This window comes from Bombina bombina, chromosome 1, assembly GCF_027579735.1.
Source record: "Bombina bombina isolate aBomBom1 chromosome 1, aBomBom1.pri, whole genome shotgun sequence".
Lineage (NCBI taxonomy): Eukaryota > Metazoa > Chordata > Amphibia > Anura > Bombinatoridae > Bombina > Bombina bombina.
Genome location: NC_069499.1, coordinates 560,648,525 through 560,720,613, shown reverse-complemented (window position 1 = coordinate 560,720,613; position 72,089 = coordinate 560,648,525).

The following is a 72,089-nucleotide window of genomic DNA, read 5'->3' as shown; positions in this document are numbered from 1 at the left end:
TAAGTACACCAACTCTAATCCCCCTAACAAAATAAAAAGCCCCCCAAAATAAATAAAAGCCCTACCCTACACTAAATTACAAATAGCCCTTAAAAGGGCCTTTTGCAGGGCATTGTCCCAAAGTAATCAGCTCTTTTACCTGTAAAAAAAAAAAAAAATACCCCCCCAACATTAAAACCCACCACCCACCCAACTAACCCTATTCTACAACCCACCCAATCCCCCCTTAAAAAAACCTAACACTAACCCCTTGAAGATCCCCTTACTGGGAGACGTCTTCACCTAACTGGGCAGAAGTCTTCATCCAAAGGGGCAGAAGTCTTCATCCAGACGACATATTCTATCTTCATCCATCCGGCACGGAGCGGGTTAATCTTCAAGACATCCGACGCGGAGCATCCTCTTCTTTCCACGGCTTCTTGCTGAATGAAGGTTCCTTTAAATGACGTCATCCAAAATGGCGTCCCTTCAATTCCGATTGGCTGATAGAATTCTATCAGCCCATCGGAATTAAGGTAGAAAAAATCCTATTGGCTGATGCAATCAGCCAATAGGATTGAAGTTCAATCCTATTGGCTGATCCTATCAGCCAATAGGATTGAGCTGGCATTCTATAAAATAGAATGCCAGTTTAATCCTATTGGCTGATTGCATCAGTCAATAGGATTTTTTCTACCTTAATGCCGATTGGCTGATAGAATTCTATCAGACAATCGGAATTGAAGGGACGCCATCTTGGATGAAGTCATTTAAAGGAACCTTCATTCAGCAAGAAGCCGTCGAAAGAAGAGGATGCTCCACGTCAGATGTCTTGAAAATGGACCCGCTCCACGCCGGATGGATGAAAATAGAAGATGCCGTCTGGATGAGGACTTCTGCCTGTCTGGAGGACCACTTCTGCCCGGTTGGATGAAGACTTCTGCCCGTCTGGAGGACCACTTCTGCCCGGTTGGGTGAAGATGTCTCCAGGTAAGGTGATCTTCAAGGGGTTAGTGTTAGGTTTTTTTAAGGGGGGATTGGGTGGGTTTTAGAGTAGGGTTAGTTGTGTGGATGGTGGGTTTTAATGTTGGGGGTATTTGTACTTTTTTTTTTACAGGTAAAAGAGCTGATTACTTTGGGGCAATGCCCTGCAAAAGGCCCTTTTAAGGGCTATTTGTAATTTAGTGTAGGGTAGGGCTTTTTTTATTTTGTTAGGGGGATTAGAGTAGGCGTAATTAGTTTAAAAATCTTGTAATTTGTTTATTATTTTCTGTAATTTAGTGTTTGTTTTTTTCGTACTTTAGATAATTTTATTTAATTGTAATTAATTGTATTTAATTTAGGTAATTAATTAAATTGTAGTGCAGTGTTAGGTGTAATTATAACTTAGGTTAGGTTTTATTTTACAGGTTAATTTGTATTTATTTTAGCTAGGTAGTTATTAAATAGTTAATAACTATTTAATAACTATTCTACCTAGTTAAAATACATACAAAGTTGCCTGTAAAATAAAAATAAACCCTAAGCTAGATACAATGTAACTATTAGTTATATTGCAGCTAGTTTAGGGTTTATTTTATAGGTAAGTTTTTAGTATTTAAATAGGAATTATTTAGTTAATGATAGTAATTTTATTTAGATTTATTGTAATTATATTTAAGTTAGGGGGTGTTAGGGTTAGGGTTAGACTTAGGTTTAGGGGTTAATACATTTAATATAGTCACAGCGATGTTGGGGGCAGCAGATTAGGGGTTAATAAATGTAGGTAGGTGGCGGCGATGTTAGGGATGGCAGATTAGGGGTTAATATGTTTATTATAGTGGTGGCGATGTCCGGTTCGGCAGATTAGGGGTTAAAATATTTATTTTTGTGTTTGTGATGTGGGGGCCTCGGTTTAGGGGTTAATAGATCGTTTATGGGTGTTAGTGTACTTTTTAGCACTTTAGTTAAGAGTTTTATGCTACGGCGTTGTAGTGTAAAACTCTTAACTACTGACTTTTAAATGCGGTACCAGTCTTGACAGGAGAGAGTTTACCGCTCACTTTTGGTCAGACTTGTAATAGCGGCGCTATGCAAGTCCTATTGAAAACATAGGATACGCAATTGACGTAAGTGGATTTGCGGTATTTCCGAGTCTGGCCAAAAAAGTGAGCGGTAAGCCTGTACCTTCAAGACTCATAATACCAGCGGCCATTAAAAAGCAGCGTTAGGACCTCTTAACGCTGCTTTTCAACCCTAATGCACAACTCATAATCTAGGCCTATGTTTCTTAAATAATTACAATCAAAATAGATTCTGTCTCTAAAAACCCAAAGCACTGAATGAGTTTTTAATAGGAAAGTTTGCATAAATGTGTTCATGGTTGTTAAGTACATGTTATCAGGAATGGAACTGTGAATCCAACCAAAACTGACATATACAATGGCCCTTTCACACCTCTTAAAGGGACAGTCTACACCAGAATTTTTATTGTCTTAAAAGATAGATAATCCCTTTATTATCCATTCCCTAATTTTGCATAACCAACACAGTTATATAAATACACGTTTTACCTCTGTGATTATCTTGTATCTCAGCCTCTGCAAACTGCCCCCTTATTTCAGTTCTTTTGACAGACATGCATTTTAGCCAATCAGTGCTGGCTCATAGGAACTCCACGTGCATGTGCACAGTGTTATCTATATGACAAACATGAACTAACGCCCTCTAGTGGTGAAAAACTGTCAAAATGCTTTGAGAGAAGAGGCGGCCTTCAAGGGCTTTGAAATTAGCATATGAATCTCCTAGGTTTAGCTTTCATCTAAGAATACCAAGAGAACAAAGCAAAATTGGTGATAAAAGTAAACTGGAAAATTGTTTAAAATGACATGCCCTCTCTGAATCATGAAAGTTTATTTTGGACTAGACTGTCCCTTTAAGGTTACACTACAGTTTTTTTTGTTTTGTTTTTTAAATTAACCTATTTGTACAGTATATAAGGGAAATACTATTGCCTATTGTAATTTGAATCCATCCTAATAACTGGTAAACAAAATGAATGCCATTTGTATGTAGGCATGATGGGTATACTGAGCATGTTTGCTTAATGAATAATAAAACATAATTTATGTAAGAACTTACCTGATAAATTCAATTCTTTCATATTAGCAAGAGTCCATGAGCTAGTGACGTATGGGATATACATTCCTACCAGGAGGGGCAAAGTTTCCCAAACCTCAAAATGCCTATAAATACACCCCTCACCACACCCACAAATCAGTTTAACGAATAGCCAAGAAGTGGGGTGATAAGAAAAAAAGTGCGAAAGCATAAAAAATAAGGAATTGGAATAATTGTGCTTTATACAAAAAAATCATAACCACCACAAAAAAGGGTGGGCCTCATGGACTCTTGCTAATATGAAAGAAATGAATTTATCAGGTAAGTTCTTACATAAATTATGTTTTCTTTCATGTAATTAGCAAGAGTCCATGAGCTAGTGACTTATGGGATAATGAAAACCCAAGATGTGGATCTTCCACGCAAGAGTCACTAGAGAGGGAGGGATAAAATAAAGACAGCCAATTCTGCTGAAAATCAATCCACACCCAAACCCCTTGTGCTGTCAGAAACCCCCATACAGCTCCCCAACCTGTCAGACTTGCATCTGTTGAGATCACAGCCAAAACAAAGTTTAAATCTTATAATGAAAAAAACTGAAAATATAAGCAGAAGAATCAAACTGAAACAGCTGCCTGAAGTACTTTTCTACCAAAGACTGCTTCTGAGGAAGAAAACACATCAAAATGGTAGAATTTAGTAAAAGTATGCAAAGAAGACCAAGTTGCTGCTTTGCAAATCTGATCAACCGAAGCTTCATTCCTAAATGCCCAGGAAGTAGAGACTGACCTAGTTGAATGAGCTGTAATCCTTTGAGGCGGAGTTCTACCCGACTCAACATAAGTATGATGAATCAAAAACTTTAACCATGATGCCAAAGAAATGGCAGAAGCCTTCTGACCTTCCCTTGAACCAGAAAAGATAACAAATAGACTAGAAGTCTTCCGGAAATCTTAGTAGCTTCAACATAATATTTCAAAGCTCTAACTACATCCAAAGAATGCAACGATCTTTCCTTAGAGATCTTAGGATTAAGACACAATGAAGGAACTACAATTTCTCTACTAATGTTGTTAGAATTCACAACCTTAGGTAAAAATTTAAATGAAGTTCACAAAACCGCCTTATCCTGATGAAAAATCAGAAAAGGAAACTCACAAGAAAGAGCAGATAATTCAGAAACTCTTCTAGCAGAAGAGATGGCCAAAAGAAACAAAACTTTCCAAGAAAGTAATTTAATATCCAGCGAATGCATAGGTTCAAACGGAGGAGCTTGAAGAGCCCCTAGAACCAAATTCAAACTCCAAGGAGGAGAAATTGACTTAATAACAGGTTTTATACGAACCAAAGCTTGTACAAAACAATAAATATCAGGAAGACTAGCAATCTTTCTGTGAAAAAGAACAGAAAGAGCAGAGATTTGTCCTTTCGAGGAACTTGCAGACAAACCTTTATCCAAACCATCCTGAAGAAACTGTAAAATTTTAGGAATTCTAAAAGAATGCCAAGAAAAAAGATGAGAAAAACACCAAGAAATGTAAGTCTTCCAGACTCGATAATATATCATCCTAGATACAGATTTACGAGCCTGTAACATAGTATTAATTACGGAGTCAGAGAAACCTCTATGACTGAGAATCAAGCGTTCAATCTCCATACCTTCAAATTTAAGGATTTGAGATCCTGATGGAAAAAAGGACCTTGCGATAGAAGGTCTGGTCTTAACGGAAGAGTCCACAGTTGGCAAGGAGCCATCCGGACAAGATCCGCATACCAAAACCTGTGAGGCCATGCTGGAGCCACCAGCAGAATAAACTAACGCTCCTTTAGAATATTGGAAATCACTCTTGGAAGAAGAACTAGAGGCGGAAAGATATAAGCAGGATGATACTTCCAAGGAAGTGACAATGCATCCACTGCTTCCGCCTGAGGATCCCTGGATCTGGACAGATACCTGGGAAGCTTCTTGTTTAGATGAGAAGCCATCAGATCTATTTCTGGAAGTCCCCATATTTGAACAATCTGAAGAAATACCTCTGGGTGAAGAGACCATTCACCCGGATGCAGCATTTGGCGACTGAGATAATCCGCTTCCCAATTGTCTATACCTGGGATATGAACCGCAGAAATTAGACAGGAGCTGGATTCCGCCCATACAAGTATTCAAGATACTTCTTTAATAGCCAGAGGACTGTCCAGGTTGGAAGAACAAAAGAAGCCCCCTGAACTAAACGATGGTGGTCTGCCCACCACGTCAGAGGGTGTCGAACAATCGGTTTTAAAGATATTAATTGAGATATCTTTGTATAATCCCTGCACCACTGGTTCAGCATACAGAGCTGAAGAGGTCGCATGTGAAAACGAGCAAAGGGGATCGCGTCCAATGCAGCAGTCATAAGACCTAGAATTTCCATGCATAAGGCTACCGAAGGGAATGATTGAGACTGAAAATTTCGACAAGCTGAAACCAATTTCAGAGGTCTCTTGTCCGTCAGAGACAGAGTCATGGACACTGAATCTATCTGGAAACCTAAAAAGGTTACCCTTGTCTGAGGAATCAACAAACTTTTTGGTAAATTGATCCTCCAACCATGTTCTTGAAGAAACAACACTCATAAAAGACTGGAAAGGTTCTTTCTATTGAAAATGAGCAAAGGGAATTGAATCCAATGCTGTGGCCATAAGACCTAAAACTTCTATGCATATATATAGCAACTGAAGGAAATAATAGAGACTAAAGGTACCGACAGACGGAACCCAATAAAATTGTCCCTTGTCTGATAGAGACAAAGACAGTGACATAACCTATCTGGAAACCTAAAAAAGGTGACCCTTGCGTGAGGAATCAAGAGTTTTTGAAAAAAAAGATCCTCTAACTATGTCCTGAAGAGCAAAGTGAATCATATGAGATTCCGCATCCTCAGAAAATAATCTGAATGAAAACAGAAAAATGAAAATATGCATTTATTGTATCTAATGAAAACAAATAATGCTATCAATGACCAAAAAAAGGCAGAATAGTTTGAATAAAACTCTAAAACCCAGTTCCTAAAAAAGGAACTGGAAGAAATACCGCAGAAGATTAAAGGTCTGAGCAGCGCTTGAACCCCATGGGTGCCCAGCCATGCTTCAACAGTACCCAAAATATATAGGACAGAAACACACTTAAAGAAAGTGTTAGCCTTACTGGAATAAAATCAAAGAAATTTGGACCAAATAGAACCAAATAAATTTCAAAGAAGTCTTAACCTGCCCCTTACCAGCCAAGCTGGAATACGGCATGTACATCGCAATATTAGGGAGCTGATTTCGAACTGAAAAATTTCCAATTATAAACATGTTACTTGGGAAAGAACTCAGGAATTCGTTCCTTAATAAGAACAACCAAACTAGTATAAGCTTAAAGTTTTAGTCTTAGAACTCAATCTTGAAGCCCAGAGTAACAGTTAAGAATTGAATCCAATTATAAAACAAATAATTGATTATCTTAGAACAAAAGAAATATGGATTTTTAAAAATCACAAAATTCTTCTAGCTAAAATAGCTAAAGACATAGATTAACCCTCATTTGCGAAAATATTCAATAAAATGAAGACACAAATGTAATTATTAGCATGATAGTCCAGTTTAAAGGACCAGTCAATACAGTGGACTTGCATAATCAATAAATGCAAAACAACAAGACAAATGCAACAGCACCTAGTCTAGTAAATGTTGTCCCTTTAACAATGCTAAAATAAATCATAATCTGATACTTGATCTTAAAGTAAACAGAAAAAATGAAGCAATTGCAATATCCAAATAAATCACAGGACCAAGAAAAGTACCTGAAACTGAATAATTTTCCATAAATAAGATACAACTATCTAAAGGAAAATAAATACTATTTTGCTATAGAAACAATAGCATAATTAGTAGGAGTAGAGATAGCCCCAATAAATTGGAGAACCCTCCAAATTGAATTTAACTGCTGGCAAAGAATATAGTTTAAAACCTTTGAAGAAGGAATAAAAGAAAATTCTCAGCCTATTCCATTCCCTAGTATGGGGAATTGGAAAGAAAACCTCTGAAAACACAGAAGAATAAATAGGCAGAAATAGTGTCAGCTAGTCTTAAAGAACTAGTTACCTTAATATCCAAAATAATCAACACCTTTTCAACAAAGAACAAATGTACTTTAATAATAAAAAAATAATAAAAAAGTAGATTTGTTAGTGTCAATATCTGATGAAGAGAATTTCTGAAAGAGAAAAAAACATCATCAGAGAAGAATAACTCAGTATGTTGTTGGTCATTTGAAACTTCAATAATTAAAAAAGAAGTGAAAAAGACCTAAAAATTTTATTAGAAGGCACGAAGTCAGAAAAAGCCTTTAAAATAGAATCAGAAAAATATTTCTTATAAATCTTCTAAATATTTCTTGTACATAAGATGCAAGAATGGCAATATATAAAGCATAAATACTAATGGATTCTGCATGTAAAAGTATATCATAATAACTTATTACAAACCATAGCTAAAGATAAACATTTATAACATTTAAAATAAATTAACTTAGCTTTGGTAGAACTGAAACTCAGTTAAGCGTTTTTCCAGAAGTGGCTTCTGATTCAGGGTCAATCTGAGACATCTTGCAATATGTAATAGAAAAAACAACATATAAAGCAAAATTGATCAAATTCCTTAAATGACAGTTTCAGGAATGGGAAAAAAATGCCAATGAACAAGCTTCTAGCAACTAGAAGCAATAAACAATGAGACTTAAATATTGTGGAGACAACAATGACGCTCAAATTTTTTACCGCCAAAAAAGCCGCCCACATTATTTGGCGCCTAAATGCCGCCACATCCAGTAACGCCGACATTTTTTGGCGCAAAAAACGTCAAAAAAATGACGCAACTTCCGGCGACACGTATGACGCCGGAAATGACAAGAACATTTTTGCGCCAAGAAAGTCCGCGCCAAGAATGACGCAATAAAATGAAGCATTTTCAGCCCCCACGAGCCTAACAGCCCACAGGAAAAAAGTCAAATTTTAAGGTAAGAAAAAATTGATTGATTCATATGCATTATCTCAAATATGAAACTGACTGTCTGAAATAAGGAACGTTGAACATCCTGAATCAAGGCAAATAAATGTTTAAACACATATATTTAGAACTTTATATAAAAGTGCCCAACCATAGCTTAGAGTGTCACAGAAAATAAGACTTACTTACCCCAGGACACTCATCTACATGTAGTAGAAAGCCAAACCAGTACAGAAACGAGAATCAGTAGAGGTAATGGTATATATAAGAGTATATCGTCGATCTGAAAAGGGAGGTAAGAGATGAATCTCTACGACCGATAACAGAGAACCTATGAAATAGACCCCGTAGAAGGAGATCATTGAATTCAAATAGGCAATACTCTCTTCACATCCCTCTGACATTCACTGCACACTGAGAGGAAAACCGGGCTCCAGCCTTCTGCGAAGCGCATATCAACGTAGAATCTAGCACAAACTTACTTCACCACCTCCATGGGAGGCAAAGTTTGTAAAACTGATTTGTGGGTGTGGTGAGGGGTATATTTATAGGCATTTTGAGGTTTGGGAAACTTTGCCCCTCCTGGTAGGAATGTATATCCCATATGTCACTAGCTCATGGACTCTTGCTAATTACATGAAAGAAATTGGCACTTTCAGTGTGTGAAAAGTATAATTTTTTTCACAAAATTTCAAATTATAGATTAAGAAATCACCATTTTCCTGATTATTAATATATACATCTAAAATCAAGAAAAGGGTTTCTATTAAAAGGAAATAGAAGCAAATTATATATAAAACAGGATATTAACAGTTCTTACACTAAACTGTGAAACTACTCCATTTGCAATAATATAGCAGTAAATATGTAGTGCTTTCAAATGGGACCAAATTCAGCATGGTTTTACTTCAGGGAGATCATGTCAGACTAATCTAATTGACTTCTTTGATTATGTAACAAAAGTATTAGACAAGGGTGGAGCAGTTGATGTAGCATATCTAGATTTCAGCAAAGCATTTGACACCGTCCCATACAATAAACTAATTCACAAACTATCTCCGTGGTCTAGATTCAAAAATTGTGAACTGGGTGGAATGCTGGCTTAAGGACAGAAAACAAACGCCTAGATTTAGAGTTTTGAGGCCAAAGGGGTGCGTTAGCTACGCGTGGTTTTTTTCTAGCGCTGCTTCCAAACAACGCTGGTATTTAGAGTTCTCTGAAGGGCTGCGTTAGGCCCTCAATACCAGCGTTGCTTATGGTAGCGGCTAGCTGGAAAAACTTACTCATGCACGATATCCCCATAGGAAACAATGGGGCAGTTTGGGCTTAAAAAAACCCTAACACCTGCAAAAAAGCAACGTTAAGCTCCTAACGCAGCCCCATTGTTTCCTATGGGGAAACACTTTCTAAGTCTGCACCTAACACCCTAACATGTACCCCGAGTCTAAACAGCCCTAACCGGATACTTATTAACCCTTAATCTGCCGCCCCCGCTATCGCTGACACCTGCATTATATTATTAACCCCTAATCTGCCGACCAGACACTGCCGCAACCTACATTATACTTATGAACCCCTAATCTGCTGCCCCTAACACACCTACTCTAAGCCCCCTAATAAAATAACATAGCCCCCCAAAATAAAAAATTCCCTACCCTAATCTAAATTAAAATAGTTAACAGCTCTATTACCTTACCAACCCTTAAAAGGGCTTTTTGCGGCGAATGCCCCAAAGAAATCAGCTCTTTTGCCTGTAAAAAAAAACCAATACCCCCCCCCCAACATTACAACCCACCACCCACATACCCCTACTCTAACCCAAACCCCCCTTAAATAAACCTAACACTACCCCCCTGAAGATCGCCCTACCTTGAGTCGTCTTCACTCAGCCGAGCACCGATGGACCAAAAGAAGACATCCGGAGCGGCAGAAGTCTTCATCCTATCCGGGCAGAAGAGGACATCTGGACCGGCAGACAGCTTCATCCAAGCGGCATCTTCTATCATCATCCATCCAACGAGGAGCGGCTCCATCTTCAAGACCTCCGGCGCGGAACATCCTCTTCCTACCGACGACTACCGACGAATTCCGATTGGCTGATAGGATTCTATCAGCCAATCGGAATTAAGGTAGGAAAATTTTTATTGGCTGATTGAATCAGCCAATCAGATTCAAGTTCAATCCGAATGGCTGATCCAATCAGCCAATCAGATTGAGCTTGCATTCTATTGGCGACTTCTGCCACTCCGGATGTCTTCTTTTGGTCCATCGGTGCTCGGCTGAGTGAAGATGACTCAAGGTAGGGAGATCTTCAGGGGGGTAGTGTTAGGTTTATTTAAGGGGGGTTTGGGTTAGAGTAGGGGTATGTGGGTGGTGGGTTGTAATGTTGGGGGGTGGTATTGTGTTTTTTTTACAGGCAAAAGAGCTGATTTCTTTGGGGCATGCCCCGCAAAAAGCCCTTTTAAGGGCTGGTAAGGTAATAGAGCTGTTAACTATTTTAATTTAGATTAAGGTAGGGAATTTTTTTATTTTGGGGGGCTTTGTTATTTTATTAAGGGGCTTAGAGTAGGTGTAATTAGCTTAAAATTCTTGTAATCTTTTTTTATTTTTTTGTAATTTAGTGTTTGTTTGTTTTTGTAATTTAGTTTAGTTTATTTAATTGTAGGTAATTGTAGTTAATTGATTTAATTAATTTATTGATAGTGTAGTGTTAGGTTTAATTGTAACTTAGGTTAGGATTTATTTTACAGGTAATTTTGTAATTATTTTAACTAGGTAGCTATTAAATAGTAAATAACTATTTAATAGCTATTGTACCTGGTTAAAATAAATACAAAGTTGCCTGTAAAATAAATATAAATCCTAAAATAGCTACAATATAATTATTTGTTATATTGAAGCTATATTAGGATTTATTTTACAGGTAAGTATTTAGTTTTAAATAGGAAGACTTTAGTTAATAATATTTAATTTATTTCGTTAGATTAAAATTATATTTAATTTAGGGGGGTGTTAGGGTTAGGGTTAGACTTAGCTTTAGGGGTTAATACATTTATTAAAGTAGCGGCGAGGTCCGGTCGGCAGATTAGGGGTTAATACTTGAAGTTAGGTGGCGGCGATGTTAGGGAGGGCAGATTAGGGGTTAATAATATTTATTATAGAGTTTTTGAGGCAGGAGTGAGGCGGTTTAGAGGTTAATGCATTTATTAGAGTAGTGGCTAGGTCCGGTCGGCAGATTAGGGGTTAATAAGTGTAGGTAAGGTAGCGGCGATGTTGGGGGGGCAGATTAGGGGTTAATAAATATTATGTAGGTGTCGACGATCTTAGGGGCAGCAGATTAGGGGTACATAGGGATAATGTAGGTGGCGGCGGTGTGCGGTCGACAGATTAGGGGTTAAAAAAATGTATTAGAGTGGCGGCGATGTTGGGGGACCTCGGTTTAGGGGTACATAGGTAGTTTATGGGTGTTATTGTACTTTAGAGCACAGTAGTTAAGAGCTTTATAAACCAGCGTTAGCCCATAAAGCTCTTAACTACTGACTTTTTTCTGCGGCTGGAGTCTTGTCGGTAGAGGCTCTACCACTCACTTCAGCCAAGACTAAATACCGGCGTTAGGAAGATCCCATTGAAAAGATAGGCTACGCAATTGGTGTAAGGGGATCTGCGGTATGGAAAAGTTGCGGCTTGGAAGTGAGCGTTAGACCCTTTCCTGGCTGACTCTAAATACCAGCGGGCGGTAAAAAGCAGCGTTAGGAGCCCTTAAGACTGCTTTTGACGGCTAACGCAGAACTCTAAATCTAGGCGAAAGTATCTTAATAAATGGAGTTCATTCAGCAGAGGGGGCTGTTACTAGTGGTTTTCCTCAGGGGTCAGTTCTGGGGCCTGTTTTCTTTAACATATTTATCTGTGATATCAGTAAAGGGCTACCAGGGGAAAGTATGTCTGTTTGCAGATGATACAATAATTTGTAAAAGAGTGGATGTTCCAGGGGGAGAAGACAAAATGAGAAGTGATATACAACAATTGAAGGATTTGACAAACAACTGGGATCTAAAGTTTAATACAGAAAAGTGTAAAATAATGCATTTAGGGAAGAAAAATCCAAATGTTAATTACAGACTCAATGACACTTTACTGACTGTTACAGATGAGGAACAGGACTTGGGAATTATTATTTCAGATGATTTAAAACTTAGTAAACAATGTAGCAATGCAGCGAGTAAGGCTAGCAGAATGCTTGGATGTATTGGTAGAGGTATTTGGAGCAGAAATAGTAAGGTTCTTATGCCACTTTATAGATCATTAGTTAGGCCTCACCTTGAGTATTGTGTGCAGTTCTGGAGGCCATATCTTCAGAAGGATGTTAACAAGCTTGAATCTGTGCAAAGCAGGGCTGCCAAAATGGTGCATGGTCTAAAAACCAGGATAGGCTCAATGACCTAAATATGTATAGCTTAGAGGAGAAAATGGAAAGAAGTGATATGATAGCAACTTTCAAGTACGTTAAAGGGCTTAGTAAAACTGAGGCTGTGGGTATTTTACAGAAAATGGAAAATTCAAGAACAAGGGGTCATGATCTCAAGCTGAAGGCTAGTAGATTCAGGAGTAATTTGAGGAAGCACTTCTTTACAGAAAGAGTGATTGATTTATGGAATAAACTTCCTCAAGAGGTAGTAGCGACAAACACTGTGGGGGACTTTAAAAATGCATGGGACAAGCATAAGGCTATCCTACAAACTAGATAAGTTTATACTGTTAGGTAATTTTGGGCAGACTTGCTGGGCCTATGGCTCTTATCTGCCGTCAATTCCTATGTTTCTATGCCGGGCAGATATGATTCGCTACAGGGAAACATGTCCGTACGATCTTTAATAAATTGATCTTATAGTCTCAAATTTGATAAGTGTAAAATGGTCTCAAAAAGTATCAAGAAAATTGTAATCGCTAAGAGGTTCTTTTCCGGCTCCATGTAACACGTTTGCAGCTCTGGAAACAGCTGGATGTGCTCCCTTTTCCATCTGAAAATCCGCCAAAAACAAATCAGCCAATAGAGTGGAATTGACCCCTATATATTTCCTAGCTCATAAAAGTTGTATTTTTCTTCTAGCAATTAATACATAATATTCATTCTATAAGCATAGTGCTGCTGCTAGTGCTCCTGCTAGTGCTTCTGCTAGTGCTCCTGCTAGTGCTCCCGCTAGTGCTGCTGCTAGTGCTGCTGCAAGTGCTACTGCTAGTGCTGCTGCTAGTGCAACTGCTAGTGCACCTGCTAGTGCACCTGCTAGTGCAGCTGTTAGTGCTGCTGCTAGTGCTAGTGCTCCTGATAGTGCTGCTGCTAGTGCTCCTGCTAGTGTTGCTGCTAGTGCGCCTACTAGTGCTCCTTCTAGTGCTGCTGCTACGGATGCTGCTAGTGCTCCTGCTAGTGCTGCTGCTAGTGCTCCTGCAAGTGCTGCTGCTAGTGCTCCTGCTAGTGCTCCTGCTAGTGCTCCTTCTAGTGTTGCTGCTAGTGCACCTGCTAGTGCTGCTGCTAGTGCTTCCTGCTAGTGCTCCTGCTAGTGCTCCTGCTAGTGCTGCTGTTAATGCTTCCTGCTAGAACTCCTGCTAGTGCTCCTGCTAGTGCTGCTGCTAGTGCTTCTGCTAGTGCTTCCTGCTAGTGCTGCTGCTAGTGCTCCTGCTAGTGCTCCTGCTAGTGCTGCTGCTAGTGCTGCTGCTAGTGCTGCTGCTAGTGCTGCTGCAAGTGCTACTGCTAGTGCTGCTGCTAGTGCAACTGCTAGTGCACCTGCTAGTGCAACTGCTAGTGCAGCTGTTAGTGCTGCTGCTAGTGCTAGTGCTCCTGATAGTGCTGCTGCTAGTGCTCCTGCTAGTGTTGCTGCTAGTGCGCCTACTAGTGCTCCTTCTAGTGCTGCTGCTACGGATGCTGCTAGTGCTCCTGCTAGTGCTGCTGCTAGTGCTCCTGCAAGTGCTGCTGCTAGTGCTCCTGCTAGTGCTCCTTCTAGTGTTGCTGCTAGTGCACCTGCTAGTGCTGCTGCTAGTGCTTCCTGCTAGTGCTCCTGCTAGTGCTCCTGCTAGTGCTGCTGTTAATGCTTCCTGCTAGAACTCCTGCTAGTGCTCCTGCTAGTGCTGCTGCTAGTGCTTCTGCTAGTGCTTCCTGCTAGTGCTGCTGCTAGTGCTCCTGCTAGTGCTCTTGCTAGTGCTGCTTCTAGTGCTGCTGCTAGGGCTGCTGCTAGTGCTCCTGCTAGTGCTGCTGCTAGTGCTCCTGCTAGTGCTGCTGCTAGTGCTGCTGCTAGTGCTCCTGCTAGTGCTGCTGCTAGTGCTGCTGCAAGTGCTAGTGCTCCTGCTAGTGCTCCTTCTAGTGCTCCTTCTAGTGTGCTACTGCTAGGGATACTGCTAGTGCTGCTGCTAGTGCTCCTGCAAGTGCTGCTGCTAGTGCTGCTGCAAGTGCTCCTGCTAGTGCTCCTTCTAGTGCTGCTGCTAGTGCTCCTGCTAGTGCTGCTGTTAGTGCTCCTGCTAGTGATTCTGCTAGTGATCCTGCTAGTGCTGCTGCTAGTGCTCCTTTTAATGCTGCTGCTAGTGCTCCTTCTAGTGCTGCTGCTAGTGCTCCCGCTAGTGCTTCTGCTAGTGCTGCTGCTACTAGTGCTCTTGCTAGTGCTTCTGCTAGTGCTGCTGCTAGTGCTTCCTGCTAGTGCTGCTACTAGTGCTCCTGCTAGTGCTCATTCTAGTGCTCCTGCAAGTGCTCCTGCTAGTGCTGCTGCTAGTGCTGCTGCTAGTGCTTCTGCTAGTGCTCCTGCTAGTGCTCCTGCTAGTGCTGCTGCTAGTGCTTCCTGCTAGTGCTGCTGCTAGTGCTCCTGCTAGTGCTGCTGCTAGTGCTCCTGCTAGTGCTCCTTCTAGTGCTGCTGCTAGTGCTTCTGCTACTGCTGCTGCTAGTGCTTCTGCTACTGCTGCTGCTATTGATTCTGCAAGTTCTGCTGCTATTGATTCTGCTAGTGCTGCTGCTAGTGCTTCCTGCTAGTGCTCCTGCTAGCACTGCTGCTAGTGATGCTGCTAGTGATCCTGCTATTGCTTCTGCTAGTGCTGCTGCTAGTGCTTCCTGCTAGTGCTGCTGCTAGTGCTCCCGCTAGTGCTGCTGCTAGTGCTCCCGCTAGTGCTTCTGCTAGTGCTGCTGCTAGTGCTGCTGCTATTGATTCTGCTAGTGCTGCTGCTATTGATTCTGCTAGTGCTGCTGCTAGTGCTCCTGCTAGTGCTGCTGTTAGTGCTTCCTGCTAGTGCTCCTGCTAGCACTGCTGCTAGTGCTCCTTCTAGTGCTGCTGCTAGTGCTCCTGCTAGTGCTTCTGCTAGTGCTCCTGCTAGTGCTGCTGCTAGTGCTCCTAGTAGTGCTTCTGCTAGTGCTGCTGCTATTGATTCTGCTAGTGCTGCTGCTATTGATTCTGCTAGTGCTGCTGCTAGTGCTTCCTGCTAGCGCTGCTGTTAGTGCTTCCTGCTAGTGCTCCTGCTAGCACTGCTGCTGCTAGTGCTCCTGCTAGTGCTGCTGCTAGTGATCCTGCTATTGCATCTGCTACTGCTGCTGCTAGTGCTTCCTGCTAGTGCTGCTGTTAATGCTGCTGCTAGTGCTTCCTGCTAGTGCTAGTGCTGCTGCTAATGCTGCTGCTAGTGCTTCCTGCTAGTGCTAGTGCTGCTGCTAGTGTTCCTGCTAGTGCTCCTGCTAGTGCTGCTGCTAGTGCTTCCTGCTAGTGCTTCTGCTAGTGCTGCTGCTAGTGCTCCTGCTAGTGCTCCTTCTAGTGCTCCTGCTAGTGCTGCTGCTAATGCTGCTGCTAGTGCTTCCTGCTAGTGCTCCTGCTACTGCTAGTGCTCCTGCTAGTGCTGCTGCTAGTGCTTCCTGCTAGTGCTGCTGCTAGTGCTGCTGTTAGTGCTTCCTACTAGTGCTCCTGCTAGCACTGCTGCTAGTGCTCCTTCTAGTGCTGCTGCTAGTGCTCCTGCTAGTGCTTCTGCTAGTGCTCCTGCTATTGATTCTGCTAGTGCTGCTGCTATTGATTCTGCTAGTGCTGCTGCTAGTGCTTCCTGCTAGCACTGCTGTTAGTGCTTCCTGCTAGTGCTCCTGCTAGCACTGCTGCTGCTAGTGCTCCTGCTAGTGCTGCTGCTAGTGCTCCTGCTATTGCATCTGCTAGTGCTGCTGCTAGTGCTTCCTGCTAGTGCTGCTGCTAATGCTGCTGCTAGTGCTTCCTGCTAGTGCTAGTGCTGCTGCTAGTGTTCCTGCTACTGCTCCTGCTAGTGCTGCTGCTAGTGCTTCCTGCTAGTGCTTCTGCTAGTGCTCCTGCTAGTGCTGCTGCTAGTGCTTCCTACTAGTGCTGCTGCTAGTGCTCCTGCTAGTGCTTCTGCTAGTGCTGCTGCTAGTGCTGCTGCTAGTGCTCCTGCTAGTGCTGCTGCTAGTGCTTCCTGCTAGTGCTCCTGCTACTGCTCCTGCTAGTGCTGCTGCTAGTGCTGCTGCTAGTGCTTCCTGCTAGTGCTGCTGCTAGTGCTTCTGCTAGTGCTTCCTGCTAGTGCTCCTGCTCCTGCTAGTGCTGCTGCTAGTGCTGCTGCTAGTGCTCCTGCTATTGTTTCTTTTAGTGCTGCTGCTAGTGCTCCTGCTATTGCTTCTGCTAGTGCTTCCTGCTAGTGCTCCTGCTAGTGCTTCCTGCTAGTGCTGCTGCTAGTGCTCCTGCTCCTGCTAGTGCTGCGACTAGTGCTTCTGCTAGTGCTGCTGCTAGTGCTTCTGCTAGTGCTGCTGCTATTGATTCTGCTAGTGCTGCTGCTAGTGCTTCCTGCTAGTGCTCCTGCTAGTGCTGCTGTTAGTGCTTCCTGCTAGCACTGCTGCTAGTGCTCCTTCTAGTGCTTCTGCTAGTGCTGCTGCTATTAATTCTGCTAGTGCTGCTGCTAGTGCTTCCTGCTAGTGCTCCTGCCAGCGCTGCTGTTAGTGCTTCCTGCTAGTGCTCCTGCTAGCACTGCTGCTAGTACTGCTGCTAGTGCTCCTGCTAGTGCTGCTGCTAGTGCTCCTGCTATTGCTTCTGCTAGTGCTGCTGCTAGTGCTTCCTGCTAGTGCTGCTGCTAATACTGCTGCTAGTGCTTGCTGCTAGTGCTGCTGCTAGTGTTCCTGCTAGTGCTTCTGCTAGTGCTGCTGCTAGTGCTGCTGCTTCTGCTAGTGCTGCTGCTAGTGCTCCTGCTATTGCTTCTGCTAGTGCTCCTGCTATTGCTTCTGCTAGTGCTCCTGCTAGTGCTTCCTGCTAGTGCTGCTGCTAGTGCTCCTGCTAGTGCTGCTGCTAGTGCTTCTGCTAGTGCTCCTGCTAGTGCTGCTGCTAGTGCTCCTGCTAGTGCTCCTTCTAGTGCTCCTGCTAGTGCTGCTGCTAGTGCTTCCTGCTAGTGCTGCTGCTAATGCTGCTGCTAGTGCTTCCTGCTAGTGCTCCTGCTACTGCTAGTGCTCCTGCTAGTGCTGCTGCTAGTGCTGCTGCTAGTGCTGTTGATAGTGCTTCTGCTAGTGCTCCTGCTAGTGTTGCTGCTAGTGCTGCTGCTAGTGCTTCTGCAAGTGCTGCTGCTATTGATTCTGCTAGTGCTGCTGCTATTGATTCTGCTAGTGCTGCTGCTAGTGCTTCCTGCAAGTGCTCCTGCTAGTGCTGCTGTTAGTGCTTCCTGCTAGTGCTCCTGCTAGCACTGCTGCTAGTGCTGCTGCTAGTGCTCCTTCTATTGCTGCTGCTAGTGCTCCTGCTATTGATTCTGCTAGTGCTGCTGCTATTGATTCTGCTAGTGCTGCTGCTAGTGCTTCCTGCTAGTGCTCCTGCTAGCGCTGCTGTTAGTGCTTCCTGCTAGTGCTCCTGCTAGTGCTGCTGCTAGTGCTTCCTGCTAGTGCTGCTGCTAATGCTGCTGCTAGTGCTTCCTGCTAGTGCTCCTGCTACTGCTAGTGCTGCTGCTAGTGCTTCCTGCTAGTGCTGTTGCTAGTGCTTCTGCTAGTGCTAGTGCTCCTGCTAGTGCTGCTGCTAGTGCTTCTGCAAGTGCTGCTGCTATTGATTCTGCTAGTGTTGCTGCTATTGATTCTGCTAGTGCTGCTGCTAGTGCTTCCTGCAAGTGCTCCTGCTAGTGCTGCTGTTAGTGCTTCCTGCTAGTGCTCCTGCTAGCACTGCTGCTAGTGCTGCTGCTAGTGCTCCTTCTATTGCTGCTGCTAGTGCTCCTGCTATTGATTCTACTAGTGCTGCTGCTAGTGCTTCCTGCTAGTGCTCCTGCTAGCGCTGCTGTTAGTGCTTCCTGCTAGTGCTCCTGCTAGCACTGCTGCTAGTGCTGCTGCTAGTGCTCCTGCTATTGCTTCTGCTAGTGCTCCTGCTATTGCTTCTGCTAGTGCTCCTGCTAGTGCTGCTGTTAGTGCTTCCTGCTAGTGCTGCTGCTAGTGCTCCTGCTGCTGCTAGTGCTCCTGCTAGTGCTCCTTCTAGTGCTGCTGCTAGAGCTTCCTGCTAGTGCTGCTGCTAATGCTGCTGCTAGTGCTCCTGCTACTGCTAGTGCTCCTGCTAGTGCTGCTGCTAGTGCTTCCTGCTAGTGCTGTTGCTAGTGCTTGTGCTCCTGCTAGTGCTGCTGCTAGTGCTTCTGCAAGTGTTGCTGCTATTGATTCTGCTAGTGCTGCTGCTATTGATTCTGCTAGTGCTGCTGCTAGTGCTTCCTGCAAGTGCTCCTGCTAGTGCTGCTGTTAGTGCTTCCTGCTAGTGCTCCTGCTAGCACTGCTGCTAGTGCTGCTGCTAGTGCTCCTTCTATTGCTGCTGCTAGTGCTCCTGCTATTGATTCTGCTAGTGCTGTTGCTATTGATTCTGATAGTGCTGCTGCTAGTGCTTCCTGCTAGTGCTCCTGCTAGCGCTGCTGTTAGTGCTTCCTGCTAGTGCTCCTGCTAGCACTGCTGCTAGTGCTGTTGCTAGTGCTCCTGCTATTGCTTCTGCTAGTGCTGCTGCTAGTGCTTCCTGCTTGTGCTGCTGCTAATACTGCTGCTAGTGCTGCTGCTAGTGTTCCTGCTAGTGCTTCCTGCTAGTGCTGCTGCTAGTGCTTCTGCTAGTGCTGCTGCTAGTGCTCCTGCTATTGCTTCTGCTAGTGCTCCTGCTAGTGCTGCTGCTAGTGCTTCCTGCTAGTGCTGCTGCTGCTGGTGCTCCTGCTAGTGCTTCCTGCTAGTGTTGCTGCTAGTGCTCCTGCTAGTGCTGCTGCTAGTGCTCCTGCTAGTGCTCCTTCTAGTGCTGCTGCTAGTGCTTCCTGCTAGTGCTGCTGCTAGTGCTTCTGCTAGTGCTTCCTGCTAGTGCTGCTGCTAGTGCTGCTGCTAGTGCTGCTGCTAGTGCTGCTGCTGCTAGTGCTCCTGCTATTGCTTCTGCTAGTGCTCCTGCTATTGCTTCTGCTAGTGCTCCTGCTATTGCTTCTGCTAGTGCTTCCTGCTAGTGCGCCTGCTCCTGCTAGTGCTGCTGCTAGTGCTCCTGCTAGTGCTGCTGCTAGTGCTCCTTCTAGTGCTGCTGCTACTGCTGCTGCTAGTGCTCCTGCTAGTGCTCCTGCTAGTGCTGCTGCTAGTGCTCCTGCTAGTGCTGCTGCTAGTGCTCCCGATAGTGCTCCTGCTAGTGCTGCTGCTAGTGCTCCTTCTAGTGCTGCTGCTAGTGCTCCTGATAGTGCTCCTGCTAGTGCTGCTGCTAGTGCTCCTTCTACTGCTGCTGCTAGTGCTCCTGATAGTGCTCCTGCTAGTGCTGCTGCTAGTGCTGCTGCTAGTGCTCCTTCTAGTGCTGCTGCTAGTGCTCCTGATAGTGCTCCTGCTAGTGCTGCTGCTAGTGCTCCTTCTAGTGCTGCTGCTAGTGCTCCTTCTAGTGCTCCTGCTAGTGCTGCTGCTAGTGCTCCTTCTAGTGCTGCTGCTAGTGCTCCTTCTAGTGCTGCTGCTAGTGCTCCTGCTAGTGCTGCTGCTAGTGCTGCTGCTAGTGCTCCTGCTAGTGCTGCTGCTAGTGCTCCTGCTAGTGCTGCTGATAGTGCTGCTGCTAGTGCTCCTGCTAGTGCTCCTGCTAGTGCTCCTGCTAGTGCTGCTGCTAGTGCTCCTGCTAGTGCTGCTGCTAGTGCTCTTGCTAGTGCTCCTGCTAGTGCTGCTGATAGTGCTCCTGCTAGTGCTGCTGCTAGTGCTGCTGCTAGTGCTCCTGCTAGTGCTGCTGCTAGTGCTCCTGATAGTGCTCCTGCTAGTGCTGCTGCTAGTGCTGCTGCTAGTGCTGCTGCTAGTGCTGCTGCTAGTGCTCCTGCTAGTGCTCCTGCTAGTGCTGCTGCTAGTGCTCCTGCTAGTGCTCCTGCTAGTGCTCCTTCTAGTGCTGCTGCTAGTGCTCCTGCTAGTGCTGCTGATAGTGCTCCTGCTAGTGCTCCTGCTAGTGCTCCTTTTAGTGCTCCTGCTAGTGCTCCTGCTAGTGCTCCTTCTAGTGCTGCTGCTAGTGCTGCTGCTAGTGCTCCTGCTAGTGCTGCTGCTAGTGCTCCTGCTAGTGCTCCTGCTAGTGCTGCTGCTAGTGCTCCTGCTAGTGCTGCTGCTAGTGCTCCTTCTAGTGCTGCTGCTAGTGCTGCTGATAGTGCTCCTGCTAGTGCTCCTGCTAGTACTCCTTCTAGTGCTGCTGCTAGTGCTCCTGCTAGTGCTGCTGCTAGTGCTGCTGCTAGTGCTCCTGCTAGTGCTGCTGCTAGTGCTGCTGCTAGTGCTCCTGCTAGTGCTCCTTCTAGTGCTCCTGCTAGTGCTCCTGCAAGTGCTGCTGCTAGTGCTCCTTCTAGTGCTGCTGCTAGTACTCCTTCTAGTGCTCCTGCTAGTGCTCCTGCTAGTGCTGTTGCTAGTGCTGCTGCTAGTGCTCCTGCTAGTGCTGCTGCTAGTGCTGCTGCTAGTGCGTCTGCTAGTGCGTCTGCTAGTGCGTCTGCTAGTGCTGCTGCTAGTGCTCCTGCTAGTGCTGCTGCTAGTGCGTCTGCCAGTGCTCCTGCTAGTGCTGCTGCTAGTGCTCCTGCTAGTGCTCCTGCTAGTGCTTCCTGCTAGTGCTGCTGCTAGTGCTGCTGCTAGTGCTGCTGCTAGTGCTCCTGCTAGTGCTCCTGCTAGTGCTGCTGCTAGTGCTCCTGCTAGTGCTCCTGCTAGTGCTGCTGCTAGTGCTCCTGCTAGTGCTCCTGCTAGTGTGTCTGCTAGTGGTCCTGCTAGTGCTGCTGCTAGTGCTGCTGCTAGTGCTCCTGCTAGTGCTGCTGCTAGTGCTCCTGCTAGTGCTGCTGCTAGTGCTCCTTCTAGTGCTGCTGCTAGTGCTCCTGCTAGTGCTGCTGCTAGTGCTCCTTCTAGTGCTGCTGCTAGTGCTGCTGCTAGTGCTGCTGCTTCCACTGCTGCTTCCCTTAGGGGCTTTGAAGAAGACATTGGCTGAAAGTTTGTTTTACCAAAATGCCTCATAATTTATCTTTTAAACAAGCACAAGGAAAAATGTATTTAATGCTTTTAATCCTTTGTAAGATAGAATAAGGGTGACACCTAGTGGGTTAAGAAAAATGTGTTTTTGCATTAGACTATTCAAATTATTAGAAACAAAATAAGACATCTAGAAAGACAGACTGAACATTTTTTTAACTTTACATTACTTTACATACACTATTACCGGGTTTCTCATATATTATCAATATTATATTATATTATCAATGCAATATATACATAAATTAGTTTGACAATAGATTCCTCATTATTTAAGAGATCTAGATTTATATCTAAATTTAAAGGGATATAAAACTCCAAACTTTTCCTTCATAATTCAGATAGAGAATACAATTTTAGCTAACCTTTCAATTTACTTCTATTATTGAATTTGATTATTTCTCTTTGTATCCTTTGTTGAAAAGCATGTCTGGGTTGACTCAGGAACTGGTAGCTAGCTGCTGATTGGTTGTTACAAATATATGCCTCTTGTCATTGGCTTACAGGTGTGTTCAACTAGCTCCCATTAGTGCACTGCAGCTCCTTCAACAAAGGATACCAAGAGAATTAAACAAAAATGATAACAGAAGTAAATTGGAAAGTTGTTTGAAAATCAGGAAGGAATCAGGAAAGAAAATGTTTGGGTTTCATGTACTTTTAATAATTAATAATTACAAATGAGGTAGTTATGTCAATGGCCAAGAAATAACTAAAACAATATATAGTATAATGCAATTACAGTATATGATGAAATTATATCTTGTGAAACTATTTAAATATAATAATTAAAGGTCATATTAACAATATTTCTGATGCAGTAATACCAGACACATTAGATAAACACAAAACTTAAAACTGTAAGATCATTTTTTTTTATCAGGATTAAGGGTAATTGTATAATAACTTACAACTGCTTCTTACAATTACACAAGCATATTATGATAGGTCTAGGTGAGATATAGTTATAAAGATAAGGGGCATTTTTATTTAATTGAATCATTATACTTAATGTTATATCATAAAGGGATGTGCAAGGGGAAAATTTTCATTTTTTTCTGAAATGTCTCTTTTTTCCCGAAATTTTTGTTTCGTAAAAAATAACATTTTCATTTTAGTTCATTTTCATTCATGTACTCATTCGTTTTGAGCTACAGTGCAGAATTTTGCCATTTAAAAGCATTAAAAAAAAAAAAGTTGTGCAGTGACCTCATCACATAATTGTGCGTGATGTCACTGCACATAACATGAAGCCCCGGTGATGCCTGTCACTATGCAGGCCTGATCGCCGGGGTAGGAGCGGGAGGAAGCCCCCAGATCTTCCTCAAGGCGGGAGAGTGCTAGTGAGGGCTCTGAGCTGTCGTTAGCACCAGAGTGGGAAACTCTGCAATGGCTCAGAGCCGTCGTTAGCACTCAAGGGGTTAAGAGAAGACACTAGCAGCACATTTTAAACATAATATAACAAACTGAGTAAAACAAACTCCATTTTTTTTACAAAACTATTAGTATTACTAAACTGCTGTACTAACTTTTTAAAATTAAATATTTAACCGTTAACAAAACTCTTGAACTCTACAACTAATATTTTAAATAAATAAATTAGATATGTATGTAGATGAGAGATAAATACATTAATAACACACAAGGTGCTGGTATATTCTTATAATCTAATCTATCTTTAAAGCAGGCACTTCCAGGCATTATAGTAATATTATAGAATATATTATATTAGCAATAGCAAGATTAGCAACAAACAACAGCAAGTATCTCTCAGTGATATGGACAGTCACACAGGTACTGCTAGGTACTGCTAGCACACTGATACACACTGGTCTGAGGCTGAAAACGTTTGGCAGTAACTTAAAATTCCTTTTTTTACTTCAATCCCTCCCCCTGAGGATGCTGAATGTCCAGAAAATGTCAAAACCTGTCACTGACAGGCAAATAGAACCTGTCAATCTTTTCACTGGATCTTTCTGGTTTTCATTCATTGGCTAACGCTTGCTAAATTAAATTTATACCCAATCACAAAAATGTACAATAAATATATTTTATGCTTCATTCAAAATTGAGATTTATACTTTATACTGGGCTAAATGAGGTTGTAATTATGTGACCATGATAAATACCAGTTGATGATTTTCTTTAAATTTTTATTATTATTATAAAAACCATGAAAACTTGCTTTGGCTCTGACTGACCACCTGGATCTAAAATCGATGGAAATGTCAATAAATATTTCAGTGAATGTGGGAGGGATATTTGTGGGATACATGTTTATGTTATAGCCGCATACTGTGATTGGTTTTAAATATTAGCACCTTATTGTATTCAATATGCCTGATGAAATGGTAATATATCCTCTGAGAAACGTATCTCATATACAAGGGGCTCCTTTGCAAAATTGCCCGGATTCTTTTTAGATGGCTTTCAATAAAGTAAGTGTATTTTATATTTTTAAATTCACTGAATTGCTGATGTTTGGTTTTGAGTGGAAGCTGCAATTTTTGATCAACCTAAAGAATGCTTGAGTGTCAGAGCTGAACCGCTGCAAACTGTTCAGACTGCTCCTACCAGCACATAAGTGTGCTCACCTGTTGGTGTACCTGCTGTATTTAGGAACCATTCACACAATGTGGCACCTTCTTTTTACTCCCTTTTAGGGTTGAATCGTTGGATAGTTATTGATGTGGATATTGAGAAGTGCTGCCTAGAAATTTGGTAAACATCTTGCATCTTTTATTGGGTCTTTCTTCAAGATACTTGTGAACTGCTCCCCTTTTTTCCCTAGGCTGTTTCATTAGGCTTGTACAGATTAAAATACAAACTTGCTATATATAACAATGTGTATTCCATTATGCCAAAAGTGATTATAGGTTCACAGCAAATGTCTCACACAGGTTTACCCCATTTACAATTAATGTTAAAGAGTTTGTTTGTTATATATAGAAAGTTTGTATTTTAATCTGTACAAGCCTGATGAAACAGCCTTTGGAGCTGAGAAACACGTTGCTTGTTTTTAATGTTTTAATTAATGAAAGCTTTGATCTTACACTTGCTATATATTTATTTGATCACATCCCTAGAGGAATTGCCAGAGGATTGCTGTCTGTTCTGCTGGTGTATCGTGGGAGATCAGTGTGCTGGATGACTGTTAGTTTCCAGGTTGCCTTTTTTTTTCACCTGCTATCTCTAATGCAACAACAAATGTGAATGTCACCATCATTATTGATATATCATCCACTATCAGACTGTGCTAGGCCATGTGCACTTTTATTCAATTACCACCTATCACCATACACATACACTTGTCTCTCATTCTAATTGGTTAAGCTATCACACTGTTTAGTTAGAGTAAATACACAAGAAGTAAGTCCACAAAGAGTACAGACAAAGCAGCAACAATTTGGACAGCATAATTACAGGGGGTAATCCAGGAGAATTGTCTGTTTAGTCTTGGTTTACCAACAGTTCAGTTAACAGAGGCACCAGGGACAATCTAGAAGCAAGGTCAAGGGGTAAGGGTCATAAACAGTAAGCAACAGAAAATAAGTGAGAGGTCAGGGAAAGCAAAGTCAGCAACAAGAATAAAAATAAGGAACACAGCAAAGCAAACCCAGTTGCTGAATCCAAAAATCAGGCAAAGATTGCCTCAGGCTGTGTGAATTTGTTGTGGAATACATCATGGTAAGCAATATAATGTAAAAAAAAGAAATAAAAAAATTATGCAATGGCAAAAAACATAATTTATGTAAGAACTTACCTGATAAATTCATTTCTTTCATATTGGCATGAGTCCATGAGCTAGTGACGTATGGGATATACAATCCTACCAGGAGGGGCAAAGTTTCCCAAACCTCAAAATGCCTATAAATACACCCCTCACCACACCCACAATTCAGTTTAACGAATAGCCAAGCAGTGGGGTGATAAAGAAAGGAGTAAAAAGCATCAACAAAAGAAATTTGGAAATAATTGTGCTTTATACAAAAAAATCATAACCACCATAAAAAGGGTGGGCCTCATGGACTCTTGCAAATATGAAAGAAATGAATTTATCAGGTAAGTTCTTACATAAATTATGTTTTCTTTCATGTAATTGGCAAGAGTCCATGAGCTAGTGACGTATGGGATAGCAATACCCAAGATGTGGAACTCCACGCAAGAGTAACTAGAGAGGGAGGGATGAAAATAAAAACAGCCATTTTCTGAAAAAGACTAGAGAGGGAATGATAAAAATAAAAACAGCCATTTGCTGAAAAAATTAATCCACAACCCAAAAAAATCAGTTTATTCTCATAAATGAAAGAAAAAAACTTAAATCAAAAGCAGAAGAATGAAACTGGAACAGCTGCCTGAAGAACTTTTCTACCAAAAACTGCTTCTGAAGAAGCAAATACATCAAAACGGTAGAATTTGGCAAATGTATGCAAAGAGAACCAAGTTGTCGCTTTGCAAATCTGATCAACTGAAGCTTCATTCTTAAAGGCCCACAAAGTGGAGACTGATCTAGAAGAATGAGCTGTAATCCTCTGAGGCGGGGCCTGACCCGACTCCAAATAAGCTTGATGAATCAAAAGTTTCAACCAAGAAGCCAAGGAAATAGCAGAAGCCTTCTGACCTTTCCTAGGACCAGAAAATAAAACAAATAGACTGGAAGTCTTCCTGAAATCTTTAGTAGCTTCCACATAATATTTCAAAGCTCTTACCACTTCCAAAGAATGTAAGGATCTTTCCAAAGAATTCTTAGGATTAGGACACAAGGAAGGGACAACAATTTCTCTACTAATGTTGTTAGAATTTATAACCTTAGGTAAAAATTGAAAAGTAGTCCGCAAAACTGCCTTATCCTGATGAAAGATGAGAAAAGGAGACTCACAAGAAAGAGCAGATAGTTCAGAAACTCTTCTAGCAGAAGAGATAGCCAAAAGGAACAACACTTTCCAAGAAAGCAGTTTAATGTCCAAAGAATGCATAGGCTCAAATGGAGGAGCCTGTAAAGCCTTCAAAACCAAATTAAGACTCCAAGGAGGAGAAATTGATTTAATGACAGGCTTAATATGAACTAAATCTTGCAACAATGTATCATGAACCACAGCACTCACTGCACAGCCAGGAACAGGTTTACCAAACCCAGTATTGATACATAGAAACAGAGATCGTTCCAGCTGGTGCAACAAAAGACTTTATTATGCAAACAGGGATAAAGAAGCAACGTTTCAGGCCCACACTTGGACTTTTCTCAAGCTTAACCAAACATTAGTGAACAAACATTTAAATAGCCCTAATGGCGCCAAATATTGTGATTGAAAAGTGATAAAATGTTGCCCTCTAGTGGAGAACCATCATTTAGCATACAAATATATATCAAAGTGCACATTAATGGCCTCAATCCTGCCACCTAGTGAATCAACATCATATTATTAAACAATTATATCTCTCATATCATATGTGAAAAAATTCCTGTTCCATATCAAAAATTAATCAGCATTACAAAATTGCATATTAATAAAAAATATAATAAAATACATTGAGAATTTCATTAATGTTTTAATAACCACAATATATTGAATTAAAAAATATATATCAAGTGTATCCTAGATGAATCAATCATATTTGATATAGTTGTTTCAATCAGTTAACTTCATCTTTATTTTGATTTACAATTCATCACTATATGGATGCACTCATATAATATATTAGCTATTCAACATGGTATATCTATTTAAATTTATAGAGACATTTAATCTCATACTAATGTCATATTAATATTTACATTAGAATGTACATTCATTTATATAGTATAATATTACAAAAAAAGTCCTATACTTATTCCATTTTATTAAATTCTATTGGATTCTATTTAAAATGAATTTCTCCAACATTGGTGTGTTCGGTCCACGGCGTCATCCTTACTTGTGGGATATCTCTTCCCCAACAGGAAATGGCAAAGAGTCCCAGCAAAGCTGGCCATATAGTCCCTCCTAGGCTCCGCCCACCCCAGTCATTCTCTTTGCCATTGCACAGGCAACATCTCCACGGAGATCGTTAAGAGTTTTTTGGTGTTTAAATGTAGTTTTTATTCTTCTATCAAGTGTTTGTTATTTTAAAATAGTGCTGGTATGTACTATTTACTCTGAAACAGAAAAGGATGAAGATTTCTGTTTGTGAGAGGAAGATGATTTTAGCAGACAGTAACTAAAATCGATTGCTGTTTCCACATAGGACTGTTGAGATGAAGTAACTTCAGTTGGGGGAAACAGTTAGCAGACTTTTCTGCTTAAGGTATGACTAGCCATATTTCTAACAAGACCATGTAATGCTGGAAGGCTGTAATTTCCCCTCATGGGGACCGGTAAGCCATTTTCTTAGTCAAACAAATAGAATAAAGGGCTTAATATGGGCTAAAAAACTGGTAGACATTTTTATGGGCTAAATCGATTGCTTTATTTGGGCATTTTATTCATATTTATGCTGACAATTCGCATTTATAAACTTGGGGAACGTTTATTAAACGGCAGGCACTATGTTAGACACCTTTTCCAGTCAGGGGGCCTTCCTAGTTGTAGACTGAGCCTCATTTTCGCGCCATTACTGCGCAGTTGTTTTTTGAGAGCAGGGCATGCAGATGCATGTGTGAGGATCTGAAATTTGCTGGAAAAGCTTCTAGAAGGCGTCAATTGGTATCGTATTCCCCTCTGGGCTTGGTTAGGTCTCAGCAAAGGCTATAGCTGGGACTGTATAGAGGTTAAATTTGTAAACGGCTCCGGTTCCGTTATTTTAAGGGTTAAAGCTCTGAAATTTGGTGTGCAATACTCTTAATGCTTTAAGACACTGTGGTGAAATTTTGGTAATTTGAACAATTCCTTCATACTTTTTCACATATTCAGTAATAAAGTGTTTTCTGTTTAAAATTTAAAGAGACAGTAACGGTTTTGTTTTAAAACGTTTTTTGTGCTTTGTTGACAAGTTTAAGCCTGTTTAACATGTCTGTGCCTTCGGATAAGCTATGTTCTATATGTATGAAAGCCAATGTGTCTCCCCATTTAAATTTATGTGATAATTGTGCCATAGCGTCCAAACAAAGTAAGGACAGTACTGCCACAGATAATGAAATTGCCCAAGATGATTCCTCAGATGAGAGGAGTAAACATGATACTACATCATCTCCTACTGTGTCTACACCAGTTTTGCCCACACAGGAGGCCCCTAGTACATCTAGTGCGCCAATGCTTATTACCATGCAACAATTAACGGCTGTAATGGATAACTCCATAGCAAATATTTTATCCAAAATGCCTACTTATCAGAGAAAGCGCAATTGCTCTGTTTTAAACACTGAAGAGCAGGAGGGCGCTGATAATAATTGTTCTGTCATACCCTCACACCAATCTGAAGGGGCCATGAGGGAGGTTTTGTCAGATGGGGAAATTTCAGATTCAGGAAAAATTTCTCAACAAGCTGAACCTGATGTTGTGACATTTAAATTTAAATTAGAACATCTCCGCGCACTGCTTAAGGAGGTGTTATCTACTCTGGATGATTGTGACAACTTGGTCATTCCAGAGAAATTATGCAAGATGGACAAGTTCCTAGAGGTTCCGGTGCACCCCGACGCTTTTCCTATACCCAAGCGGGTGGCGGACATAGTAAATAAGGAGTGGGAAAAGCCCGGCATACCTTTTGTTCCCCCCCCTATATTTAAGAAATTATTTCCTATGGTTGACCCCAGAAAGGACTTATGGCAGACAGTCCCTAAGGTCGAGGGGGCAGTTTCTACTCTAAACAAACGCACTACTATTCCTATCGAAGATAGTTGTGCTTTCAAATATCCTATGGATAAAAAATTGGAGGGTTTGCTTAAAAAGATTTTTGTACAGCAAGGTTACCTTCTACAACCCATTTTGTGCATTGTTCCTGTCACTACAGCAGCGTGGTTCTGGTTCGAGGAACTAGAAAACTCGCTTAGTAGAGAGACTCCATATGAGGAGGTTATGGACAGAGTTCACGCACTTAAGTTGGCTAACTCTTTTATTTTAGATGCCGCTTTGCAATTAGCTAGATTAGCGGCGAAAAATTCAGGGTTTGCTATCGTGGCGCGCAGAGCGCTTTGGCTAAAGTCTTGGTCAGCGGATGTGTCATCCAAGACAAAATTGCTTAACATCCCTTTCAAAGGTAAAACTCTATTTGGACCAGAATTGAAAGAGATTATTTCAGACATCACTGGGGGAAAGGGCCACGCCCTTCCACAAGATAGGCCTTTCAAGGCCAAGAATAAGTCTAATTTTCGTTCCTTTCGCAATTTCAGGAACGGACCGGCCTCTAATTCTGCATCCTCTAAGCAAGAGGGTAATGCCTCACAACCCAAACCAGCCTGGAAACCGATGCAAGGCTGGAACAAGGGTAAGCAGGCCAAGAAGCCTGCCGCTGCTAACAAAACAGCATGAAGGAGTAGCCCCCGATCCGGGACCGGATCTAGTGGGGGGCAGACTCTCTCTCTTTGCTCAGGCTTGGGCAAGAGATGTTCAGGATCCCTGGGCGCTAGAAATAGTTTCTCAGGGTTATCTCCTGGAATTCAGGGAACTACCCCCAAGGGGAAGGTTCCACATGTCTCACTTATCCTCAAACCAAATAAAGAGACAGGCGTTCTTACATTGTGTAGAAGACCTGTTAAAGATGGGAGTGATACACCCAGTTCCAATAAAGGAACAAGGAATGGGATTTTATTCCAATCTGTTCGTAGTTCCCAAAAAAGAGGGAACTTTCAGACCAATTTTGGATTTGAAGATCCTAAACAAATTTCTCAGGGTACCATCGTTCAAGATGGAAACCATTCAAACGATTCTACCCACTATCCAGGAAAGTCAATTTATGACTACCGTGGATCTAAAGGATGCGTACCTACATATTTCTATCCACAAAGAACATCATCAGTTCCTAAGGTTCGCTTTTCTGGACAAGCAGTACCAGTTTGTGGCCCTCCCATTCGGGTTAGCCACTGCTCCAAGGATTTTCACAAAGGTACTAGGGTCCCTTCTAGCGGTTCTAAGACCGAGGGGCATTGCAGTAGTACCTTACTTGGACGACATTCTAATACAAGCGTCGTCCCTGTCAAAAGCAAAGGCTCATACAGACATCGTTCTGGCCTTTCTCAGATCACACGGATGGAAGGTGAACATAGAAAAAAGTTCTCTGTCTCTGTCGACAAGAGTTCCCTTCTTGGGAACAATAATAGATTCCTTAGAAATGAGGATTTTTCTGACAGAGGTCAGAAAGTCAAAACTTCTAAGCACTTGTCAAGTTCTTCATTCTGTTCCTCGTCCTTCCATAGCGCAGTGCATGGAAGTAGTAGGGTTGATGGTTGCAGCAATGGACATAGTTCCTTTTGCACAAATTCATCTAAGACCATTACAACTGTGCATGCTCAAACAGTGGAATGGGGACTATACAGACTTGTCTCCAATGATTCAAGTAGATCAGAAGACCAGAGATTCACTCCGTTGGTGGCTGACCCTGGACCATCTGTCCCAGGGAATGAGCTTCCGCAGACCAGAGTGGGTCATTGTCACGACCGACGCCAGTCTAGTGGGCTGGGGCGCGGTCTGGGAATCCCTGAAAGCTCAGGGTCTATGGTCTCAGGAAGAGTCTCTTCTCCCGATAAACATTCTGGAACTGAGAGTGATATTCAATGCTCTCAGGGCTTGGCCTCAACTAGCAAAGGCCAGATTCATAAGGTACCAATCATACAACATGACGACCGTTGCGTATATCAATCATCAGGGGGGAACAAGGAGTTCCCTGGCGATGAAAGAAGTGACCAAAATAATTCAATGGGCGGAGGATCAATCCTGCCACTTGTCTGCGATCCACATCCCAGGTGTGGAAAACTGGGAGGCGGATTTTCTGAGTCGTCAGACATTCCATCCGGGGGAGTGGGAACTCCATCCGGAGATCTTTGCCCAAATAACTCAATTATGGGGCATTCCAGACATGGATCTGATGGCGTCTCGTCAGAACTTCAAGGTTCCTTGCTACGGGTCCAGATCCAGGGATCCCAAGGCGACTCTAGTAGATGCACTAGTAGCACCTTGGACCTTCAACCTAGCTTATGTATTTCCACCGTTTCCTCTCATTCCCAGGCTGGTAGCCAGGATCAATCAGGAGAGGGCCTCGGTGATCTTGATAGCTCCTGCGTGGCCACGCAGGACTTGGTATGCAGACCTGGTGAATATGTCATCGGTTCCACCATGGAAGCTACCTTTGAGACAGGACCTTCTTGTTCAGGGTCCATTCGAACATCCAAATCTGGTCTCCCTCCAGCTGACGGCTTGGAGATTGAACGCTTGATTCTATCGAAGCGTGGGTTTTCAGATTCTGTGATAGATACTCTGGTTCAGGCCAGAAAACCGGTAACTAGAAAGATTTACCATAAAATATGGAAAAGATATATCTGTTGGTGTGAATCCAAAGGATTCCCATGGAATAAGATAAAAATTCCTAAGATTCTCTCCTTTCTACAAGAAGGTTTGGAGAAAGGATTATCTGCAAGTTCTCTAAAGGGACAGATCTCTGCTTTATCTGTCTTACTACACAAAAGACTGGCAGCTGTGCCAGATGTTCAAGCATTTGTTCAGGCTCTGGTTAGGATCAAGCCTGTTTACAGACCTTTGACTCCTCCCTGGAGTCTAAATCTAGTTCTTTCAGTTCTTCAAGGGGTTCCGTTTGAACCTTTACATTCCATAGATATTAAGTTACTATCTTGGAAAGTTTTGTTTTTGGTTGCAATTTCTTCTGCTAGAAGAGTTTCAGAGTTATCTGCTCTGCAGTGTTCTCCGCCCTATCTGGTGTTCCATGCAGATAAGGTGGTTTTGCGTACTAAGCCTGGTTTTCTTCCTAAGGTTGTTTCTAACAAAAATATTAACCAGGAGATAGTTGTACCTTCTTTATGTCCGAATCCAGTTTTAAAGAAGGAACGTTTGTTACACAATTTGGACGTAGTCCGTGCTCTAAAATTCTATTTAGAGGCTACAAAAGATTTCAGACAAACATCTTCCTTGTTTGTTGTTTATTCTGGTAAAAGGAGAGGTCAAAAAGCGACTTCTACCTCTCTTTCCTTTTGGCTTAAAAGCATCATCCGATTGGCTTATGAGACTGCCGGACGGCAGCCTCCTGAAAGAATCACAGCTCACTCCACTAGGGCTGTGGCTTCCACATGGGCCTTCAAGAACGAGGCTTCTGTTGACCAGATATGTAAGGCAGCGACTTGGTCTTCACTGCACACTTTTGCCAAATTTTACAAATTTGATACTTTTGCTTCTTCGGAGGCTATTTTTGGGAGAAAGGTTTTGCAAGCTGTGGTGCCTTCCGTTTAGGTAACCTGATTTGCTCCCTCCCTTCATCCGTGTCCTAAAGCTTTGGTATTGGTTCCCACAAGTAAGGATGACGCCGTGGACCGGACACACCAATGTTGGAGAAAACAGAATTTATGCTTACCTGATAAATTACTTTCTCCAACGGTGTGTCCGGTCCATGGCCCGCCCTGGTTTTTTAATCAGGTCTGATGAATTATTTTCTCTAACTACAGTCACCACGGTACCATATGGTTTCTCCTATATATATTTCCTCCTGTCCGTCGGTCGAATGACTGGGGTGGGCGGAGCCTAGGAGGGACTATATGGCCAGCTTTGCTGGGACTCTTTGCCATTTCCTGTTGGGGAAGAGATATCCCACAAGTAAGGATGACGCCGTGGACCGGACACACCGTTGGAGAAAGTAATTTATCAGGTAAGCATAAATTCTGTTTTTATTCAGTCACCAAAAGGCAGTCCAATTACATTCTCTATTTAAACCTCTGGGCCATAAAGTACCTAATTCATTGATCCAGAATGTTTCTCTCCTAGTTAATATATTCTCCTTATCACCCCCTCTTCTAGGTGTATTAACTCTTTCAATGATTTGGAAACGCAATTGACTTATTCTATGGCCCGCCTTAATAAAGTGTCCAGCCACTGGAGCATCCTTTTTACCACAACGAATATTTGATTTGTGCTCAGAAATTCTTTCTCGTGCTTCCCTGGTCGATTGACCAATATACATCAAGGAACACGGACATTTAATTGCATAAATAATGTATTCTGACCTACAAGTCAAATATTCATTTATGGAGTATTTTCTGCCTGTATATGGGTGACAAAAGGTATCACCCTTAATAATAGAGTTGCAATTGATGCAAGATAGACACGGGAAACATCCTTTTAGTTTTTGACCAGTTATTGTACCCTGAATTTGTTTTTTCTTAGCCCCAATGTCTGCTTTCACCAATTTATCTTTAGTATTAGGGCCACGTTTATAGGCTAACATAGGTGGTATTGAAAAGGCCCCTATATCTGGGTGACACTTAGATAGAATGTACCAATATTTACAAATGATTTTATTAATTTGGTGACTTCTTGTATTATACTGAGATATAAATTTAAAGTAAAGAAAGTAAAGAACATGAATTGTTCTAAAAATTCAGAGAGGATTAAATTTATATCTCAGTATAATACAAGAAGTCACCAAATTAATAAAATCATTCGTAAATATTGGTACATTCTATCTAAGTGTCATCCAGATATAGGGGCCTTTTCAATACCACCTATGTTAGCCTATAAACGTGGCCCTAATACTAAAGATAAATTGGTGAAAGCAGACATTGGGGCTAAGAAAAAACAAATTCAGGGTACAATAACTGGTCAAAAACGAAAAGGATGTTTCCCGTGTCTATCTTGCATCAATTGCAACTCTATGATTAAGGGTGATACCTTTTGTCACCCATATACAGGCAGAAAATACTCCATAAATGAATATTTGACTTGTAGGTCAGAATACATTATTTATGCAATTAAATGTCCGTGTTCCTTGATGTATATTGGTCAATCGACCAGGGAAGCACGAGAAAGAATTTCTGAGCACAAGTCAAATATTCGTTGTGGTAAAAAGGATGCTCCAGTGGCTGGACACTTTATTAAGGCGGGCCATAGAATAAGTCAATTGCGTTTCCAAATCATTGAAAGAGTTAATACACCTAGAAGAGGGGGTGATAAGGAGAATATATTAACTAGGAGAGAAACATTCTGGATCAATGAATTAGGTACTTTATGGCCCAGAGGTTTAAATAGAGAATGTAATTGGACTGCCTTTTGGTGACTGAATAAAATTCATTTTAAATAGAATCCAATAGAATTTAATAAAATGGAATAAGTATAGGACTTTTTTTGTAATATTATACTATATAAATGAATGTGCATTCTAATGTAAATATTAATATGACATTAGTATGAGATTAAATGTCTCTATAAATATAAATAGATATACCATGTTGAATAGCTAATATTGACCAATTATATGAGTGCATCCATATAGTGATGAATTGTAAATCAAAATAAAGATGAAGTTAACTGATTGAAACAACTATATCAAATATGATTGATTCATCTAGGATACACTTGATATATATGTTTTAATTCAATATATTGTGGTTATTAAAACATTAATGAAATTCTCAATGTATTTTATTATATTTTTTATTAATAAGCAATTTTGTAATGCTGATTAATTTTTGATATGGAACAGGAATTTTTTCACATATGATATGAGAGATATAATTGTTTAATAATATGATGTTGATTCACTAGGTGGCAGGATTGAGGCCATTAATGTGCACTTTGTTATATATTTGTATGCTAAATGATGGTTCTCCACTAGAGGGCAACATTTTATCACTTTTCAATCACAATATTTGGCGCCATTAGGGCTATTTAAATGTTTGTTCACTAATGTTTGGTTAAGCTTGAGAAAAGGCCAAGTGTGGGCCTGAAACGTCGCTTCTTTATCCCTGTTTGCATAATAAAGTCTTTTGTTGCACCAGCTGGAATGATCTCTGTTTCTTAATATGAACCAAAGCCTGTACAAAACAGTGAATATCAGGAAGTATAGCAATCTTTCTGTGAAATAAAACAGAAAAAGCAGAGATTTGTCCCTTCAAGGAACTTGCAGACAAACCCTTATCCAGACCATCCTGAAGAAACTGTAAAATTCTAGGAATTCTAAAAGAATGCCAAGAGAATTTATGAGAACACCATGAAATGTAAGTCTTCCAAACTCTATAATAAATCTTTCTAGAAACAGATTTACGAGCTTGTAACATAGTATTAATCACTGAGTCAGAGAAACCTCTATGACTTAGTACTAAGCATTCAATTTCCATACCTTCAAATTTAATGATTTGAGATCCTGATGGAAAAACGGACCTTGAGACAGTAGGTCCGGCCTTAACGGAAGTGGCCAAGGCTGGCAACTGGACATCCAAACCAGATCCGCATACCAAAACCTGTGTGGCCATGCTGGAGCCACCAGCAACACAAACGATTGTTCCATGATGATTTTGGAGATCACTCTTGGAAGGAGAACTGGAGGCGGGAAAATGTAAGCAGGATGATAACACCAAGGAAGTGTCAGCGCATCCACTGCTTCCGCCTGAACATCCCTGGACCTGGACAGGTATCTGGGAAGTTTCTTGTTTAGATGAGAGGCCATGAGAGCTATCTCTGGAAGACCCCACAACTGAACAATCTGAGAAAATACATCTGGATGGAGAGACCACTTCCCTGGATGTAAAGTCTGACGACTGAGATAATCCGCCTCCCAATTGTCTACACCAGGGATATGCACCGCAGAGAGCTGGATTCCACCCAAGCAAGTATCCGAGATACTTCTTTCAGAGCTTGGGGACTGTGAGTCCCACCCTGATGATTGACATATGCCACTGTTGTGATATTGTCTGTCTGAAAACAAATGAACGGTTCTCTCTTTAACAGAGGCCAAAACTGAAGAGCTCTGAGAATTGCATGGAGTTCTAAAATATTTATTGGTAATCTCACCTCTTGAGATTTCCAAACCCCTTGTGCTGTCAGAGATCCCCAAACAGCTCCCCAACCTGAAAGACTCGCATCTGTTGTGATCACAGTCCAGGTTGGTCGAACAAAAGAAGCCCCTTGAACTAAACTATGGTGATCCATCCACCACGTCAGAGAGTGTCGTACATTGGGATTTAAGGATATTAATTGTGATATCTTTGTATAATCCCTGCACCATTGGTTCAGCATACAAAGCTGTAGAGGTCTCATGTGAAAACGAGCAAAGGGGATCACATCCGAAGCTGCAGTCATGAGACCTAAAACTTCCATGCACATAGCCACTGAAGGGAATGACTGAGACTGAAGGTGCCGGCAGGCTGCAACCATTTTTAAACGTCTCTTGTCTGTTAGAGACAGAGTCATGGACACTGAATCTATCTGGAAGCCTACAAAAGGTGACCCTTGTCTGAGGAATCAAGAAACTTTTTGGTAAATTGATCCTCCAACCATGTTTCCAAAGAAACAACACTAGTTGATTTGTGTGAGATTCTGCAGAACATAAAGACTGAGCTAGTACCGAGATATCGTCCAAATAAGGAAACACCGCAATACCCTGTTCTCTGATTACAGAGAGTAGGGCACCTAGAACATTTGAAAAGATCTTGGAGCTGTTGCTAGGCCAAATGGAAGAGCAACAAATTGATAATGCTTGTCTAGAAAAGAGAATCTCAGGAACTGATAATGTTCTGGATGAATCAGAATATGAAGGAATGCATCCTGCAAGTCTATTGTGGACATATAATTTCCTTGCTGAACAAAAGGCAGAATAGTCCTTATAGTCACCATCTTGAAAGTTGGTACTCTTACATAACGATTCAAAATTTTCAGATCCTGAACGGGTCTGAATAAATTTTCCTTCTTTGGGACAATGAATAGATTTGAATAAAACCCCAAACCTTGTTCCTGAAAAGGAACTGGCATGATTATCCCCTGAAGACTCCAGGTCTGAAACAAACTTCAGGAAAGCCTGAGCTTTTACTGGATTTGCTGGGATACGTGAGAGAAAAAATCTTCTCACAGGAGGTCTTACTCTGAATCCTATTCGATACCCTTGAGAGACAATGCTCTGAATCCATTGATTTTGGACATAATTTATCCAAATATCCTTGAAAAACCTTAATCTGCCCCCTACCAGCTGAGCTGGAATGAGGGCCGCACCTTCATGTGAACTTAGGGGCTGACTTTGGTTTTTTAAATGGCTTGGATTTATTCCAATTTGAGGAAGGCTTCCAATTGGAAACAGATTCCTTGGGGGAAGGATTGAGTTTTTGTTCCTTATTTTGACAAAAGGAACGAAAACGGTTAGAAGCCTTAGATTTACCCTTAGGTTTTTTATCCTGAGGCAGAAAAACTCCCTTTCCCCCAGTGACAGTTGAAATAGAATCCAACTGAGAACCAAATAAATTATTACCTTGGAAAGAAAGAGATAGTAATCTAGATTTAGATGTCATATCAGCATTCCAAGATTTAAGTCACAAAGCTCTTCTAGCTGATATAGCTAAAGACATGGATCTAACATCAATTTTGATAATATCAAAAATGGCATCACAAATAAAATGATTAGCATATTACAGTAAGCGAATAATGCTAGATATGTCAGAATCCAATTCTTGTTGCGCTAAATTCTCCAACCAGAAAGTTGATGCAGCCGCAACATCAGCCAAACAAATAGCAGGTCTGAGAAGATGACCTGAATATAAATAGGCCTTCCTTAGATAGGATTCAAGCTTCCTATCTAAAGGATCCTTAAAGGAAGTACTATCTTCCATAGGAATAGTGGTACGTTTAGCAAGAGTAGAAATAGCCCCATCAACTTTGGGGATTTTTCCCCAAAACTCTATAGAATTTGCTGGTAAAGGATACATTTTTTAAACCTTGAAGAAGGAATAAAAGAAGTACCTGGCTTATTCCATTCCTTAGAAATAATATCAGAAATAGCCTCAGGAATAGGAAAAACCCCTGTAGAAACCACAGGAGGTTTAAACACAGCATTTAAACCTTTATTATGGACTGATTGTCAAGAGGACTGGTTACCTCAATATCCAAAGTAATTAACACTTCTTTTAATAAAGAACGCATATACTCTATTTTAAATAAATAAGTAGATTTGTCAGTATCAATGTCTGAGGAAGGATCTTCTGTATCAGATAGATCCTCATCAGAGGAGGATAAATTATTATGTTGTTGGTCATTTGAAATTTCATCAACTGAATGCAAAGTTTTAAAAGACCTTTTACGTTTATTAGAAGGTGGAAATGCAGACAAAGCCTTCTGGATAGAATCAGAAACAAATTCTTTAAAATTCATAGGTATATCGTACATTAGAAGTTGAAGGAACTGCAACTGGCAATGTACTATTACTGATGGTCACACTATCTGCATGTAAAAGTTTATCATGACAACTATTACAAATGACATTCGGCGAAATAATTTCCACAATCTTACAACAAATGCACTTAGCTTTGGTAGACCCGATGTCAGTCAGCAATGTTCCAGCAGAAACTTCTGAGGCAGGATCAGATTGAGACATCTTGCAAAATGTAAAAGAAAAAAAACAACATATAAAGCAAAATTATCAATTTCCTTATATGACAGTTTCAGGAATGGGAAAAAATGCAAAAAGCATAGCCCTCTGATAGAGAAAAAGGCAAGAGGCAAACATCAATGGGGTATTAAAATAATGAAAAAGTTTGGTGACAAGTATGACGCACAACGTAACTGAAAACTTTTTTGGCGCCAATAATAACCGGAAATAACACACTCGCGTCACTAATGACGCAACCGTGTGTAGGGCTCCGGCATAAACTATGACGCCGGAAGTGACGAAGTTGCGTCATAGACGTATTTTTCGCGCCAAAAAATTCTCACGCCAAGAATGACGCAATAAAGTCTAGCATTTGACGCACCCACGGGCCTAATACCGCCCGCAAATTGCAAGAAGTAGTCAATTGAAAAAAAGACTAAACCCCAGGTAAGAAAAAAATGTCTTAAAAAATGTTTATATTCCCCAAATATGAAACTGACAGTCTGCAGAAGGAAATACATGAACCTGACTCATGGCAAATATAAGGACAATAAATATATTTAGAACTTTATATAAATGCATAAAGTGCCAAACCATAGCTGAGGTGTCTTAAATAATTAAAAACATACTTACCAAAAGACACCCATCCACATATAGCAGATAGCCAAACCAGTACTGAAACAGTTATCAGTAGAGGTAATGGTAAATAGAGAGTATATCGTTGATCTGAAAAGGGAGGTAGGAGATGAATCTCTACGACCAATAACAGAGAACCTATGAAATAGACCCCCGTTAGGGAAATCATTGTATTCATAAGTGATACTCCCTTCACGTCCCTCTGACATTCTCTGTACTCGCTGGAATCGGGCTTCAACAATGCTGAGAAGCGCATATCAACGTAGAAATCTTGGCACAAACTTACTTCACCACCTCCATAGGAGGCAAAGTTTGTAAAACTGAATTGTGGGTGTGGTGAGGGGTGTATTTATAGGCATTTTGAGGTTTGGGAAACTTTGCCCCTCCTGGTAGGATTGTATATCCCATACGTCACTAGCTCATGGACTCTTGCCAATTACATGAAAGAAAAGTAAAACTGTTACTCATCAACTTCACAATCACGACAGGACCACCAGATGTGGAGAATTGATCCCAGAATACCACATTCTCTCGGCACAAGGCCATAGTGTGTGGCTATATACTTGTCAGGTTTTTTTTTCCCTGTTTTGTTTGCCATGTGCTGCTGGCAGCCATTTTACTCACCTCTCTTGCTGACTCTGGTGCATACTGTGTGATGCTGCTCAATTCCTGCACTTCCTTTTATGGCCAGACTGGTATACATCATCCGTGTGAGACAGGATGCAGTCTCAGAATTGTGATGTCATCACTTATTATTTAAAGGGCCTCTGTTCAGTATGCTTTGCCCTTGCGTTGTCTCAGACTTATTTATGAGAGCTCCTGTGTATTACCTGGCTGTCCGACGTCCCTCCTGGTTCCTGATCTCTGGCTTGTTCCTGACTCTGCTGCTCTCCTTGTTTCTGATTCCGGCTCGTCTGACTATTCGCTTTGGCTAGATACTACGGTATCTCACAGCGCTTACACAATGTTCCTACTAGCTCCTGGGTGCTAAAAGGGTACCTAGCTAACCCTTAAATAAGAGTCTAAAGAATGGAAAAGAAGCCTAGGAGCGCCAAAGATAGGCTGGGAACTAAAAAGACATATGGTGGGTGGAGTTAAACCATATATAATATATACAAGGAAAACTGTGTGATAAAAAGTGATAGAGAAAAACTCGCATCAAATAAATAATACCAAATATTTCAGTGTCCTTTAAATAGTGCACATAAAATACAATTTATTACAGTAAAATACATAAGTAAAAACATGGATCCATGAAACATTAGGCACAAAATATATAAAACATTATAAAAACATTATGTTAAATGAAAACGTTATCATAAAAAATGAGGTCATAAAAAATGATGGTTGGACAAATATAACTCCGGATGGGAACAGTATCCCCTATGGAAAGTGCAAACGTGCTACGATAATTGCACAGATATAGTATGTGCACTATTTAAAGGACACTGAAATATTTGGTATTATTTATTTGATGCGAGTTTTTCTCTATCACTTTTTATCACACAGTTTTCCTTGTATATATTATATATGGTTTAACTCCACCCACCATATGTCTTTTTAGTTCCCAGCCTATCTTTGGCGCTCCTAGGCTTCTTTTCCATTCTTTAGACTCTTATTTAAGGGTTAGCTAGGTACCCTTTTAGCACCCAGGAGCTAGTAGGAACATTGTGTAAGCGCTGTGAGATACCGTAGTATCTAGTTACAAATTTCACTCCTAGCCATCGAACAGCAGCTACACCCAGGTATTCAGGAACATCATTGTAGTTCACCTCAACCACAATATTAGATATGGATGTAAACAAATCCATTAGACAAGAGATCACATTAGATATTAATTACTCCATTACACAATCAGAGGATAACACCCACGAATATTTGGACTATGCTACCATTTTTAAGAACTTAGAGAAATTATTGATACAAGAAGTTAAGTACAAAGCGGAGATTCTTTTTTTAAAGAAATGCTTAGAGTTTAACATCATACCTAAGGGACTAGTAATTAGGAAGGACTGTGCATTTCAGTCAGAGGACCCAGATTTTCTAAGGAAATGGTCCGAGGTACTAATAGAATCCTCCAAGAAATTGATGCAGACCATTATAGATCACAGAGAAGCCTTACTGCTTAAAGTTGATATAGAAATCAAGGATACTGAGGATAGTCTTATTGGCCCAGATGGATTGATAATAGAATCCAAAGATTTTTTGGATAGGAAAGAGAATCTTACCAGGAAGGTAATGAAAATAAGGGAGGATATTACCAATAAGAAATCCAAAAAACTTAATAGAGAACTCGAACTCATTAAGAATAGAGAAATTCAGACTAACCAACAAATAGCAGAGACTGACAATGCCCTGAAAGATGGAAATGATAATTTGGATTCTAATCATGAGGGGGAATGGATAACAGTTAATAATAAAAGTAGGAGACCCAAATTGGGACATACACCAGTAACAGATAATAGAGAACACAGGACCCACACTAGGGAAGAAGTCCACATTGGAACTATAATCATACACCGAGATCCAATAGATGCAACCAAAATCCCCTCTTTAGAGATAACTTTGGGACCCCAAATCATAACTACCGTCCGTATAGACAGGGTAGACCTTGGGAGAATGATAGTAGACCACATTGGGGATTCACACCGAATAGGCTACAATCCAATAGGGGACAATACCACAACAGAATGGCCAGAGAAGGACATTACAATAATAGGGGGTTTAACAATACAGTTCCACCACACTACAGTGATAGAGGACACGAACCCACATACCACAATTATCAACCAAGACAAAACAGACGATATTACGACAATTACGAAAAAGAACAACATAACAATTGGAGACAAGACAGACAACAGAGATACTATGATCAGAATGACAGAAGAGGGTATTGGGACCACCAAACCAACCACCCCCAACACCGTAATGCGTATAACCATTACAATCCATTAGAGTCTAAAATGAACCATGAAACACCGAAAACAAAGCTTCCCAATGAACAAAGGGAAAGATATACAAATCAGAATACCCCCATCCATGATAGAAATGAACAACACTGAGCATCTACATCAGGACACTCTTTTTTAGGGAAACCACAACAAGCAACCAAAGAATTGGAGAGGACTTCCACAAAAAGGAAAAACTCTTGTCCAGAAGAACTCCAAACTCCTATAGAAAAAAGAATACTTACAGAGGCAAGAGAGGGGGAAGGAAGATTAATAAGAGACTAACCCCTCCCGTTTATACTGCCAATCCTCCAACCAAAGGAATATTCAATTTGAGTTCGAAAGAATTGACAGAAAAAGAATCCTCAATACTGAACTATGGGCTATCCTTTGCCCCATCCAAGGGCCTCAACAAATTTGACACGTTTGTGAATGCTAAAGAATTCGTTAGAAAACTGACATTAAAGAGACATTTTATGAAATCCCCATTGGAAATGCAAGGTAGATCATATCAAACTAACACAGCGAGTGATGAAGGAATCTACCGGCACACCGACTTGAAACCAAAATCCTCCTTCTTTCCAGTTACTAGCAAAGGCAATGCTATTGAGACCTTTGACACGGTAGTGTGCAATGAGATTAGAGATCTTAAACAAAAGAGACATAACAAACACAAACACAACCTTTCAAAGGAACAAATCAATACCATCAAGACCCTTGAAAACAACCATAATCTCGTCATCAAACCTGCGGATAAAGGTGGGGGCATCGTTATCCTCAATAAGGTGGACTATGACCAAGAGTGCGACAGAATTTTGTCAGACAGACAAACATTTGAAATACTCAGAGGGAATCCTATAGATGATTTCAAGAAAGAATTGGACGAAACTCTAAGAGAGGCCAGGGAGATTGGAATCTTGAATGACAAAGAATTCCGATACATGACAAGTATGTGGGACAGCTATGGGGACCAGGTTCGTGCCCAGTTATGCTAACTTATATATGGGCTACTGGGAACGCATCTTCTGGGACTCATGCCCAGCGAGCGCGGACCTGGTCCTCTACAACAGATACATTGATGACATTATCATGATTTGGAAAGGCTCAATAGATGACTTAGAATATACCATCCAAGTAATGAACACCAATATGTATAATCTCAAATTCACTCATGAATTTAGCAAACATGAGATTACATATTTGGATCTAAAGATCGAAATCAAGAATGGCAGATTAGAAACGTCTACATTCTTCAAAGAAGTAGACTGTAACAATTACATTCATAAAGACAGCTGCCATCTTAACAGATGGAAGTCCAACATACCCAAGGGACAAATGTTGAGATTAAAGAAGAATTGCTCAGATCCCAAAAAATGGGAAGAGCAAACTATCGTTTTAAAAAACAGATTTCTAGAACGGGGGTATGAGGAAGGAGCCCTGGAAAAGGACATAGAAGAAGTAAGACAGAAAGATAGGAAGGATCTCCTGTCATACAAACCAAAAAAAGTCTATAATAATTTTGATGGAGACCAATTAAATATTCCTTTTATTATGGAATACAGTGAAAACAGGCACATTGTGGAAAAGATTGTAAAGAAACACTGGCCACTACTAAGAAATGATGATATTATCAGGGATAAACTAACACCCCACCCAACATTTATTTACAGAAAGACTAATAATCTGAGAAATAAACTCTCTCCAAGTGTACCTAGAAACATGATGTCAAATACAAGAGATGTGTATGGCAGAGAAGTGAAAGGCTTCTACCCGTGTGTGAGCTGCAAGGCCTGTCAAAGAGGAGTGAAAACTAAGGAGTTCACCTCTTTTAACACAAAGGTCAAATACAAAATTAAGGGCCTTATAAAATGTAGCAGCAAAGGAGTGATTTATATGATATGGTGCAGTTGTGGTTTCCAATATATAGGGCAAACCTCTAGAATCCTGAGGGATCGGATCAGAGAACACCTATTAAAGATCAAACATAAAAATACCGAAACAGCACTATACAGACATTTCTTAACCCAACACCAGGCCAAACAAAAAGATTTTAGTTATATTGGTATCCAACTGGTCACACCTAATTGGAGGGGTGGAGACCAAGAATAATAGCAGAATCTAGATGGATTTTTAATATAGACTGCCTACATCCCAGGGGTTTAAATAACAGAGAAGACTTATCACATCTATTAAGCCTGAAATGAATAGTTTGGGGAACAGTTTATTTGGGGGATCACTTAACCAACCAGCATGTATTTTCATACTAGCTAGATTTGCAGTTATTTTTGATTCTCCCAAGGAACTATAATAGGATTAATAGATATCCCCCAGACTCAAGGGCCCGGACCCTATTCTCTTCCGATTTATCCATTAACCTGACCTCTCTAGGATTACACCCCCTTTTTTATATCCCAGCTGTTTTAGATATTTTTTAGGAGAATTTAGAGTCAATATCAGCCACTAGTATTAGTTGACTACTATTACCAGTTTTACACTATTTATTGATCAATTGTCCCATCAGTATCTATTTTTACAAATTCGATTTCCCTAAGAAATCTTGTACCTACTCTCTTTTAATTTGAATGCTTATAGACTATTATTACGATTATATACAACGTTTGCTGATTTTTTATGTGTCCGATATTTTAGTTTTTTATATTGTAACTTATTATGTATATGTAATATGCTGTCATTCTTATATTGCATTTTATATGTGTTTACATACTTTGTTATATTTGTATAATCAATTTATGTATTACATTTTTAGTCCACTTGTTTTTATGACCAGTCATTTATTGTATTTAACCAGCCATTCTATGTCTTTTAACTAGCGATTCTATATGTTTTTAAGATTTCCTATATGTAGCCATTTCATGATATATCTTCCTTGTATTGTACCTGCCATTATTAGGTCTTATGACCAATATCGCCAAATAGTACAACCGGAAGTGGTAATGATTCCACCGGAAACAAAACAAAGAGCGAAACCGGAAATATAATTGTAGTGAAATAGTACAACCGGAAGTGGTAATGATTCCACCGGAAACAAAACAAAGAGCAAAACGGGAAATATAATTGCAGTGAGGCACGCTCTAGGCACTTCCGGTCATACGAAACACTTAAGATATTTATGGCATTATTAATTCATAATTTTTTTGAAAACAAACACTGAAGGGCAATAATGGATAATACAAAGAACCCATTTAGAAGGAATAATTTATTTATTTATTCAATTAGACTCGACTTCCTTTTCCGGGTTAGATGTGTTTGGCGCCAAATAATTAGCGCCAAAACACTGATTGGTTAACAATAACCATAAATAGAGCCACCATTATACACCACCTATAGTCTTGAAAAAGGCCCAGTTTTGGGCCGAAACGCGTTGGCAGAATTGGTGAGCTTTTTTCCTACAGTTTATGTTCATTTGTTAGCTTTATTGCACTATTGTACATTTCTTTTACAGGTTGGATATAGGGATTACACCCAGGTTTTACCGGATACTCCCTTACCCACCACCTACACATTGTTTGGAACCTTCTTCTGAGGAGACTTGAGGAAGTTTTACTTACAACACTTATATCATTTCGAACTTTACATCACTAACATTGTTCATCACTACTTTTTATCACTGACTTTTACCACGGACACACTTTTTTTCACAGCTTTTTTTACACAGTTATCTCTTTTTTACTTTTTCATTTTTTATGCAAAGTTTTTTGTCCAATTAGACACGGTCACATTTTACACTGTCTATTTGTTACACTGTTCACATTGTGAGGGGGTACCCCCATTTTTTGTATATCCTTTTGTACTATATCTGTGTAATTATCGTAGCACGTTTGCACTTTCCATAGGGGATACTGTTCCCATCCGGAGTTATATTTGTCCAACCATCATTTTTTATGATAACGTTTTCATTTAACATAATGTTTTTATAATGTTTTATATATTTTGTGCCTAATGTTTCATGGATCCATGTTTTTACTTATGTATTTTACTATAATAAATTGTATTTTATGTGCACTATTTAAAGGACACTGAAATATTTGGTATTATTTATTTGATGCAAGTTTTTCTCTATCACTTTTTATCACACAGTTTTCCTTGTATATATTATATATGGTTTAACTCCACCCACCATATGTCTTTTTAGTTCCCAGCCTATCTTTGGCGCTCCTAGGCTTCTTTTCCATTCTATTCGCTTTGTCTCCTGACTCGGCTCGTCTGACTACCAGCTCTGGTTTTGATTCCTGGTTTGTTATTTAACTTGTGGACTTTTCATTATTTTTTGCTATTAATAAAGGTGTGATTATTTTTGCACTTCTCGTCTCAGTCTGATTCCTGGCACCCTGACAATACTTTTACTTTACTAGGGATTTGATACCATCAATACAGTACTTTAACATTCATCTCTAGTATCTTTGAGGAGGTGTATAGGCACCCCGTAATCTAAATATCTAGTCTATGTGATAGCACAGTTCCACTACCATCTGTCAAAAAAAGGCAGTAATGGGTGGTCCCAAAATTACCTCATTAGAATTTGTGAGAATGTTAAAGTTCCCTATGTTACTAATCCTGATAAGCACTTTTTTATTGTGTGGATTGTTTTGAGTATGATTCTTTAGGTGTGCAACTGGGCATACTTTAGGCATTTGGCAATGACTCATCTATTTCCTTATTCTCTTTTTGTCTCTCATATGCTCATGAAAGGAAACATTTGTGTGGTATCTCTTTGGGCAAGCCATGGCGGCAGCCCTTGCTCTATTCGCATTATATGGCATGGTAGTCATAGTTTACTGCATAGTTGAAAATGTTAAAACTGAATGCCACTACTTAATTCCTATGCTGATACTTTGAAACATTGGTTAAATCACAAATGTGTTGGGTTCTATGCTGTTTTAACCACCAGCATAAACTGATTTTGGCATTTTCAAGGACGTGTGATGCTATTATTTACAGCTTGTGTTCTTCATTGCAGAACCAGTTAATGATACCTTACAGACAAACAGCCATAGAATAATCTATTTTAGCGATTCTCAAGATAATCACAGAGGTTAAAAGTATATTAATATTGTGTTGGTTATGCAAAACTGGGGAATGGGTAATAAAGGGATTTTCTATCTTTTAAAACAATAAAAATTCTGATGTAGACTGTCCCATTTTAGATGTAAAATTATTGATGTGAAAGGGCACTAAATTTCACACTCCAATTTGATTCCTGGAAGACACTCCATGGGTGAGGTCAGCATCAATAATATACCATCTGTATATACCAGTACTTTAAATCCCATCTGTTTACTGTATATCTTATGACGGATTATAATATTTGCTGCAAGAACCTAGATGACTAAAATATAGAACATAGGAGAGGATAGTTGTTAGTAAAAGGGAAGTTTCAATATACAATATACTCAGACTCCAGTAAAAACAATATACTTGAAAGATGTGTTGGCTCATGTGTTTCCCAAATCCAAAATGATTGAATGTGTAGGTTGGGCTTTCCTACAGAGTACACTAACACTTTCTCAGCAAAAAAGAACTGCAGGATTCTTATGTACAGGGAGTGCAGAATTATTAGGCAAATAAGTATTTTGACGACATCATCCTCTTTATGCATGTTATGCTCCAAGCTGTATAGGCTCGAAAGCCTACTACCAATTAAGCATATTAGGTGATGTGCATCTCTGTAATGAGAAGGGGTGTGGTCTAATGACATCAACACCCTATATCAGGTGTGCATAATTATTAGGCAACTTCCTTTCCTTTGGCAAAATGGGTCAAAAGAAGGACTTGACAGGCTCAGAAAAGTCAAAAATAGTGAGATATCTTGCAGAGGGATGCAGCACTCTTAAAATTGCAAAGCTTCTGAAGCGTGATCATCGAACAATCAAGCGTTTCATTCAAAATAGTCAACAGGGTCGCAAGAAGCGTGTGGAAAAACCAAGGCGCAAAATAACTGCCCATGAACTGAGAAAAGTCAAGCGTGCAGCTGCCAAGATGCCACTTGCCACCAGTTTGGCCATATTTCAGAGCTGCAACATCACTGGAGTGCCCAAAAGCACAAGGTGTGCAATACTCAGAGACATGGCCAAGGTAAGAAAGGCTGAAAGACGACCACCACTGAACAAGACACACAAGCTGAAACGTCAAGACTGGGCCAAGAAATATCTCAAGACTGATTGTTCTAAGGTTTTATGGACTGATGAAATGAAAGTGAGTCTTGATGGGCCAGATGGATGGGCCCGTGGCTGGATTGGTAAAGGGCAGAGAGCTCCAGTCCGACTCAGACGCCAGCAAGGTGGAGGTGGAGTACTGGTTTGGGCTGGTATCATCAAAGATGAGCTTGTGGGGCCTTTTCGGGTTGAGGATGGAGTCAAGCTCAACTCCCAGTCCTACTGCCAGTTTCTGGAAGACACCTTCTTCAAGCAGTGGTACAGGAAGAAGTCTGCATCCTTCAAGAAAAACATGATTTTCATGCAGGACAATGCTCCATCACACGCGTCCAAGTACTCCACAGCGTGGCTGGCAAGAAAGGGTATAAAAGAAGAAAATCTAATGACATGGCCTCCTTGTTCACCTGATCTGAACCCCATTGAGAACCTGTGGTCCATCATCAAATGTGAGATTTACAAGGAGGGAAAACAGTACACCTCTCTGAACAGTGTCTGGCAGGCTGTGGTTGCTGCTGCACGCAATTTTGATGGTGAACAGATCAAAACACTGACAGAATCCATAGATGGCAGGCTTTTGAGTGTCCTTGCAAAGAAAGGTGGCTATATTGGTCACTGATTTGTTTTTGTTTTGTTTTTGAATGTCAGAAATGTATATTTGTGAATGTTGAGATGTTATATTGGTTTCACTGGTAAAAATAAATAATTGAAATGGGTATATATTTGTTTTTTGTTAAGTTGCCTAATAATTATGCACAGTAATAGTCACCTGCACACACAGATATCCCCCTAAAATAGCTAAAACTAAAAACAAACTAAAAACTACTTCCAAAAATATTCAGCTTTGATATTAATGAGTTTTTTGGGTTCATTGAGAACATGGTTGTTGTTCAATAATAAAATGAATCCTCAAAAATACAACTTGCCTAATAATTCTGCACTCCCTGTAATTGTATATATTAGAGGGATCTTAAAGTGATACATTTTGCCTCTTGGCAGTAAATGAACCCTACCTAATCCATCTGTATAAAAGTGGGTAAAAAAAAACTGTGCCAGGTCTCCAACATCCTGGCATAGAGTTTGATGTAACAGTTCAATAATAACTTGGATCGATAACTTATAGTTTCAGTTGGACGATTTTTAGACTTTTGTGTTACCATTACTTGCACTTCAAGCATTTCTGGGGGAAACCCTATGGCATTGTCTAAATAGTAGAACACAGAAATCAAATATGGGGTCAACTGCTTTCTATATGTAAGATAACAGATATCACCTAACCTATCTGGGCCAGGGTGTCCCTCTTATAGCATCTTGAAAGGGACAGCCTAGCCAAAATTAAACTTTTGTGAACCAGATAAAGTATGCAAACTTGATAATTTACCTTTATCATGAAATTTGCTTTGTTCGCTTGGTATTCTTTGTTGAACGCTAAACATAGGTAGGCTCATATGCTAATATCTAAGCCCTTGAAGGGAGTATTTGGACAGTTTTTCACAGCTAGACAGCGCTAGTTCATGTGTGCCAAATAGATAACATTGTGCTCACTCCTGTGGATTTACCTAGGAGTCAGCACAGATGGACTAAAACACAAGTCTGTCAAAATAAATGAAATAAGGAGGCAGTCTGCAGAGGCTTAGATACAAGGTAATCACAGAGGTAAAAGGTATATTCTTATAACCGTGTTTATGCAAAACTGGGGAATGGGTAATAAAGGTATTATCTGCCTTTTAAAGCAACACAAATTCTGAAGTATACTATCTATTTACTTCCCTGTAGTGTAGAAGGGACTTCAAAAGAGTTGACCTTAAAGGGTGCAATTTAGGTAAGCACACCTTATGTATATAAAACTAAAATTATACCAAGCCAACCATCAAAAGCAGAAAGTTATAGAGGGTCTAGCAGTAAGTTGTAAAGATTGCTGCTACAATTGTGTAATACACTTAGTTACCCTTACCTCGTCTGAGTTAGTGAATGTTTATTTGGCTTCCTAAATTAGATGCTCTACAAGATCTGTAGATTTCTGTTTTGTTTAGTCAGCCAGGTATTACATCTTATCACCTCCGGCTTATAAGCTTTTTTATATAACTTTTGAGTAATGGTGTGCAGAGAAGTTAGAGGTTAAGAGATAAACTCACAATATCAGTAATAAAATTTGCTACTTTTTATTGCATCAGTGGATTATTCAAAATTGTTTCATTTAGGCACCAGATATAGAGAGAAAGAGGTTTGTCTAATCAATCCATAGATACCATGTAATATTGTGGGTCTGAACATCAGCCTCCTGAGTGAGAATTACATAGATATATAGATACCTATATACCTATCTACACCACCCCCACCTTTATTAATATTATTAATACACATAGTAGTATCATGGCAAAATATCAAGGAACAACAAAACAAATAAGTAATCTTGCTGAAATCAATAAAAAATGTGCCTGTATCTAAAAATATTGAACAGAGATGACCTGGAACAAGTAACCTGGGCAACCACTTCTACAATGGGAGCAGTAAACCAAAGCCTCAAGGCACTATTAAAATCTCCTGCTAGGATTAGCATACCTTTGCAAAGGTATAAATTATGTCTCTGGTTTTAGACATCACAAATTAAACTTTCATGCTTCGAATATGCAAATAACGCGGGTTTTCCTCCTTGTTCCAAGTCAAACAAAGAGAAAATGGTTACAGCACAATGGAAGGAGGGTGCCCATGTAAACTGAGGACACTGCCAAGTCCTCCAGCAATAAGCAGGAATAGAATAAAGTTCACAGCTCTCTTAAAAAATCTTGATGGAATTTTATTAGTGAAAAACAGCGATATTTCGGGGTCACAGCCCCTTACTCATGCTTGATACATTGTATATAACAAATTATACTTTTAAACCTTCATTTTGGTGCCAATGTGCCTATAGTGGAGCACTTGCTCCATCTAGTGGCTATATGTTAAAAATACATCAAAATAAAAAAAACTAAATTTATGCTTAGCTGATAAATTTCTTTCTCTTGTGATGTATCCAGTCCACGGGTACATCCATTACTTGTGGGATATTCTCCTTCCCAACAGGAAGTTGCAAGAGGACACCCACAGCAGAGCTGTCTATATAGCTCCTCCCCTAACTGCCACCCCCAGTCATTTGACCGAAGACAAGCAAGAAAAAAGGAGAAACTATAGGGTGCAGTGGTGACTGTAGTTTAAAAATAAAAAACACCTGCCTTAAAATAACAGGGCGGGCCGTGGACTGGATACACCACAAGAGAAAGAAATTTATCAGGTAAGCATAAATTTTGTTTTCTCTTGTAAGGTGTATCCAGTCCACGGGTTCATCCATTACTTGTGGGATACCAATACCAAAGCTTTAGGACACGGATGAAGGGAGGGACAAGGCAGGAACTTAAACGGAAGGCACCACTGCCTGCAAGACCTTTCTCCCAAAATAGCCTCTGAGGAAGCAAAAGTATCAAATTTGTAGAATTTAGAAAAAGTATGAAGGGAAGACCAAGTCGCCGCCTTACAAATCTGTTCAACAGAGGCCTCATTTTTAAAAGCCCATGTGGAATCTACCGCTCTAGTGGAATGAGCTGTAATTCTTTCAGGAGGCTGCTGGCCAGCAGTCTCATAAGCTAAACGGATTATGCTTCTCAGCCAAAAAGAAAGAGAAGATGCCGATGCCTTTTGGCCTCTCCTATGTCCAGAGTAGACAACAAACAATGCAGATGTTTGACGAAAATCCTTAGTAGCTTGTAAATAAAACTTTAAAGCACGAACCACGTCAAGATTGTGTAATAGACATTCCTTCTTTGAAGAAGGATTAGGACACAGTGACGGAACAACAATCTCCTTATTGATATTCTTATTAGATACCACCTTAGGAAGAAACCCAGGTTTGGTACGCAAAACTACCTTATCTGCATGGAAGATCAGATAAGGGGAATCACACTGTAAGGCAGATAACTCTGAAACTCTTCAAGCCGAAGAGATAGCCACCAAAAACAGAACTTTCCAAGATAAAAGCTTGATATCTATGGAATGCAGAGGTTCAAACGGAACCCCTTGAAGAACTTTAAGAACTAAATATAAACTCCATGGTGGAGCAACAGGTTTAAACACAGGCTTGATTCTAACTAAAGCATGACAAAACGCCTGAACGTCTGGAACATCTGCCAGATGCTTGTGCAGAAGAATAGACAGAGCAGAAATCTGTCCCTTTAAGGAACTAGCTGAAAATCCCTTCCCAAACCTTGGAGAAAGGATAATATCCTAGGAATCCTGACCTTACTCCATGAGTAACCCTTGGATTCACACCAATGAAGATATTTACACCATATCGTATGATAGATTTTCCTGGTGACCGGCTTTCGAGCCTGAATTAAGGTATCAATGACCGACTCGGAGAAACCACGTTTTGATAAAATCAAGCGTTCAATCCCCAAGCAGTCAGCCGCAGAGAAATTAGATTTGGATGTTTGAATGGACCTTGGAGTAGAAGGTCCTGCCTCAGCAGCAGAGTCCATGGTGGAAAGAATGACATGTCCACCAGCTCTGCATACCAAGTCCTGCGTGGCCACGCAGGTGCTATCAAAATCACAGAAGCTCTCTCCTGCTTGATCTTGGCAATCAAACGAGGGAGGAGACGAAATGGTGGGAACACATAAGCCAGTCTGAAGGACCAGGGCACTGCTAGAGCATCTATCAGTGCTGCCTGGGAATCCCTTGACCTGGACCCGTAACAAGAAAGCTTGGTGTTCTGACGAGACGCCATCAAATCCAGTTCTGGTTTGCCCCATAGTTGAATCAGCTGGGCAAATACCTCCGGATGGAGTTCCCACTCCCCCGGATGAAAAGTCTGCCGACTTAGAAAATCCGCCTCCCAGTTCTCTACTCCTGGGATATGGATAGCTGAGAGATGGCAAGAGTGAACCTCTGCCCATAGAATTATCTTTGAAACCTCCAACATTGCCAGGGGGCTTCTTGTTCCCCCCTGATGGTTGATATAGGCTACAGTCGTGATATTGTCCGACTGAAATCTGATGAACCTGACCGCAGCCAGTTGAGGCCAAGCCTGAAGAGCATTGAATACCGCTCTTAGTTCCAGAATGTTTATCGGAAGGAGGGCTTCCTCCTGAGTCCACGAACGCTGAGCCTTCAGGGAGTTCCAGACTGCGCCCCAACCCAGAAGGCTGGCATCTGTCGTCACTATAGTCCACTCTGGCCTGCGGAAACTCATTCCCCTGGACAGATGGACCCGAGATAACCACCAGAGAAGAGAATCCCTGGTCTCTTGATCCAGATTTAGCAGAGGGGACAAATCTGTGTAGTCCCCATTCCACTGATTGAGCATGCAAAGTTGCAGTGGTCTGAGATGTAGGCGGGCAAACGGAACTATGTCCATTGCCGCTACCATTAGGCCGAATACTTCCATACACTGAGCCACTGACGGCCGAGAAGTGGAATGAAGAGCACGGCAGGAAGTTTGAAGCTTTCATAACCTGACCTCTGTCAGAAAATTTTTCATTTCTACTGAATCTATCAGTGTTCCTAGGAAGGAAACTCTTGTGAGAGGGGAGAGAGAACTCTTTTCTTCATTCACCTTCCACCCGTGAGACCTCAGAAAGGCCAGAACAATGTCCGTATGGGACTTGGAGATTTGAAAAGTCGACGCCTGTATCAGAATGTCGTCTAGGTAAGGAGCCACCACTATGCCCCGTGGCCTTAGAACCGCCAGTAGGGACCCTAGAACCTTCGTAAAGATTCTTGGTGCCGTGGCTAACCCGAAGGGAAGAACCACAAACTGGTAATGCCTGTCTAAGAAGGCGAACCTGAGGAACTGATGATGATCTCTGTGAATCGGAATGTGGAGATAAGCATCCTTTAAGTCCACGGTAGTCATATATTGACCCTCCTGGATCATAGGGAGGATGGTTCGGATAGTCTCCATCTTGAAGGTGAGAAATTTGTTTAGGATCTTGAGATCCAAGATTGGTCTGAAAGTTCTTTTTTGGGAACTATAAACAGATTTGAATAGAAGCCCCTGCCCCTGTTCCTCCCTTGGAACTGGGTGGATCACTCCCATAACCAGTAGGTCTTGAACACAACGTAAGAATCCCTCTCTCTTTATCTGGTTTACAGGTAATTGTGAGAGATGAAATCTCCCCTTTGGAGATGAAGCTTTGAAGTCCAGAAGATATCCCTGGGAAACAATCTCTAATGCCCAGGGATCCTGGACGTCTCTTGCCCAAGCCTGGGCGAAGAGAGAAAGTCTGCCCCCTACTAGATCCGGTCCCGGATTGGGGGCTACTCCTTCATGCTATCTTAGAGGCGGCAGCAGGTTTTTTGGCCTGCTTCCCCTTGTTCCAAGCCTGGTTTGGACTGGGCGAAATTTCCCTCTTGTTTTGCATTAGAGGAAGCTGAAGCTGCGTCACTCTTGAAGTTTCGAAATGAACGAAAATTTTTCTGTTTGGTCCTTAATTTATTGGACCTATCCTGAAGAAGGGCGTGACCTTTTCCTCCAGTAATATCAGAAATGATCTCCTTCAGGCCCGGCCCTGAATAGGGTCTGTCCTTTGAAGGGGATGTTAAGAAGCTTAGACTTTGCAGTAACGTCTGCTGACCAGGACTTAAGCCATAGCGCCCTGCGCGCCATAATGGCAAAACCTGAATTCTTAGCCGTTAGTTTGGTTAGATGAAAAACGGCGTCAGAAATAAAGGAATTAGCTAACTTGAGAGTTTAATCCTATCTAAAATATCATCTAACGGGGTCTCCACCTGTAGAGCCTCCTCAAGAGACTCGAACCAAAAAGCCGCTGCAGCAGTAACTGGGGCAATGCATGCAAGAGGCTGGAGAATAAAACTTTGATGGATAAAAATTTTCTTAAGGAGACCCTCCAATTTTTTATCCATAGGATCTAAGAAAGCACAACTGTCCTCGACGGGGATAGTTGTACGCTTAGCTAGGGTAGAAACAGCACCCTCCACCTTAGGGACTGTCTGCCACGAGTCCCGTATAGCGACATCTATGGGAAAGCAGGAGGGGGAGAGAACGGAACACCTGGTCTATCCCATTCCTTAGTAATAATTTCCGAAAACCTCTTAGGGACTGGAAAAACATCAGTGTAAACAGGCACTGCAAAGTATTTGTCCATTTTACACAATTTCTCTGGAACTACAATGGGATCACAGTCATCCAGAGTCGCTAAAACCTCCCTGAGCAATAAGTGGAGGTGTTCAAGCTTAAATTTAAAGGCTGTCATTTCAGAATCGGACTGAAGTAACGTCTTCCCTGAATCTGAAATCTCACCCTCAGATAGCAACTCCCTTGCCACGGCTTTGGAGCATTGTGAGGGTATATCGGATATAGCTACTAGTGCATCAGAAAGATCTGTATTTGTTCTAGCCCCAGAGCTGTCTCGCTTTCCTTGTAACCCTGGCAGTTTTGACAATACCTCTGTGCGTAAGGTAAACGCATTGGACGCGCTAGATGTACTTGGCGTCACTTGAGCGGGAGTTATAGGTTCTGACACGTGGGGAGAGCTAGATCGCATAACCTCCCTTTTGTCAGTCTGAGAAACCTCTGGTGATAAATCTTTAAATGCCATAATATGGTCTTTATAATTTATAGAAATTTCAGTACATTTGGTACACATTCTAAGAGGGGGTTCCACAATGGCTTCTAAACATATTGAACAAGGAGTTTCCTCTATGTCAGACATGTTTAACAGACTAGTAATGAGACCAGCAAGCTTGGAAAACACTTTAATAAATGTGAAATAGCAATTAAACAAAAACGGTACTGTGCCTTTAAGAGAAAAAAACTATCACATAAACTGCAAAACAGTGTTAAAAAGTAGTAAACTCTTCGAAATTTTTACAGTGTGTATAAGGGACTAAAGCAGCATTGCACCCACTTGCAAATGGATGATTAACCCTTTAGGCCCCAAACCTGATTTGAAAAACGTTAACAAACAAACACCTTGCCACAGCTCTGCTGTGGCTCCTACCTGCCCTCAAATACGATTTAGGGAAGAAATAAGCCCTCTATAGTGGTCCTCAGATGCCAGAGGATTCCTTTAGGGAAGCTGGATGTCTCAATCTGAATATGAACTGCGCATCTAGAGCGTGAAAATAGGCCCCTCCCACCATGCACTCGATGTCAGAGGGCCTTAAGAAAATACTCCTAGGAGTATCTGACTAGCCATGTGGAAACTAGGCCCCAAAAAACATAATTTATGCTTACCTGATAAATTTATTTCTCTTGTAGTGTATCCAGTCCACGGATCATCCATTACTTGTGGGATATTCTCCTTCCCAACAGGAAGTTGCAAGAGGATCACCCACAGCAGAGCTGCTATATAGCTCCTCCCCTCACTGCCATATCCAGTCATTCGACCGAAACAAGACGAGAAAGGAGAAACCATAGGGTGCAGTGGTGACTGTAGTTTAATTAAAATTTAGACCTGCCTTAAAAGGACAGGGCGGGGCCGTGGACTGGATACACTACAAGAGAAATAAATTTATCAGGTAAGCATAAATTATGTTTTCTCTTGTTAAGTGTATCCAGTCCACGGATCATCCATTACTTGTGGGATACCAATACCAAAGCTAAAGTACACGGATGATGGGAGGGACAAGGCAGGAACTTAAACGGAAGGAACCACTGCCTGTAGAACCTTTCTCCCAAAAACAGCCTCCGAAGAAGCAAAAGTGTCAAATTTGTAAAATTTTGAAAAGGTGTGAAGTGAAGACCAAGTCGCAGCCTTGCAAATCTGTTCAACAGAGGCCTCATTTTTAAAGGCCCAGGTAGAAGCCACAGCTCTAGTAGAATGAGCTGTAATCCTTTCAGGGGGCTGCTGTCCAGCAGTCTCATAGGCTAAGCGTATTATGCTCTGAAGCCAAAAGGAGAGAGAGGTTGACAAAGCTTTTTGACCTCTCCTCTGTCCAGAGTAAACGACAAACAGGGCAGATGTTTGACAAAAATCTTTAGTAGCCTGTAAGTAAAACTTCAAGGCACGGACTACGTCCAGATTATGCAAAAGACTTTCCTTCTTTGAAGAAGGATTAGGACACAATGATGGAACAACAATCTCTTGATTGATATTCCTGTTAGAAACCACCTTAGGCAAAAACCCAGGTTTGGTACGCATAACTACCTTGTCTGAATGAAAAATCAGATAAGGAGAATCACAATGTAAGGCAGATTACTCAGAGACTCTTCGAGCCGAGGAAATAGCCAACAAAAACAGAACTTTCCAAGATAAAAGTTTAATATCAATGGAATGAAGGGGTTCAAACGGAACTCCCTGAAGAACTTTAAGAACCAAGTTTAAGCTCCACGGGGGAGCAACAGTTTTAAACACAGGCTTAATCCTAACCAAAGCCTGACAAAATGCCTGGACGTCTGGAACTTCTGCCAGATGCTTGTGCAAAAGAATAGACAGAGCAGAGATCTGTCCTTTTAAAGAACTAGCTGATAAGCCTTTGTCCAAACCCTCTTGGAGAAAGGACAATATCCTAGGAATCCTAACCTTACTCCATGAGTAACTCTTGGATTCACACCAATAAAGATATTTACGCCATATCTTATGGTAGATTTTCCTGGTGACAGGCTTCCGAGCCTGTATTAAGGTATCAATGACTGACTCGGAGAAGCCACGCCTTGATAGAATCAAGCGTTCAATCTCCATGCAGTCAGTCTCAGAGAAATTAGATTTGGATGATTGAAAGGACCTTGTATTAGAAGGTCCTGCCTCAGAGGCAGAGTCCATGGTGGAAGAGATGACATGTCCACTAGGTCTGCATACCAGGTAATGCGTGGCCACGCAGGCGCTATCAGAATCACTGATGCTCTCTCCTGTTTGATTTTGGCAATCAGTCGAGGGAGCAGAGGAAACGGTTGAAACACATAGGCCAGGTTGAAGAACCAAGGAGCTGCTAGAGCATCTATAAGCATTGCTCCCGGGTCCCTGGACCTGTATCCGTAACAAGGAAGCTTGGCGTTCTAGCAAGATGCCATGAGATCCAGTTCTGGTTTGCCCCAATGATGGACCAGTTGAGCAAACACCTCCGGATGGAGTTCCCACTCCCCCAGATGAAAAGTCTGACGACTTAGAAAATCCGCCTCCCAGTTCTCTACGCCTGGGATGTGGATCGCTGACAGGTGGCAAGAGTGAGACTCTGCCCAGCGAATTATCTTTGAGACTTCTATCATCGCTAGGGAACTCCTGGTTCCCCCTTGATGGTTGATGTAAGCCACAGTCGTGATGTTGTCCGACTGAAATCTGATGAACCTCAGTGTTGCTAACTGAGGCCAAGCTAGAAGAGCATTGAATATTGCTCTTAACTCCAGAATATTTATTGGGAGGAGTTTCTCCTCCTGAGTCCACGATCCCTGAGCCTTCAGGGAGTTCCTGACTGCGCCCCAACCTAGAAGGCTGGCATCTGTTGTTACAATCGTCCAATCTGGCCTGCGAAAGGTCATACCCTTGGACAGATGGACCCGAGAAAGCCACCAGAGAAGAGAATCTCTGGTCTCTTGATCCAGATTTAGTAGAGGGGACAAATCTGAGTAATCCCCATTCCACTGACTTAGCAAGCATAATTGCAGCGGTCTGAGATGCAGGCGTGCAAATGGCACTATGTCCATTGCCGCTACCATTAAGCCGATTACTTCCATGCACTGAGCCACCGACGGGCGTGGAATGGAATGAAGGACACAGCAACATTTAGAAGTTTTGATAACCTGGACTCCGTCAGGTAAATTTTCATCTCTACAGAATCTATCTAGGAAGGAGACTCTTGTGAGTGGTGATAGAGAACTCTTTTCCACGTTCACTTTCCACCCATGCGACCTCAGAAATGCCAGAACTATCTCTGTATGAGACTTGGCAATTTGAAAGCTTGACGCCTGTATCAGGATGTCGTCTAGATACGGAGCCACCGCTATGCCTCGCGGTCTTAGAACCGCCAGAAGTTTGCCCAGAACCTTTGTAAAAATTCTCGGGGCAGTGGCCAACCCGAAGGGAAGAGCTACAAATTGGTAATGCCTGTCTAGAAAGGCAAACCTTAGGAACCGATGATGATCTTTGTGAATCGGTATGTGAAGGTAGGCATCCTTTAAGTCCACTGTGGTCATGTACTGACCCTCTTGGATCATGGGTAGGATGGTCCGAATAGTTTCCATTTTGAATGATGGAACTCTGAGGAATTTGTTTAAGATCTTTAGATCCAAGATTGGTTTGAAGGTTCCCTCTTTCTTGGGAACCACAAACAGATTTGAATAAAATCCCTGTCCTTGTTCCGTCCGCGGAACTGGATGGATCACTCCCATTACTAGGAGGTCTTGCACACAGCTTAGGAATGCCTCTTTCTTTATCTGATTTGATGATAACCTTGAAAGATGAAATCTCCCTTGTGGAGGAGAAGCTTTGAAGTCCAGAAGATATCCCTGAGATATGATCTCCAACGCCCAGGGATCCTGAACATCTCTTGCCTACGCCTGGGCGAAGAGAGAAAGTCTGCCCCCCACTAGATCCGTTTCCGGATAGGGGGCCGTTCCTTCATGCTGTCTTGGGGGCAGCAGCAGGCTTTCTGGCCTGCTTGCCCTTGTTCCAGGACTGGTTAGGTTTCCAGGCCTGTCTGGAATGAGCAACAGTTCCCTCTTGTTTTGAAGCGGAGGAAGTTGATGCTGCTCCTGCCTTGAAATTTCGAAAGGCACGAAAATTAGACTGTTTGGCCTTTGATTTGGCCTTGTCCTGAGGAAGGGTATGACCCTTGCCTCCAGTAATGTCAGCAATAATTTCCTTCAAGCCAGGCCCGAATAAGGTCTGCCCCTTGAAAGGAATGTTGAGTAATTTAGACTTTGAAGTCACGCCAGCTGACCAGGATTTAAGCCATAGCGCCCTACGCGCCTGGATGGCGAATCCGGAATTCTTAGCCGTTAGTTTAGTCAAATGAACAATGGCATCAGAAACAAATGAGTTAGCTAGCTTAAGCGTTCTAAGCTTGTCAATAATTTCATTCAATGGAGCTGTCTGGATGGCCTCTTCCAGGGCCTCAAACCCGAATGCCGCCGCAGCAGTGACAGGCGCAATGCATGCAAGAGGCTGTAAAATAAAACCTTGTTGAATAAACATTTTCTTTTATCCATTGGATCTGAAAAAGCACAACTGTCCTCAACCCGGGATAGTGGTACGCTTTGCTAAAGTAGAAACTGCTCCCTCCACCTTAGGGACCGTCTGCCATAAGTCCCGTGTAGTGGCGTCTATTGGAAACATTTTTCTAAATATAGGAGGTGGGGAAAAGGGCACACCGGGTCTATCCCACTCCTTGCTAATAATTTCTGTAAGCCTTTTAGGTATAGGAAAAACGTCAGTACACACAGGCACCGCATAGTATCTATCCAGCCTACACAATTTCTCTGGAATTGCAACTGTGTTACAGTCATTCAGAGCAGCTAATACCTCCCCAAGCAATACACGGAGGTCCGCCTCCCAGTTCTCTACACCTGGGATATGGATCGCTGACAGGTGGCAAGAGTGAGTCTCTGCCCAGCGAATTATCTTGGAGACTTCTGACTTCGCTAGGGAACTCCTGGTTCCCCCTTGATGGTTGATGTAAGCCACAGTCGTGATGTTGTCCGACTGAAATCTGATGAACCTCAGTGTTGCTAGCTGAGGCCAAGCCAGAAGAGCATTGAATATTGCTCTTAACTCCAGAATATTTATTGGGAGGAGTTTCTCCTCCTGAGTCCATGAACCCTGAGCCTTCAGGGAGTTCCAGACTGCACCCCAACCTAGAAGGCTGGCATCTGTTGTTACAATTGTCCAATCTGGTCTGCGAAAGGTCATACCCTTGGACACATGGGCCTGAGATAACCACCAGAGAAGAGAATCTCTGGTTTCCTGATCCAGATTTAGTAGAGGGGACAAATCTGTATAATCCCCATTCCACTGACTGAGCATGCATAATTGCAGCGGTCTGAGATGCAGGCGTGCGAATGGCACTATGTCCATCGCCGCTACCATTAATCCGATTACTTCCATGCACTGAGCCACCGTGGGGCGCGGAATGGAGTGAAGAACACGGCAAGCATTTAGAAGTTTTGATAACCTGGACTCCGTCAGGTACATTTTCATTTCTACAGAATCTATTAGAGTCCCTAGGAAGGAAACCCTTGTGAGAGGAGATAGAGAACTCTTTTCTTCGTTCACTTTCCACCCATGCGACCTCAGGAATGCCAGAACTATCTCTGTATGAGATTTGGCAATTTGAAAGCTTGACGCCTGTATCAGGATATCTTCCAGGTAAGGAGCCACCGCTATGCCTCGCGGTCTTAGGACCGCCAGAAGTGAGCCCAGAACCTTTGTAAAAATTCTTGGGGCTGTAGCCAACCTGAATGAAAGAGCTACAAATTGGTAATGCCTGTCTAGAAAGGCAAACCTCAGGAACTGATGATGATTCTTGTGAATCGGAATGTGAAGGTAGGCATCCTTTAAGTCCACTGTGGTCATGTACTGACCCTCTTGGATCATGGGTAAAATGGTTCGAATAGTTTCCATCTTGAATGACGGAACTCTGAGGAATTTCTTTAGGATCTTTAAATCCAAAATTGTTTTTAAGGTTCCTTCTTTTTTGGGAACCACAAACAGATTTGAATAAAACCCCTGTCCTTGTTCCGTCCGCGGAACTGGATGGATCACTCCCATTACAAGGAGATCTTGTACGCAGCTTAGGAATGCCTCTTTCTTTATCTGGTTTGCAGATAATCTTGAAAGGTGATATCTCCCTTGTGGAGGAGAAGCTTTGAAGTCCAGAATATATCCCTGAGATATGATCTCCAACGCCCAGGGATCCTGAACATCTCTTGCCCACGCCTGGGCGAAGAGAGAGTCTGCCCCCTACTAGATCCGTTGTCAGATAGGGGGCCGCTCCTTCATGCTGTCTTAGAAGCAGCAGCAGGCTTTCTGGCCTGCTTGCCCATGTTCCAGGACTGGTTAGGTTTCCAGGCCTGCTTGGATTGAGCAAAAGTTCTCTCTTGTTTTGAAGCAGAGGAAGTTGATGCTGCACCTGCCTTGAAATTTCGAAAGGCACGAAAATTAGACTGTTTGGCCTTTGATTTGGCCCTGGGTATGGGTATGACCCTAACCTCCAGTAATGTCAGCAATCATTTCTTTCAAACCAGGCCCGAATAAGGTCTGCCCCTTGAAAGGAATGTTGAGTAATTTAGACTTTGAAGTCACATCTGACCAGGATTTGAGCCATAGCGCCCTACGCGCCTGGATGGCGAATCCGGAATTCTTAGCCGTTAGTTTAGTCAAATGAACAATGGCATCAGAAACAAATGAGTTAGCTAGCTTAAGAGTTCTAAGCTTGTCAACAATTTCATTCAATGGAGCTGTATGGATGGCCTCTTCCAGGGCCTCAAACCAGAATGCCGCCGCCGCAGCAGTGACAGGCGCAATGCATGCAAGGGGCTGTAAAATAAAACCTTGTTGAATAAACATTTTCTTAAGGTACCCCTCTAATTTTTTATCCATTGGATCTGAAAAAGCACAACTGTCCTCAACCGGGATAGTGGTACGCTTTGCTAAAGTAGAAACTGCTCCCTCCACCTTAGGGACAGTCTGCCATAAGTCCCGTGTAGTGGCATCTATTGGAAACATTTTTCTAAATATAAGAGGTGGGGAAAAGGGCACACCGGGTCTATCCCACTCCTTACTAATAATTTCTGTAAGCTTTTAGGTATTGGAAAAACATCAGTACTCACCGGCACTGCATAGTATTTATCCAGCCTACACAATTTCTCTGGCACTGCAATTGTGTCACAGTCATTCAGAGCAGCTAATACCTCCCCAAGTAATACACGGAGGTTCTCAAGCTTAAATTTAAAATTAGAAATCTCTGAATCAGGTCTCCCCGATTCAGAGACGTCACCCACAGACTGAAGCTCTCCGTCCTCAGGTTCTGCATATTGTGACGCAGTATCAGACATGACTCTTACAGCATCTACACGCTCTGTATCTCATCTAACCTCAGAGCTATCGCGCTTGCCTCTCAATTCAAGCAATCTGGCTAATACCTCTGACAGGGTATTATTCATGATCGCAGCCATGTCCTGCAAAGTAATCGCTATGGGCGTCCCTGATGTACTTGGCGCCATATTAGTGTGTGTGCCTTGAGCGGGAGGCGAAGGGTCCGACACGTGGGGAGAGTTAGTCGGCATAACTTCACCCTCGACAGAACCCTCTGGTGATAATTCTTTTATAGATAAAGACTGATCTTTACTGTTTAAGGTGAAATCAATACATTTAGTACACATTCTCCTATGGGGCTCCACCATGGCTTTTAAACATAATGAACAAGTATCCTCTGTTTCAGACATATTTGTACAGACTAGCAAAAAAGGCAGTTACACTAACAAATTTTTTACAGTGTATGTAACAAGTCAGCAGAGCATTGCACCCACTTGCAAATGGATGATTAACCCCTTAATAATAAAAACAGAATAATAAATGACAAAAACGTTTTTTAAACACAGTCACAAAAACTGCCACAGTCTACTGTGATTGTTACCCTCCTCAAACACGACTTTGAAGCCTTTTGAGCCCTTCAGAGATGTCCTGGATCATGCAGAGGGAAGCTGAATGTCTCTGTCAGTATTTTTATCTGTACAGAAAAGCACTAAAATAGGCCCTTCCCACTCATATTGCAACAGTGGAAAGCCTGTTACTAGGCAAAAATCAAGCCAGCCAGTATGTATCTCTGTTAACCCCTTAATGACCACAGCACTTTTCCATTTTCTGTCCGTTTAGGACCAAGGCTATTTTTACATTTTTGAGGTGTTTGTGTTTAGCTGTAATATTCCTCTTACTCATTTACTGTACCCACACATATTATATACCGTTTTTCTCGCCATTAAATGGACTTTCTAAAGATACCATTATTTGCATCATATCTTATAATTTACTATAAAAATTTTTATAAAATATGAGGAAAAAATGGAAAAAAACACACTTTTTCTAACTTTGACCCCCAAAATCTGTTACACATCTACAACCACAAAAAAACACCCATGCTAAATAGTTTCTAAATTTTGTCCTGATTTTAGAAATACCCAATGTTTACATGTTCTTTGCTTTTTTTGTAAACTATAGGGCCATAAATACAAGTAGCACTTTGCTATTTCCAAACCATTTCTTTTCAAAATTAGCGCTAGTTACATTAGAACACTGATATCTTTCAGGAATCTCTGAATATCCATTGACATGTATATATTTTTTTTTAGTAGACAACCCAAAGTATTGATCTAGGCCCATTTTGGTATATTTCATGCCACCATTTCACCGCCAAATGCAATCAAATACAAAAAATCGTTCATTTTTCACAAATTTTTTCACAAACTTTTGGTTTCTAACTTAAATTATTTACAAACAGCTTGTGCAATTATGGCATAAATGGTTGTAAATTCTTCTCTGGGATCCCCTTTGTTCAGAAATAGCAGACATATATGACTTTGGCGTTGCTTTTTGGTAATTAGAAGGCCGCTAAATGCCACTGCGCACCACACGTGTATTATGCCCAGCAGTGAAGGGGTTAATTAGGGAGCATGTAGGGAGCTTTTTGGGATAGTTTTAGCCTTAGTGTAGTGTAGTAGACAACCCCAAGTATTGATCTAGGCCAATTTTGGTATATTTTATGCCACCATTTCACCGCCAAATGCGATCAAATTAAAAAAAAAGTTAAATTTTTCTCAATTTTAGGTTTCTCACTGAAATTATTTACAAACAGCTTGTGCAATTATGGCACAAATGGTTGTAAATGCTTCTCTGGGATCCCCTTTGTTCAGAAATAGCAGACATATATGGCTTTGGCATTGCTTTTTGGTAATTAGAAGGCCTCTAAATGCCGCTGCGCATCACACGTGTATTATGGCTAGCAGTGAAGGGGTTAATTATGTAGCTTGTAGGGAGCTTGCAGGGTTAATTTTATCTTTAGTGTAGAGCTCAGCCTCCCACCTGAAACATCAGACCCCCTGATCCCTCCCAAACAGCTCTCTTCCCTCCCCCACCCCACAATTGTCCCCGCCATCTTAAGTACTGGCAGAAACTCTGCCAGTACTAAAATAAAAGGTATTTGGCCCTTTTTAAAAAAAAAAAAAAAAAAAAGCATATTTACATATGCTGATGTGTATGATCCCCCCTTAGACCCCAACCTCACTGATCTCCCACCTAACAGCTCTCTAACCCTTCCCCTCTGCCTTAATGGGCGCCATCTTGGGTACTGGCAGCTGTCTGCCAGTACCCAGTTTTGCAAAAAATGTGCCTTTTTTTAAAAAAAAAAGCCCTTTTCTGTAGTGTAGCTTTCCCCCCCCCCCCCCCACCAAGACCAACCCCCAACCCCTTCCAGATCCCTTAGATTATATTTTTAGTATTTAATTTTTCTTAGTTTTATTACTTTGAACTTTATGTTTTTCTGTAGTGTAGCGGTTCCCACCCGCTCCCGCCCTGTGCACGCGCCCGCCCACCACCCCCGTGCGTGCCCCTGTGGGTCCCGCCCCGATCCCGCCCCCCTCCACTCCATACAGAGCATCGATGGCCGCCCACCCGCCTCCCACGTAAGCTCCCACCCACCAACGATACCGGCCATCGATGTCCGGTGCAGAGAGGGCCACAGAGTGGCTCTCTCTGCATCGGATGGCCAAGGGGGGTTATTGCAGGATGCCTCCATATCGAGGCATCACTGCAATAACCGGAAAGCAGCTGGAAGCGAGCAGGATCGCTTCCAGCTGCTTTCCAGACCAAGGACGTACGCCACACGTCCTCGGTCATTAACTGTATTTTTTTTGAGGACGTGTGGCGTACGTCCTTGGCCGTTAAGGGGTTAATAAGCGTGATACCAGTCGCTATCACTGCATTTAAGGCTTAACTTATATTAATCCGGTATCAGCAGCATTTTTCTAGCAAATTCCATCCCTAGAAATATGTTAACTGCACATACCTTATTGCAGGAAAACCTGCACGCCATTCCCCCTCTGAAGTTACTTTACTCCTCAGAATATGTGAGAACGGCAGTGGATCTTAGTTACTTCTGCTAAGATCATAGAAATCACAGGCAGATTCTTCTTCTAATGCTGCCTGAGATGAAACAGTACACTCAGGTACCATTTAAAAATAACAAACTTTTGATTGAAGTTAAAAAAACTAACTATAATACACCACTCTCCTCTTACTACGTCCATCTTTGTTGAGAGTTGCAAGAGAATGACTGGATATGGCAGTGAGGGGAGGAGCTATATAGCAGCTCTGCTGTGGGTGATCCTCTTGCAACTTCCTGTTCTGAAGGAGAATATCCCACAAGTAATGGATGATCCGTGGACTGGATACACTTAACAAGAGAAAATATTTTAACTGCACATACCTTATTACAGGAAAACCTGCACGCTATTCCCCCTCTGAAGTTACCTCACTCCTCAGAATATGGAGAACAGCAAAGGATCTTAGTTACTTCTGCTAAGATCATAGAAAACGCAGGCAGATTCTTCTTCTAAATACTGCCTGAGATAAACAGTACACTCCGGTACCATTTAAAAATAAACTTTTGATTGAAGAAATAAACTAAGTATAAAACACCACAGTCCTCTTACGACCTCCATCTTAGTTGAGAGTTGCAAGAGAATGACTGGATATGGCAGTGAGGGGAGGAGCTATATAGCAGCTCTGCTGTGGGTGATCCTCTTGCAACTTCCTGTTTGGGAAGGAGAATATCCCACAAGTAATGGATGATCCGTGGACTGGATACACTTAACAAGAGAAAACAATTTATCACCCTCAGAGAAAAAACGTTCTTTCTATATAAAATGTAAACGTTTTGTCACTAGGAAATATGAGTTTTAACATGAATATTACCCTTCTTTGTAAGCATGATCCCAGTCGTTAAATCACTGCATCAGGCTTACCTCAATTATACAAGGCTCTGTCAGCATTTTCTAGATCTTATCATCTCTCTAGAAATAAATATTCTGAACATACCTCAAAGCAGACCGTTCCCCCAACTGAAGTCTTTCACATACTCTTCAGTTATGCCTGAGAACAGCAATGGACCTTAGTTACAAACCTCTAAGATCATCAACCTCCAGGCAGATTCTTCTTCTAATATCTGCCTGGGAGTAAAACAGTATGACCGTACCGTTTAAAAATAACAAACTCTTGATTGAAGGTAAAAACTACACTAAGTCACAACATATCTCTTATACTTCCTATCTTGTCGAGAGTTGCAAAAGAATGACTGGGGGTGGCAGTTAGGGGAGGGGCTATATAGACAGCTCTGCTGTGGGTGTCCTCTTGCAACCTCCTGTTGGGAAGGAGAATATCCCACAAGTAATGGATGAACCCGTGGACTGGATAAACCTTACAAGAGAAATCCTATTTATTAAACAGGACAATCATATATACAATTCTATTTCCATAATTAATTAACTAATGCTGCCTACTAATAGTTATATTAGGAGATATTATTAACACTAAGGGATTAGAAACTCTTAAACACAAAGTCATAACATTAGAGTGTACATATTCAGAAAAAACAAGAGAGATCATAGTCTATATTTAGGCCCCTAGGGGCCTATGTCTCCAATTTGTGGATCCACCAGATCTCTTTTTGTTTAAATAGCCTCTCTCAGTCCATACCATTGCGGGTTGCCTTAATATGGTCAATGACCTGCCATCTTAACTGGCTAATGCCATGTCCTTTTTCCAGGAAATGTTTGGACAGAGGTGATTCCATGTTCTTACACCTGATATTTGAGCGATGTTGGCTCATCCTGTCTCTAACTTTACATGTCGTCTCTCACAAATACACCAAAGAACAGGGGCATTTTATTAAATAAACCACAAAAGAGGTTTACAGGTGAAAAAACATAATTTATGTAAGAACTTACCTGATAAATTAATTTCTTTCATATTAGCAAGAGTCCATGAGCTAGTGACGTATGGGATATACATTCCTACCAGGAGGGGCAAAGTTTCCCAAACCTCAAAATGCCTATAAATACACCCCTCACCACACCCACAAATCAGTTTAACGAATAGCCAAGAAGTGGGGTGATAAGAAAAAAGTGCGAAAGCATAAAAATAAGGAATTGGAATAATTGTGCTTTATACAAAAAATCATAACCACCTCAAAAAGGGTGGGCCTCATGGACTTTTGCTAATATGAAAGAAATGAATTTATCAGGTAAGTTCTTACATAAATTATGTTTTCTTTCATGTAATTAGCAAGAGTCCATGAGCTAGTGACGTATGGGATAATGAATACCCAAGATGTGGATCTTCCACTAGAGAGGGAGGGATAAAATAAACACAGCCAATTCCGCTGAAAAATAATCCACACCCCAAAACAAAGTTTAAATCTTATAATGAAAAAAACTGAAATTATAAGCAGAAGAATCAAACTGAAACAGCTGCCTGAAGTACTTTTCTACCAAAGACTGCTTCAGAAGAAGAAAACACATCAAAATGGTAGAATTTAGTAAAAGTATGCAAAGAAGACCAAGTTGCTGCTTTGCAAACTGATCAACCGAAGCTTCATTCCTAAATGCCCAGGAAGTAGATACTGACCTAGTTGAATGAGCTGTAATCCTTTGAGGCGGAGTTCTACCCGACTCAACATAAGCATGATGAATCAAAGACTTTAACCAAGATGCCAAAGAAATGGCAGAAGCCTTCTGACCTTTCCTAGAACCAGAAAAGATAACAAATAGACTAGAAGTCTTTCGGAAATCTTTAGTAGCTTCAACATAATATTTCAAAGCTCTAACTACATCCAAAGAATGCAACAATCTTTCCTTAGAGTTCTTAGGATTAGGACACAATGAAGGAACCACAATTTCTCTACTAATGTTGTTAGAATTCACAACCTTAGGTAAACATTTAAATGAAGTTCGCAACACCGCCTTATCCTGATGAAAAATCAGAAAAGGAGACTCACAAGAAAGAGCAGATAATTCAGAAACTCTTCTAGCAGAAGAGATGGCCAAAAGAAACAAAACTTTCCAAGAAAGTAATTTAATATCCAGCGAATGCATAGGTTCAAACGGAGGAGCTTGAAGAGCCCCCAAAACCAAATTCAAACTCCAAGGAGGAGAAATTGACTTAATGACAGGTTTTATACGAACCAAAGCCTGTACAAAACAATGAATATCAGGAAGATTAGCAATCTTTCTGTGAAAAAGAACAGAAAGAGCAGAGATTTGTCCTTTCAAGGAACTTGCAGACAAACCTTTATCCAAACCATCCTGAAGAAACTGTAAAATTCTAGGAATTCTAAAAGAATGCCAAGAAAAATGATGAGAAGAACACTAAGAAATGTAAGCCTTCCAGACTTGATAATATATCTTCCTAGATACAGATTTACGAGCCTGTAACATAGTATTAATTACGGAGTCAGAGAAACCTCTATGACTGAGAATCAAGCGTTCAATCTCCATACCTTCAAATTTAAGGATTTGAGATCCAGATGGAAAAAAGGACATTGCGATAGAAGGTCTGGTCTTAACGGAAGAGTCCACGGTTGGCAAGTAGCCATCCGGACAAGATCCGCATACCAAAACCTGTGAGGCCATGCTGGAGCCACCAGCAGAACAAACGAACGCTCCTTTAGAATCTTGGAAATCACTCTTGGAAGAAGAACTAGAGGCGGAAAGATATAGGCAGGATGATACTTCCAAGGAAGTGATAATGCATCCACTGCTTCCGCCTGAGGATCCCTGGATCTTGACAGATACCTGGGAAGCTTCTTGTTTAGATGGGAAGCCATCAGATCTATTTCTGGAAGTCCCCACATTTGAACAATCTGACGAAATACCTCTGGGTGAAGAGACCATTCGCCCGGATGTAATGTTTGGCGACTGAGATAATCCGCTTCCCAATTGTCTATACCTGGGATATGAACCTCAGAAATTAGACAGGAGCTGGATTCCGCCTATACAAGTATTCAAGATACTTCTTTCATAGCCAGAGGACTGTGAGTCCCTCCTTGATGATTGACATATGCCACGGTTGTGACATTGTCCGTCTGAAAACAAATGAACGACTCTCTCTTTAGAAGAGGCCACGACTGAAGAGTTTCAAAATGTTGATTGGTAATCTCGCCTCCTGAGATTCCCAAACCCCTTGTGCTGTCAGAGACCCCCATACAGCTCCCCAACCTGTCACACTTGCATCTGTTGAAATCACAGTCCAGGTCGGAAGAACAAAAGCCCCCTGAACTAAACGAAGGTGGTCTGTCCACCACGTCAGAGAGTGTCGTACAATCGGTTTTAAAGATATTAATTGTGATATCTTTGTATAATCCCTGCACCACTGGTTCAGCATACAGAGCTGAAGAGGTCGCATGTGAAAATGAGCAAAGGGGATCGCGTCCGATGCAGCAGTCATAAGACCTAGAATTTCCATGCATAAGGCTACCGAAGGGAATGATTGAGACTGAAGGTTTCGACAAGCTGAAACCCATTTCAGACGTCTCTTGTCCATTAGCGATAGAGTCATGGACACTGAATCTATCTGGAAACCTAAAAAGGTTACCCTTGTCTGAGGAATCAACGAACTCTTTGGTAAATTGATCCTACAACCATGTTCTCGAAGAAACGATACAAGTCGATTCGTATGAGATTCTGCTAAATGTGAAGACTGAGCAAGTACCAAGATATCATCCAAATAAGGAAATACCACAATACCCTGTTCTCTGATTACAGATAGAAGGGCACCGAGAACCTTTGTAAAAATCCTTGGAGCTGTTGCTAGGCCAAACGGCAGAGCCACAAACTGGTAATGCTTGTCTAGAAAAGAGAATCTCAGAAACTGATAGTGATCTGGATGAATCGGAATATGCAGATATGCATCCTGTAAATCTATTGTGGACATATAATGCCCTTGCTGAACAAAAGGCAGAATAGTCCTTATAGTTACCATTTTGAATGTTGGAATCCTTACATAATGATTCAATATCTTTAAATCCAGAACTGGTCTAAAGGAATTCTCCTTCTTTGGTACAATGAAGAGATTTGAGTAAAACCCCAGCCCCTGTTCCAAAACTGGAACTGGCACAATTACTCCAGCCAACTCTAGATCTGAAACACATTTCAGAAATGCTTGAGCCTTCACTGGATTTATTGGGACACGGGAAAGAAAAAATCTTTTTGCAGGAGGCCTTATCTTGAAGCCTATTCTGTACCCTTGTGAAACAATATTTTGAATCCAAAGATTGTGAATCGAATTGATCCAAATTTCTTTGAAAAATCTTAATCTGCCCCCTACCAGCTGGGCTGGAATG